This window comes from Thamnophis sirtalis, unplaced genomic scaffold (assembly GCF_051295495.1).
Source record: "Thamnophis sirtalis isolate CommonGarterSnake01/CBP01778 unplaced genomic scaffold, rThaSir2_p1.2 scaffold_3, whole genome shotgun sequence".
Classification (NCBI taxonomy): Eukaryota; Metazoa; Chordata; class Lepidosauria; order Squamata; family Natricidae; genus Thamnophis; species Thamnophis sirtalis.
This window is the reverse complement of record NW_028261383.1, coordinates 117,173,730-117,245,395: the sequence shown is the minus strand read 5'-3', so window position 1 is coordinate 117,245,395 and position 71,666 is coordinate 117,173,730. Positions and strand designations below refer to the sequence as shown.

The following is a 71,666-nucleotide window of genomic DNA, read 5'->3' as shown; positions in this document are numbered from 1 at the left end:
AACTTCGTTGAAGGCTTCCAGGGCTGATTATCCTTCCCAGCTAAGAAAAAGCAGGTGGTTGGAAATAAAACTTTTTGTTCTTCTCAGCCACATTTTTTCAAAATCTAGGTCACAGCAAGACATAAGATGAAAAAGTTCTACAATATTCCCCCCCGCTCTCCAATACTAGATAGAATAAATCAGGGATGTCAAACTTAGATCTACCCCATGGGGGCACCCTGGAAACAGCAAAGAACTGGTGGTGCCTATGCCCTCCCAAGCTGTTTTTGGCTATGACAGCCTCCTGCAGCCCTCTGCGAATGAAAACATGTGCGGTCTTCCTGGGCTCCATTTTCACTGGCAGAAGGTCGCAGGATGTTGAGCTGGTCATGCCCACCCTGGCCACATCCAACACAACCTTAATGTGGCCCTGAATGAAAAAGAATTTGATACCCCTGGAATAGAGGATGTGATGGCTCAGTGGTTAAAGACACTGAGCTTGTTAGCTGGCAAGCTGACAACCTGGGTTCAAGACCAGAGTGCTGCACAATGGGGCAAGCTCCTGTTACTTGCCTCAGCTCCTGCCCACCTAGCAGTTCAAAAGCATGCAAATGCAAGTAGATAAATAAGTACCACTTAGGTGGCAAGGTAACAGCATTCTGTGTGCCTCAGCGAATAGTCATGCTGGTCACATAACTACAGAAGTTACTTCAGACAACACTGGCTCCCTTGTTTAAGAAACAGAGATGAGCATCGTCCCCTAGAGTTGGACAGGGGAAACCTTTACCTTTACTAGATAGTATATCACAAATTGAAGAACTGGACTTTACCAGGAAACCATACCTTCTGTTAACAGAGAATTCTCAGCACAGCTACCAAACCAATTTCTTAAGAGAAATCAGGGAAAAGTCAATGGACAAATTTGATCACTGTGAATCCAACAAGTAGATATATTCTGAGAACGGACTATAATAGGAATATTCTGGCAAATGGATGCCCTCTAGAAACTTTGAACTGTAGCTTCTACATTGCCTTGCCATTTGCCATAATGACTGGGGTTATTTAGGGAAATTTCCCTTATATTCAAAGAAAAACAAGGTGGAGGTTTTCACACATCTAGTTCAGAAAGTGCAGTTGTACAGTCAATACAAAAATGTTTTTAAATATTCATTTGTAAATAGCTATCTCACCTTTATGCATACAAAAGAATTTTTTTTTCTGAAAGTGAACAAAACAGCTACAAACCTTACTTCCTAAATGATTTAAAATTTGAAACATTTGCACACATATCGAAAAGAACCAGAATTCTCAGAGACTGGGGCAAAATATCACGGTATCACTGCTGAAATTAATTTCCTAACTCCATCTTATAAAGAGAGATGTATGGCATGACTAGCATTTCGGACATACACGCTTGTTTCAGGGCTATCTATCTGAAAAGATTGTCCCAGAACAGAAAGAAGATAGTGTGTTGGGATGTTGACGGAAGAATAAGGCTGTCTGGATGCTTCAGGAAATAGCTGTACTGAGGGAAGCATACACTATATATTAAGATGTCCATCTAGAAACAGCCAGAATGAAAAATGCTACCCATACTTAGTGGAAAATGTGGTGAACCATCAGGGAAGGCAATAGTCTGTGTTCAGGAAACACAAACAAATACTAATCTTGAAAAATTTCCAAAAGTAAGAATTAAAGCAAAGCAACAATTATAGTTGAAAAGAAGCACAGCTTTGCCTTCTAATTAAGTAAGTAAGAAAGGCACTTTAAACAAAACTGCTCATTTTGCAATGCCTTTGTATACTTTCCAGGTGCAATTATCTTTGGAATACTATCTGCCAATCCTCAGTCTCTCTGCTAAAGGATTATTGGTGAAGGTGTAGAAAATGATTGTGAGGTTGGAACAGATTACTTAAGAGGAAAGGAAGATGACAATGTTCAAGCTTTTTTACATAGAAATGAAAGGTAAAGCAGGAGGTAGTGAGAAAAAATTCAACTCAAACTTGACTAAGTGACTTCATGGGTAAAAACCATCCACATAGTTTTCCTAGCAACAAATGGAAGCAAAAATTCAAAATATTGTTTGTTGTTATTGTTGATATCCTAATGTAGCCAACATCTCTATTATTTCCTGGGGGTGGGGTCTCCCTTGTAAGTTAAAGTCAGATCTCATTTGGCTGAGATTTTGGCGATCAACCAGATTAACTTTGAAGAAGATATAATTACAGTGTAAATTTAGACAAGCAGACTTTCAGGTTTTTTCATTTAATATAACAATTGATTCATTCCATAAATCTAAAATGTGGAAGAATCATAACAGAATAAAACATTCTACAAACATTTATGCAATTTACTAGCATATAATACAGCTGGAAAGTTAATTAACTTTAAAAGCAATTGGATAGATTTATACATTATAAGGTTATCAATGGCTGATAGCTATGCATTTATTATGTGAAACAGAGGCAGTCTGCTCTCTAAACCAGATTTGGCTGAAATCTGACAATTATTTGATGGATATTTGCTTGGCATCTGATGGGCAAGTTTGGTATATAGGATGATAGTTTATTTGTTTATTAGATTTATATACACCCATCTTGCTAGTTCAGCATGGTCCTTCACGTCTTACAACTATTGGGGAATTTGCCAGTAATTCAGTGTGCTATGTGAAAACTGTTGCTGGGAAAGGTTCAGCAATGAAAAGAAAGTTATTTGATTTATTAGATGACTTCGTATAGCAGAATAAGGGTTTTAAGAAGAAATTATGTTAAACTTTAGAAATGCAAAGTCCAGAAAGATTGATGAGTGAGAAGAGATGATAGGAAATATAGGAAGCAAAAAACCCGACAAAACTGGGAGATTCTCAAGAATCGCAGCTTATGTACATTGTTACTTTAAAGCTTGAATACTGTTGATACAGTATAAGCAGAAACAAAACATCCCAAAGGTGATGTGATTCACACCCATGTAGGCACAACACTAACTTACTTTCTCAGTTAAATGGGTGAAAAGTTTTCCTAGAAACATTACATTTGCAGTCGTATGAATATTGTCTTTATGATATTCAATCTGTTGTGACTCTTTTCAGGTAACATTATTAGAATATGGTAGTTAGTGGAAAAATGAATTTGCAATCTTAAGTCGTTTTACAGTAGTGTTCACTATTTGGGTAACCGAGGCCACTGAATACATCACTGAGGAATGCCAGCAACCAAAGTGCTCAGCTAGATGGTTGCAATGTCCAGCTAAGGAGATAAAGCTCAAGTTGATTCACAAAATTCTTAATAATGCACTTAGAAATAGACTTGTGCATCTCCGAAACTACTGCAGCTGCTTTCCCAGAGAATGCAGTTGTGAAACGGGCAGAGCTCAAAAAGGCAAGGGAAGCAAAGGCAAAGAGGGAGGACTATATGAGAGTAATTTCAAGACGTAAGCTTGTTAATTGACATGACTATAGTGTATCACCCGAGACACATGATATTGGCACACTAATCAAACCCATTCACAATTTCACAGCTTTAAAAAAATATATTTCTTTGAAAAACAGGTTAATTTGAAAGGTCCACAAACATGCACGATGCAAAACAAGAGATTTTAAATACATTATTTCTGTATTCCAAGAACCTTCACTTTTCATATCCAAATATGAACATTAACTATCACCATTCATATAGAAACTTGCCAACTGCTTTTCCTTTTAAAAATGAACAATAAACCACCATTAGGCTTACATTAAGTTTGCTTATAATCAATATTTCTTTCCTAAGCTTAACTTATAAACTATCTGAACAGTAACTGTAACACAACTTTAACTCCTGTTTAAGCATCTTGAGAAATATACAAATTGATCATGTTTGAAATGAAGAATTGGATGTCCATCCAGTAAACAGTAGTAACTCAATGAACTTTCTGATTTTTGAAAAGCAACACAGTGCTTGTGACAAGCTAGGCCCTGTGCATAGAACTCACTCTATTCAAAGCAGGACAGTTTGTAGAAATCTACAACATTCTTAGTAGCATCTAAATTCACTGAAGCTTTGCTTACACTTGTAAAGATATATTTGCAGATGGGCTAAATCAGTAGTTCCCAACTTTTGCAGCTTGGTGGGCTGGCTGGAGGGGGGAAGAGGGGAACTGTCCACCAAAGTGGTAGGCCAATGCACATGTTCATGCAGCTTGATTTGCGCAAGTCGAGCTGCGCACACATGTGCACATGCGCCGGCCCACCACTTGCACAACTCAAGCTGCACCCACATGCAGGCATGCCAGCCCACTGCTCACACAGCCTGGTTCCAAATAGTTCATGGCCCAGTAGTGGACCACGACCCGGGAATTGGGTACATCTGACTTAAATCATTCCAGTGGATTACCTGGCCTGATTTTTCTAGTAACATGAGCCCCCTAAATAGCTCAATCTCTTATTTCACCAGTTCTGAAGTTGCTTGTTTGGGTTCATTATGAATTGATACTAGCAATTTCAGAAGAGTTGTTCTATAATTATCAGTAACTTGTTAAGTGGCACAAAGGAGCATACTCAAATCCTTCTTCTCTCTATAGGATGCTATGAATTGAGATCTATATCCTTGTAGGCTACCATAGTTGTAGCCTGAGAATTCTCTTTTACTCAGATAGTAAGCTGAACAAAACTTGCCCTTGCTTCTCGGGAAATCTCAATAACCAAGAAGGCTCAGATCAAAACCAAACAAGAAAGTTAATTTTTGCCAATCAACAGGCATCAGTATTTTTCCATTCTGATTGTGAAACTGGAACCCTTAGTTCTTCCTCTCAATTCCTGATCTTTAGCTGAAATTATCCAATTGTCCAAATTATCTAATTCAGATCTAAAATACCTGCTTAAAAATACCTGATCTTGCAATAATGTAGACATTAAATCGTGTATTAAAGGTTACATTCCATAGTTCTCATGTGAGGAAAGGTTGCTCAAGTCCTCATCATGAGACTTCTTGAACAAGCTGGTTTTGAAACAGCAAAAATATTTGACTTCAAAGTTCTTGGGGACAGTTTAGGCTATTTCCGGAATGCAACGTTATAAATAGTCACAGATGTCATCACTATTTTTTTAACCTACTTCTAAGTGGAGAATTAATTATTTAATTAATTAAAGAGTCCAGCAGTCAGTTGAGTTAAGAAGAGCTCTGTAAAATCTATGTTGTAAGAAATGGTAACAATTAACACTTCTATGAGATATTTAATTACAAAAAGCCATACACAATTATAAATTTCCTGTACAGAGCCCAAGAAATAGTGTTCACCCCCCCCCCCCCGCCCCATTCTCCTTAAAGACTGGAAATGGCAGGTAGTGTTTCTTCATGAAGCTCAAGATACAGTTTGGTCGTCCTTGGGCGTGGTCTGTAAAAGAAATGTAAATAGCATTAGATCAGGACTTATACTGACTATAGTTAAACTCTTGAAAAAAAAGTCTTGTAAGCTGCACTTGCCCCAATTCTGCAAAAAATATGCTCTGTACCACTTTCTGTGGGCAGATACAATGCAGAGGTGGTATTCAGCAGGTTCTGACCAGTTCCGGAGAACCAGTAGCAGAAATTTTGAGTCCCACCTGATTGGGAGGGAATGGGGATTTTGCAGTAACCTTCCCCTGCCATGCCCATCAAGCCATGCCATCAAGCCACACCTACAGAACCGGTAGTAAAAAAATTTGAATTCCACCACTGATACAATTACTGGACATTGCCTAGAAAAGGCTATTAGCAAAGCAGAGTTTTTTCAAGGAAACAATACCATCTAAACATTGTCTCTTAAAAAGGTTAAATGGAGCAAGAATGGTTATTAAAGTCATGAGGAATGTATAAGCTAGGGGTCCCCAATCTCTGGGCTGCAGTCCACTACTAGGCCATGGTCCATTCAGAACTGGGCTACGGAAGTGGTGGTGAGCATGAATGCAACTCCACACCTGCTGCTTGCGCAAATGGAACTGTGCATTCACCTGCTGCTCACGCGCAACCATCCCCTCTTCTCCCTCTGACACTCCACCAAGCCAGAAAAATTGGAGACCGCTGGCCTAAACTTCAGACCCTCAAAGTCAGGTTTCTCAAAGTTAAGTCATATGTATTCAAATTAGCAGGAGAGAGCACTGTGAAAGCTTATGTGACATCTTTCCTCAACAGGCCAAGGCAGTGCTGCAATGCATACAACTGAAACAAGCACCCATCTCAGTTGTAACAGAACCTGAAGAAGCCATTCTTGGACCTTTAATTCTTTAAATCTCTAGGCTTACAAAAAGTAGCAAAATAAGGAAATGAAGAGCTAGGTAAGCACCAAGGCAAATGCTGGAGAGGGGAGAGAGAGTTGCATAAATAAAATTCCGATGTACCTGCCGCAGGAACTGCCTTCCCAAGTAGAAAGTTGCTGCGCTGGTCAGGTTCTTCCTGCTACCCACTTTGCACCGAATATAGCCATAAAGATTAGCTCCTTGCAATGCTACACCCATAATTACCACTGCCTATAAAAGGAGAGGAAGATATGTGAGAGAAGCAAGGCCTCCCTGTGCCCCAAGAATGAGCTTAGCAGGAGACAACTGGGCATTTTACTCACCAGCCACTTAACTTTGAAAGAAAACAGGGCAGTGAAGGCAAAAATCACCCAGAGTAAAGGACACGTGATTAATCCTAGCCAGAAGATTCTGGACTCTGCTTCTGAAATAGCTTTCCTCCTATGAGCAGATGCCTAAAAATGAATGGCAGTAGTATTTTATTTATGCTGTATTTTATTTTTTTAATTAAGTATAAAGCAACGTTACAAAAAGCTTAGTTAAATAATGAAAAATCTCAGTGATGATAGTACAGCTTCTGAAGCAGCAGAATCTAATTATTTTTTAAAGAAATCATGCAACTGAAGGTTTTATATCTTTGGAGTTGTATTTTTCTTCAAAGTGGAAAAAGAATGAAGTACCCTTTCATCAAAAAGGGGTACCAAGGGAAAGAGCCCTTCCTTGACCAACCCAGCACCATATTTTACAAAGCCTCAGCTATCCCTGTCACTCTGTGCTCTTCAGGCCCTGCCATGCCCAGCTGGCCTTCACTGTCTTAGTCCCACTGCCAACAAGACATGCCTGGCCTGGCTCTATGTGAGGCAGCCTCTGGCTTCAATAGATGTTTCTCCCAATGCCGAGGTGGCGCAGTGGTTAAATGCACACTGCAGGCTACTTCAGCTGATTGCAGTTCTGCAGTTCGGCTGTTCAAATCTCACCGGCTCAGGGTTGACTCAGCCTTCCATCCTTCCGAGGTGGGTAAAATGAGGATCCGGATTGTTGTTGGGGGCAATATGCTGACTCTGTAAACCGCTTAGAGAGGGCTGAAAGCCCTATGAAGCAGTATATAAGTCTAACTGCTATTGCTATAATGCTGCTCATGATTTGGAGAATGGCGTGAGCAGCCTTGGGAAAAGGCCTCACAACCAGAAGCTGCCTCACACAGGGCAGACCTCATCAGCAGTGAAAGATGGTGAAGGTGAATGTGGCAGAGGCATCTGGCCACTGTTTGGTGCTCAAGATAGCATTGTGCTGAAGTAGAGGCCCACACTCACCAGTGGTGCTGGCTGGCTGTCACTTCTGAAGGGCCCAAGCCACTACTTCAACCCCAGCATTGCTGCTTCTGCCAATAGGTTTTGTTGTGCAGGACAGCCAAAAGGGCAGAAATGTCCTCGCAATCATAAATGCAGGTAAGGTATTGCAAAGTAACTGAATTCTAATCATGTAACCACAACTTCAGGAACGGGACCTAAATACCAGTCATTCAGCATTGCTGTAACTTCAGTCACTGAAACAATGGTTGTAAACTGAGAACTACCTATAAAGAGCAATAAATACCATTGCTTATACAAGTCTTCACGTGATGAAGACCAAAGGGGATCAAATGTTTGAAAACTAACTCTAATCTCTGTCAGCATGTCAGGAAACAGACAACACAAGAACTAGAGTTACTCATCTTTATTGTTTAGGATGTAGTGACAGAATCCTGGAAAGCCTGAGAAAGTTTCTTTCTCCCTGTTATAGTCAAAGTGAACTAATCTGGAGTTTCTTCCTCACCCCCTTCTGTATTTCCTAGCTAAAATGATGTTTTTTGTAATGACTGTTGCATATTCTTCTTCAAGACTATCTCATATTCCTGTTCAAGCCTGTAGGAAGTATAAACTGAGAACCTACCCTCAAACTCACATTAAAGGAAAGGGAACATTTCATTTGCATTGACCTGATGTATCTACATATTTTCATGACTTAAGACTGAAAAAAAAAGATTCTCAGCATGCCTAAAAACTGTTGCTTGTGTTTGGTTCTTTAAAGTAACTAGCATCATTTTATTCCTATACAGGAGCTCTAAAATATATTGCTTGTATGATTTCAAAATTTGATCTTACTCATTCAATTATAATTCTTTAAAATAAGTTCAATAGTTTTATATCATTCATCTCCCTGCAAAAGAACACATTCTGTACATCTTTGTAGCCTAGTTTCCAGATCAGAGGTTAAAGCAGATTTCAAATGCACACTACTACGAACCCCAATAATTGTGCTGTGATTTGTATGTAGTGACCTTGTATCCAATTCTGGAATTAAAAGTGCTCTAAGCTGTAGAGTACACCATTCACAGTCATTCCCTCAACAACAGGGGAGATATTTACCTTCCTGGCTTCAAACACCCAGTGACTTTTGCCATCATCATCAACCTGATTCCACCATCGGAGGCCAACCATCAACCTTCCTGTGACATTCTGGAAAGAGTTAAATACAGAATGAAAGTGCTTCCTGCAACAGCAATCATACATTTTGCTAAATAAGCTCCCCCAAATGGCTCCACTGTTTTATACACGAAACTCTAGTGAAACAAGAATCTCATTCCTGTTGTGCTGTTCAACAGCATAACTACAGGCAGCTATTAGAGTCGTAGTTCTAAGTGAGCTATCAATTGCTCAACTTGTACTAGTAAGCCCCTGGGCCACATTATCGGCAATCCAATTACGTTTACTGCAAATAGTTGCTTGGCAAGCAAAGTTATAATTTCAGTGACATGGAGACATGTTGTTACGAAGTTTCTTAGACCACAATCTGAACATACGTTATATGCCTTCTGGTTATTTCAAATGGCACAAAAATAGTTTGCCATGTGTCTTCCTGCCCAAATAACTCTGGAATGTTTATAACAAGTGCCTGCTTTAAAGATATAAATAATTACATGATGGAAATGCTTTTTCAAACATTCAAACATATTTGTAATTTTATCAGGCATAAAAGTGCAATAACACATATTATTACTCACTTTGACATGCTTCTAAAATACGTTATAATAATGGCAGCATGACCAAGGAATAGAACTGGCCTCTACATTGTACAAGGGAAAGAGGCTGTTTTGTTCAGTATCTGTAATAATGAGGAGTCCTAAGCAAGCCAAGGGACAAATCTAACACTGTTTGTCAATTGGAATATATACTCTACCCTCTTAAGCCTTTGTTCACTTAACACGTAATCATGCTGTGTTAATTTGACTCTGGATTTAATATATAAATGTGCATAACTTCCTTCTACAATGAAAGCTTCTTGCTTTTTCTTCTTTTTGGCTCTATTCTGAATTCCATGAATGCAAAAGAACCATGCACGTTTTCCACAGGATTCCCACCCTCCCAGGTCAAAAACTCTGTAGTAACTTCTGCTTCTATAAAGGTTAGGAGAATAAATTTTTAAAAAGTGCTGTCTCTTTTGGTGGCAGAAACATCCCATAAGCAGAACTCTGACAAAGTAATGTTCCAATAAAAACAGTAATTAAAATCCACAAAAAGTAGTTACAAAGTATTATAGGGAGCAAGCCTTCTGCATGTACCGCATTTTTTGCACTATAAGATGCTCTGTACCATAAGACACACCTAGCTTTTGAAGAGGAAAACAAAAAAAAAAAACTGCCTCTTCCTCCCAGCTATTTGCCTCCTTGCAGAAAACAGCAAACAGCCTGGTCAGCTTCAGGACAGCCTGATTTAACATGAACAGTAGATTGGCGGTTGGATCGGCCTCTCCCAGAATACTGCTGATCAGCTGTTCCAGGCTGTGGGGATCGCTGCTGCCCATCGCCGCCGCCTATCGCTGCCTCCACAAATCCATTTTCAGCCTCCACGCTCTCCATTATTGACCTCTGTGTATCTCATTTTTGGCTTCCATGCATCCCATTTTCAGCCTCCATGCATCCTGTTTTCAGCCCGTTCCAGGTGCCTGGAACAGGCCAAAAACAGGATGTGCAGAAGCGAAAAACGAGATGCATGGAGGCCAAAAGTGGGATGCAGAGAGTCCGAAAATGGAACACAAGGAGGCCAAAAACAGGACGCACATAGGCCAAAACCAGCATGCACGGAGGCCAAAAATGGGGCATGCAAAGGCTGAAAATGGGATGCACGGAGGCGGCGGTAGGCAGCAGCGGCAATCCCTGTAGCCTGGAACATTCCGGGAGACCGATCCAACCTCCAATCAGCTGCTTGTGCTAAATCAGGCTGTCCTGAAGCTGACCAGGCTATTTGCTGTTTGCTGCAAGGAGGCAAATTGCTGGGAGGCAGAAACCAAAAAGGGGGGGGGGGGGCTTTGGCAACATTCACTCTTTAAGATGCACAGAAATTTCCACCCACTTTTTTTTTGGGGGGGGGGTGCATCTTCTAGACCGAAAAATACGGTATATACAAGGATGGTAAAATGTCTACAAATAGAATAAAGCGTAAAAATAGCCACTTTGTTGTATTTAAGTGCAAATGTAAACTTTTATGTTCCTTACATATGTTCTGATATAACTTTAGTAAAACAGCTCAAAGCACCACAGAGCACCCTGCCTCAGCTCATTACTTTGATCTCTGTATTTGAGGAGCAGAAAGAAAAACAAGCTAAATGAAATCAAAATTAGTATTTTAATTTTGATTAACAGTACTGTTCCCTACACTACCAATTTCTCTGATAGGAAACATTTTCAAGTATCAACATGTTACGAAATGACTTACCTTCACTGCCCAAAAGTCACACGATAGAAGTAAGATGATTGTCACCATACAGGCAATATAGCTGTTGCTTAACAATTCACAAAGTAAGTAGACAATTATTGCACTGACACGGAAGAACAAGTGGAAAAAGGAGGCTATAGGATGTCTGTAAAAGATATATGAAGAAAATAATTTGGTTATCAATTTCAGTATTTAATCTGGCCAAATCAAGGTTTAGAATTTATGCTATTATTCCAATTTCATAAAGGCAGCAATGTTCTTATTAGCATAACTATATTATTATGATTGGTCACATGGTCAGCCAAGTGTTTAGGCTGGATTTGGCATTTTTGTCTATCTATTGAGTCCTTCCCAAGGACCTGAGTTAGGCAGATGTTTAATTGTATTAAAAGTATTAAATATGAACAAACAAATTTTTAACTTTAAACACCATATTCCACATCATTTTCTTGCAAATGTCTGCTGAGGGTAAAGAAATGTAAATATTGCAGTTCATTCAATGTAAGTCTCCCCCTAGATATGATAACGAAAGCAGAATCTATGCCGATATTGATAAAAATATTTTCAACCTATACACCTACACAAGATTTCACCATCATCATAGTTACTAAACCAAACTATATTTGCAGATTCTTAGGAGAGTTAGGCCATGCCAGAACTTTTTCCCCCAACTATCATCCCAAAAGCCCGTTAAGACATAGCAACCTATTTCTTTCCGACTTACCTTATTTTTGATTTCTTGGGCTTTCTAGACATTTCATCTTCTCTTTCATCAAAAAGTGAAACATCTTCCGTCTCATCATTACTATCCTAGAGTGATACATGCAGATTTTAAAAATTGTTTTTTTTAAAAAAATATGCCATTGTGCAATAATTCAACAAAAACCTCCAACATATGCTATTATGATAAAACTATGGGTGCCTGGCGGTGAGGGTAAGGGGGAGCAGATGATAAAACAAGCATTGTGACGTAAGCTCCATAGTGAAACACGACTATGATTCTCACAGGGTTATTATTGTGGGAAAAATAAGAAGCAGGAGTATTAGGTACGTCCACAGGCTTGAGTATATATATAAAAATCAGGATGTTTTATTAGCATCAGCATCATTCTGCTGAAAATGCCAGATTCTGTGGTACTTCTGGATGAAACTTAGAAAATTACAGAGACATGAGGAATATTATATAATTTTACTTGGCTAAACTCTGATTAAAATAATAGCAACAAAATGTAAGGTTTTTTAATTTTAAAACTCTAGCAAAACATATTTATTTCCAGTTTAGTTAATTAATGTCATTATAAAAAGGAATGTAATTGATTAAATAAAAATGACTTTTTTCTTTTATTAAGAATACTTATTCTACATTAAACTAGAAAATATTTCATAGGCCCTTCAACAAGTTTGTTACACGTTTTCAGGAATGCATGCATTCTTGAAACTGATACCACGTAATGTTAAAAAGCAGATGGCTAACTAAGTACACTAAAAACCATGTCATCCTCAGTGACAATATTTTTAGGGCCCAAAAATAAAACTCTGAATATTGGATCTGTTATCCATTTCTTAGCCTTCAATCAATCAATATAATTATTTCTGTCAAAGAAAGCTTAAAAGTAGTGATTAAACAATAGCACTATAAAGAAAAAAACATTTTAAATGATTTTCTATGAATGTGTGCATCGCATTTTAGCATACCGTTATTAATAAGCTAAAAACACTTAAAACCTGAGCTAAGAATAACCTAAAATAAAGGATAAAATCATGGCATTATTGAAAGACTATGTCCCTAATGAAAACCAAACAGGAATCTGAAAACATTCTCTGATATCATTTTTCAGTATTGTTGAGAATTGTTCATAATTCTCTGGTTTAGTAAAAGTTTACATTTAGAGCTTCAGGTAACACTACTTGTATCCCTTCAAATATTTGAGAATCTCTAACCTGTTAGCACCCCCATTAATTTTCTTTCATTCCAACCTACCCTGCAGGGTGGTTGTTGCAGGGAAAATTAGAAGGGAGTTCAAAGTTTATTGCTTTGAGCTTTTGAATGAAGGGACCATTAAAGCTCAAAGATTAAGTTCATTTCCTCACTAATGAATTATAAGCCTTCGGGTCCATTCACCCAATTTTGAAGAAATATAAACCCTCATTACTGATCTTTCAAATTGATTATGGGATGACTCTAGAAGACATTATAAATTACCACTGGGAAATATACTTAGTTGCATAACTAAATAAAACAATTCTAAACTTAATGTCATGTATTCCAATTCACAGGCATATAATACTGCCACGAACCTGCTGTTCATGCGATATGTTAAGGTCACCTTACTATATTTGAGTTAAAAATGACCAGTAAGTACCAGCAATCTTTAAAAGAGTTTGCTGTATGCTGCGCCTTGCCGACCTGGAATTTTCGCACCCCGCAAGTCTCAGTCTTCATAATTTCACCAGAGGATTTTATTTCGACAATTCAGAGTTTCATTCCAATTATACCCACATTTTAATTGCCTGGGAGCTCCCCCATCCCAAATTAAAAGCAATATACAAACACATTTAACAGTTGGGGACAGGAGGGAAGAAATGCTTTGCGGGCATAAGCCCGGTCATCATCGCGGGATAAGGAAGGAAGATGAGGGCAAGAACCAAGCCCTTCTTCTTCTTCTAACAAAACAGCTACAACTTGTGCAAGCTTAGGTTAGGCTTCATCGCCATGTACTCATTTCCCGCAGCCACGACCTTGGTTTGGAAGTCCTCCACCAGGTCCCCTTCCAGCTCACCTCCCTCTCCAATATTAAAAAGTCCCTTCAGTCCCGATGCAAGCAACCCACTCGGCGTCCCGGGCCCGCGCTAGGAAATAATAGCCCCTGAGATCCCACCTGCCGCAACATCGCTTCCGCCTTCTGCCACGTCACAAACAACTCCCCCAAGCACAGTCGTCTATGTCATCAACGCACGACGGACGCCAGGCTATGTGGTGATGCCTCCAAGCCAATGGAAAGCCGTCAAGCGTTGACTGATATAGATATATGGCAAACAGCGTTCGTCTCCGTTTGAGATTAGATTATCTCTATTCCGAGTGCGAGGGGCTTCTCTACGCAATGTTTCTCAACCTTATCAGTTTTAGGATGTTTGGGACTTTTAACTGTCACAATACCATGCAGGTCGACGCTAAGGTTAATAAACACTGTTCCAGATAGACTCTCTAAGGAAGAGGTCTTCAAACTTGCCAACTTTAAGACTTGTGGACTTCAACTCCCAGAGTTCTCCAGCTAGCTAGGCTTGCTGGAGAATTCTGGGAGTTGAAGTCCACAAGTCTTAAAGTTGGCAAGTTTGGGGACCCCTGCTCTAGAGAAAGTCAGGATTTTAATAGGGATAAGATGGGGAAATGTAACGTGGCACTCAAAATGAAACCTATTGCAATTAATCATTATATTCTTTTAGCTCTTAAGCTTTAAGAATGGGGCTGCCGGCATAGTGATTAGCTTTAATATAGATTGTTAGTTTAGCGCTATGCAGCTTTTGGTTAAAGTCAAAAATCCTAAGAGGTCGCTTCCGGGTCGCGGCGGGAAAACTTCCGGCCGTGATTCTCCCGGCTTCCAACTTCCGCCGGCGGCAGGTCAGGCTCCGTCGGCGCCGGCAAAAACGGGGAGTAACGGGGGACCGAGAGCGGAAGTCCCGCCCCCGAATCCCGGAAATGGCCGGACTGTCTTAGGAAGTGGTACTTCTGGAGTTCAGCTACGTGGTTGTTGTGAGGATCGTCCTGGGCATCTGACAGATAAAATCACGTGGATTTACTCTGTGTTGGGCTCCAGCCTTGAATCAACCTCAGCAGAGGATGCCGGGGCTAAATCTTGCATAGTTACCTGTGAAGTGTTTAATGCCACCTCACCTTTGCTTGTCCACCTCTGTAGGGGCTCCGTGTTTCTCCTGGCTGGTTCAGGCTGCCTGGGAAGGGACTTGTGATTGGGTTTGGGCAGTAGCTTATTCCTCTTTCCTCTTCAGGAGGCAGTGGTAGTCCTCTTGCTGAAGGGATTATCACTCAGCTAAACTTGCCTGGGCAATTTTCATTCTTTCCCTTTTAGGGCAGGTGTAGAGAAATGGCCACACTGCACTTTCAGTAGACTCTGGATGCAATTGCTTTTTTGGCAGATGAGGTTAACTCCACGGACCGGCCTTTCTTAGAGCCCCAAAGATCGAATTCTGAGCCCAAATCTCAGGCTCTGCTTCGTGATGAATGATTATTGTGTTTCTCTCGTGGGCTATGTGTTTGAACTTTTGTTATTTTATTTTTTAATATTGTTCGCCAGTCAGAGTTACTTGTTGAGATCGGCAGCTGTATAAATTGATTATATAAACCCTAGAAAACCTTTTCCTAAAAAGAAACTGGGAAATGAAAGAAATGCACAGCGGTGGGGGTGGCGGTGGGGGGTAAATGAGTCATCTCAGCAAACCAGGGAGTGCAAAATATTTAAAAGCTGAAACTGTGATCCCATCTGAAATGCCCTCCATAAAGTTTTATGGCTGTGTTGCTCCATTTCAGGACAAGGAGTCATGCTGGAACGCTCCCCCTACAGTGAGACTCCACAGTCTCTTGGGTTGGCCTACCTTGCAGGGTTGTTGTTTCAGGGCAAATGAAGAAGGGGGGCCCTGAGAAAGGCAGGGGGCTTGAAGGGGGCGCAGGTGACCCGGAGAGCCCCTCAAGCGGGACGGGGGCACTTTAAATCCCTTGAGGACCCCCCCCCCCGGGGTTGAAATCTGGTGACGAAAATTCGGTGAAAATGTATTTATTTCATTCATTTTTTATGAAATTAAATTTTTATGAAATTTATTTGCATTTCAAATGACTCTGCAGCATAAAAACCTTAAAAAGCAATAAGATCACAGGATATAAAATGACCGAAGTAGATAAATTAAGATCATTGAGTGAAACAGAGCATATTTCATGTATTAATTACATTTCTTTATCCCAACTTTTATTACTATTAGGAGGAGGGCACGAGTGTTATGGGGAGGCCCAGCAAAGTGAGGACTGGAGGCGGGGGTGGAGGGCCTTGGGAGATGTTGAATTTGGGGCCAAGGACGGGTTTGGTGACGAGGGTGATGAAAGAAGGAGAAGAAGGGTGCCTTGAGAGGTAGTGGAGGCCGGCATGGGCGCTGCAGCCGAATGGTGAACTAGTGAAGGACGAAACAAAATTTGAAGTCTTAACCGGAGAAGCCCGATTAGCGAATGATAAAAGATTTAGAAAACTCATTATTGGCCTGATGCGAGATTGTTGTGATACATTTATCTATGCCCAAGAAAACTTCATGCATGTGTCTTATTTTATGAGAAACTAATAATTGTTCGACCTTGATTGAAATCCGTTCTGATTATAAAGCTGCTCTGCTTCTTAATGTGAGGTTCTGAGGTATTTTTCCACGCATATTAATAGAACCGTTTCACCTAGTAACTTTTTTCCCCTACTGGCTTTTCCCCCCTACAGTCTTGACTCAAGACTGTTCTAATAGCAATAGCACTTAGACTTTTATAACACTTTCCAGCCCTCTCTAAGTGGCTTACAGAGTGAGCATATTGCCCCCAACAATTTGGGTCCTCATTTTACCAACCTCAGAAGGATGGAAGGATGGTGAGATTCGAATTGCCAAATTGCAGTCAGCCAGAAATTAGAAGTAACCTGCAGCAGAAGTAACCTAAAGTAAACACTGCCACCACACCTCCTAATATCTCCTGAACTATGAAATTAGTTCAGAGAGATGAATAATCTGTAAAGCAAAGGGAGATTCTATGAAGATTCTCAGTCATCCAGGTCATGATTGTCCCACAGGTGCTTTTCAAGTTTCTTGTAACTACTGGTGGGGTCTCTCTTCAGAATATCATTGTCCTTTAGAAGTTTGTTCACCTCCGCCTTTTAGTCATCTGTGTTCAGGATGAGTGTGCATCTGGCAGAATGGTGATGATTGGGTGTCTTCCTAGAAATATCACTGCTCTCCTTTCTTGAATTGTGAGGTTGGAAAAGGGGTGTTTTTGTCTTGACAAAGGGACAGATGTTCTTGGGAGCAGTTTTTTAAAAAGATTTTCTAGGGGTGGGTTTCTGTCTGTCTGTCTCTTCTTCCCCTCCCCCCCAGTAGTGAAATTCAATTTTTTATACTACCAGTTCTGTGGGCGTGGCTTGGTGGGTGTGATGTGGCTTGGTAGGCGTGGCAGGGGAAGGATGCTGTGAAATTTCCATTCCCTCCCCACTCCAGGGAAAGGATACTGCAAAATGTTCATTCCCACCCCATTCTGGGGCCAGCCAGAGGTGGCAGCTGCTGGTTCTCCGAAGTACTCAAAATTTGCTGGATTTCACCCCTGCTCCCCCCCCCTAAAGGCTAGGCCAGGAGCTTGGCTTCTATGTATCTGAAGGAACCAGCAATTGTGCAGATAGAAGAGCAGCATAAAATTTTACTTACTTATCAAGGCTTTGCATCATTCCATAAATAGGCCTTGTTAGATATTAGTTATAACTACAGTGGTTTCCACCAAGGTGCTCTGTTCCAGCGGGAACAGAGGTTTAATCCTATTGGTTGAAGGGTCTGACAGCTCCATATAAAAGGGCTGCTGTGAGACTCAACCTTCGCTGGATTATTCTCACTTGTTGTACTTAATAAAGAGCTGGACACAAAATGGCCATGCATGCCCCACCGACTTTGTATGACCCAGTCACTGAGCACTGGGATTCATACATGCTACGATTTGATTGCCTCATCGAGGCAAACAACCTCATGGGCCTTCCTGAAGGCCAGAAAAAGAACATGTTTCTCCGATACTGTGGCTGGGAAGTGTTCGAGACGGCAAAAAATCTCTCTTACAAGTGCACAATAAATAAAGCACACAACAAAGCCCCTACCCTGTACCCATTGTACAGCACCTACTTCATTCACTAGGCCCAGGAAAATCTTCACAAAATTGGGCATGGCACAGCCATACCAACAATTCCCTGTAGATAGCACTACGGTGGAGGCCCAAACCATTGTGATGCACAGGAGTGCATTTAAATGTCACCGCCTGCAATTTGGTGTTAGCATCGCCCAAAGCGTCATGGAATGGCTTTTGCAGGGGATTCCAGGAGTCATCCCCTATTTCAACGACATCTTCCTATATCAGTTGACTCCAGCCCATCGAGTGATATGCTCAATACAGGTGGCAGCGACTGGGGGGAGGATTCCGGCCTGATGATAATGAAGCCTATCAAACCGTTTGTGATACAGGTAGTGGTGGAAGTGGCCAGGAAACAACAATGTACAGCCCTGATAGATTCAGGGTGCACTTGTTGCTTAATGAATGCCACAGTCGCTGATAGTCTGGGGGTTGGTCTCAGCAAGTTGGCTAGGCCAATGTGTTTTAATCAGATGGATGGGTCATTATTGGGAGGCCAACCAGCCACACATGTAACTGATCAGGTGGTATTGCGGATAGGGCCTCATCGGGAGTTCTTGTGTTTTGTAGTGGTTCCACACATTAGAGGAGATTGTACTAGGCGTGGCTGGATAAGTGGGAACCCACGATATGGTGGGGTGGTGGTAGTAGGCATCTCAGAATAGGCCTTGGTCCTGACCCCTCTCCTCATGAGGCACAAACCATGGCCCAGGGTCCAGTGGGATTCTAGGCTACAGTGCCATTGGTACATATAGCTGGGGAGGAGCGATTCCCTCAGGTATATGCAGACTTAAAAGATGTATGTAGCGAAAAGGAATGTGATACTTCCCCCCCCCCCTCACTGCCCCACAGATGGTGCAGTGGAACTACTCCCTGGGGCTAAACTGCCAAAGCCCTGAATGTATTCTATGACCCCACAAGAGCTAGCAGAAAAGAGGGCATACATAGAAAAGAATTTTAAAAGGGGCTTTATTCAGCCAGATAGATCAAGGGTGGCGGCCCCCGTTCTTTTCCGGGAGAAAAAGAATGGCGGCCTTTCTGTTGACTTTTGGGGCCTTAATGCTGTCTGTGTGGAACATTTGTACCCTCTCCCTTTAATGAAGGACATGCTGGCTAGATTAGCAGAGGGATGCATATTCACGAAATTAGATCTTAGGGAGGCTGGTGACAAATGGAAGACAGCCTTTAATTATCCTCTAGGCGGTTACTAGTTTAGGTTATGCCCTTTGGACTGCAAGGAGCCCCAGCGGTGTTCATGCAGCTAATTAATGAAGTGCTGCATGAGCATCTATATCAAGGGGTACACAAACAGCTAAGTAAATCTACAAAGCTAGTGATAACTGAGAACAATCCACGATTAATTGCAGGGTGGTATTTGTTTTGGGTTACGAGGGGATGGGTGTGCACACTGAGGTGCAGGTTATCCTAATTACTAAATAACTATAAAAGGTGGTGGGAAGGCCTGGTGGCAGCTCTGACAATTTATATGTTGCCTTAGTACTTTGTTGGTCAGTTTGTGCCGAAGGAAGAATACAAACTGCATTTCAAATCATTCCTATGTTTGGCTGTTTTCATTAACCCTTCAGAACCTGACACTTAAGTATCAGGCTACCAAAATGTATTGCTGGAGGTGTGATTTAGTTGCTCCCACTGAGCTTTTTATGTGAAAAAAAAGGTCACTTGGTGCAATTTTCTGTCCAGGAACATGCACAGTACTTCTACCCACCTGTATCATTTATGCCAGTTATAAATAAAAGCATTCAAAGTACAAAACAAACACTAATTTCAAATTTTGAAAAATATTTTGTAAACATATAATTTTGGTAATTTTTACAACTACACAGTGAAACAATTACACTAAGATATCAGCTAAGTAAGATACCTTAGGAATGCATACATATAATTTATGAAGCAAAATTTATAAAAGGTGTTACCAATCTTGTTAATAAATGTTCATGAACAGAACAGGAACTTTAATAAAATACAAATGTTGCAAACTGGAAATATTTTGAAAAGGGAGGGAAACTTTTCATTTTTTGAAAACAAGGAAGGTCTAATTGTTTGATTTAGTACAGTTTGTCACAGTCTCCCAAAAGAGGGAAATAGGACAAAATTTCAGAGCAGAGGGAATCAACAGTACCTGGGCTGGAATTTTGCGTTTGTTTTTTCAGGGTTTGTCAGCTGTATTAAAGAAGTTAGCCTCAAATGAAAACATTAGCTCCAAGTTCAGGAGCAGCAGTTTTTCCCTCCTTAGTGAAGTCATCTATAGGAAGACCTTTAATTTTCCTCACCCAAGCATTTTTACACACCTTTTCTCTATTTGCAATAACTTTTGTCTTGGTTGCCTGGTACTCTGCAATCTTAGCTTCTTCATATTCTTTCATTTGTTGTGTAGTCAAAAGTTGGAACCCAGAATTATAACGATAAGGATTTGGATTAATGACATTAAAAACTTTTCTGCGCCGTGAAATTACATTGATATCAGGTTGGGCAATCTTCATTCGTGGTATTTTGATGGATTCAGCTGAACTTGTAAAGCCACCAATGATCTTACTCGCGGGGACAGCTGGAGATGAGATGTTAAAATAAGCTTTCCTTCTTGACAAGCTGCTGCAAGACTTGGAACGTGTGATACAGGGGGGAGGAATGAAGGATTTCACAGTACTACCAAGCAAAGAATTCTTTGTATTGAGCTGTAGCATTTTGGTTTCATAAGGTGAGGAAATCTTTTCCATACCTAAAGTGATACCAGCAGCCTTTAGTTGTTTCACTTGGGCTGCTAGATCTGTTGCCTTGTTCTTTGAGCTTTGAGCAGATAGAGTTGATTTAGGCTGTAATTTCTTGGGCTGAACAGGTTCCCAAGCATCTTTAATGTTCATGTTGTATGCCATATTGGCACTGACGTTATCTTGTTGATAGGCATGATGTACTGTACTGACAGTGAGGAGTATCTGATCATTAGATATGGGATCAATAGGATGCCTCTTCTTTAGGTGATTTAACAAAGCCTTGGTATTCTGGCTAAATAAGGAAATGGGTGGAGTTTCTTGTACTAATTCCTCATCTGTTTTAAAAAGAAAAAGAGAGAAAGGAGTTTAAAGCCTAAAATACTACCTATTGATATCAGAACAGGACTTGAAGACAGAAAGCAGGGGCAACTCAGCAGAAGGCCGTGCAACCTGGTCTTCAAAAACGGACATTAAAAAAATACTTACAGAATTAGAAAAATCGGAAGCTTTATTGAAAAACCCAGGAAACTGTTTGATTTATTAATTTAATGAACATCTGGGTCATCTTAATCACAGAGGATTATAAGATTTAAAAGCATCTGATAATGATAATAAATAAACATAGAAACAATCAACAGTAATACCCAATGGCAGGAAGAACAAAAATAAAACCCAATTACAACCATAAGACAGGGATTCAACATCGGGAACAAGTCATAACTCACCCTCTATTGAGTGACTGTATTTGGGCTGATACTTGCCAAAGCAATCATGACTACAGAATTATAAACAGTAAGCAAACAATTCTGATATTTAAAAAACAGGAAATGCAAGGAATATGCATATGTTGCACTGAATTCACCCACTCCAATGTTCCAATGCTTCTCTAACTCTTAACAGTTCCCCAAATATCTATTTTTAAGGGTAATGCTTTGCAAATCATCATTTCAATCAATGAGCACTTACCTATAATAAGTTTATTGAATATGGTGAAACTTATTTCCAATTGAGAATACTTTAGACCAGTGATGGCAAACCTTTGGGGTTTGCCGTGTCAAAAATCTGGAAAATCCCCAACATGATTCGGCTGATGTGTTATATTTCATACCCAAAGAAAAGAGAATCAATTCTCTATCTCCCCTCCATCTAGCCTTACCAAGTGTCAACAATGACACTTGACAGCAGCACAAAGACTGAGCCTGAAGTTAAGGCCTGGGCTTTGACTTCAACCCTAGCATCACCACTGCTATTGATAAAGAAAACCTTGCACCATGCCCCAAAGCCTATGAATCTTGGGGAACAGTGCAATTGCATCATGAACCAGCACTCCCATGTATCTACCATGTGCTTCTTACATTCAGTATTTTCTTTCTGTTGACAGCCTACTTGAGGCTGCTCTGGAATACCAAGGACCTTCATTCTTTTTCTTTTTAAAATATGCTTTTTTATTTTCCATTTTCATGACATACAATCACATGTATACTATCACATAGCCAATATCCTATTGTATTAAGTAGTAATTACATCAGTTCCTCTTGTCATCAACGCCCAAACAGATAAAAACCCATTATTAGCTCTTCTGCTCTCCATACACCTCTTTCTTCTACCTCTCTCCTACCTCCTTTCTTCTCTTCATCATCATTTCCTACTCTACTTCCCCTTCCTTTCTCCTTCTCCTCTCTCTACATTCCACTCCTCCTTATCCTCCTCATCTTCCCCCCTTACCCTCTCTCCTATCCCTCTCTTCCATCTCTCTTCTCCCTTCTGTTTCCCACTCTTCCTCTCATTGGTGTATTTCGGCTTCTGAGCAAGCTCCAATCTATGTTAATGGTATTTATGCTTCCATATCAATATACTTAACATATCCTAGTTTTAAAGAAAAAATAAGAGAAGACAGTATACATGTGGAATCGTATTACATTAAAATCTAACACCCCTCGTCAAACCTAATATACATCCCTCCCCCCCCAACCCACCCTCCCAGCCTTCCCTCCCCCTTCATTCTTGAAGTGGCTTCAGAGAAAATTATTCCGCATCCTCTGCAGCCATTCTTGCATAACCTCTGCAGCCTCAAAAATCCCACAACAATGGGATTTTCAAGAATACTTGTTGAGTATTGGTGAATGTTGGCATGTCACCCAAAATACGATGTGGTTATCTCTGACATGTATGTCCTACGTTCTCCCTCACTGCATTAGATTATAGTGAAAGTCCATTTCATTTGTAAGGTATGAACTTGCCAGTGCCTGCTTTCTTTCTAAGATTCTTCTATATCCCTATTTGCTCAATTTAGACTAGCAGCAACTACTAGTTGTTCATCAAATTCTCAAGGCTATCAGTAAAAGCAGTACTAATTGTTATTAACATCATACTGCAATGTTCCTCAGATAAACTGCCATGCAACAAGTTTAAAGTAATTTGGCTTGGTTCTTTATGCAGTAGTCAATAATAGTAACCTGGTGGCAGTTTATGGTATGTCTGAAGCCTGAATTCTATTTTGTGCATAACATATAATAGATTATCTAAACATCAGTCAGAGTTTTGTCTTTGGTAATGGTAAAAAGCTTTAAGCCTTGTGAAAACCTGGCAGACATTCAACAGGGCTCTTGATTTCTTTTGTCGTTTTTTTAAAAGTGTGTCTATATTTATTTTAAATAAATACAGTATGCACTTCTGGTGCCAAATTCGGTGTTTAGAATTATAAATAAAAATATTAGATAGAATAACAGAGTTAGAAGGGACCTTGAAGGTCTTCTAGTCCAACCCCCTGCTTAGGCAGGAAACCCTACACCACTTCGGACAAATGAATATCCAACATCTTCTTAAAAATGTCCAGTGTTAGAGCATTCACAACTTCTAGAGGGAAGTTGTTCCACTGATTCACTGTTCTCACTGTCAGAAAATTTCTCCTTAGTTCTAAGTTGCTTATCTCCTTGATTAGTTTCCACACCCATTGCTTCTTGTTCTACCCTCAGGCGCTTTGGAGAATAGCTTGACTCCCTCTTCTTTGTGGCAACACTTGAGATATTGGAACACTGCTGTCATGTTACCCTTAGTCCATCTTTTCATCAAACATATTGAATTTCTTATTGAATTTCTTATATTCACAGTGGCGACAAAGGCAATTAAAGCCAACAAAAAGATCTGTTTGGCACATAGCTCAAACCCATATCATTTTATTTATAATTCTGAAATGTTTCTTTTCATTCCCATTATGAGATCCTAGGTGCAGGGAAGGCTTGAATATCCATTTGGACTGAATGGTTTGTTTAGCATTGAATGGGGACAGCGCACATCTACATGGAAGGGACTGGAGAGAAAGCATAGGCACAGAGATGGATGAAGGTAAGGCTACAGCAGAAGGGCCAATTCAATGGAATGAACAGAAGAATAAAATTATCTTCCAAATTTTTTAGCTATTGTTTGTTTTATATTTTAAGGGAGAGAATTCAAAAAGAAAACAATCTGGTTATAGGAAGATGTGGGGTGAAGAGTTATCCTAAAGGGTTGTGATGAATGCGTCCAATTTCCAGCTACAAGACCAGATACGATGCTTAATACCCCCTGCATCTTTAAGGGTATTTCCCATCATTAGCTGAATAATTAATAACTGGCTTTGCATACTCAGGAATCCTAGCTTATAGCATAAAAATATATGGAGCAGAATAGTCATCTTTTCCAGTTGCCTTTGATTTGGGGAAATCAGATAAGTCTGTGCAGACTTCAAACCAATTTTCCCATTTTTTTTATTCCCAATTTTTTTTTTTAGAATATTCCACTTTGGTTAGAAATTGGGAGATCATGACAGTTAATCCATTTTTTTGTAATTCTCTTTAGTTTTGCCCATAAATTAAAAACGCACTTTATTTTCTTAAGGTATTAATCAGTAGCCTAAAGGTAGATATAAGTAACCATTATAACTTTTAAAAATAATTCTCAAAAATTATTTACCAGAAATAACTTTCATTAATGTTGAAGATTGCTCCCGTAAGGCTTGATGGGCAAGTAGAGAGAGTCTTTGCTTTTGGTATGGATCCAGGTCTATGGATGCCTTACCTTCCCTCTTCCGGGGTAAAGGAGTCTTCACAATTTCATAAACAAGGGCTAGAAGAAAATCACATGGTTAGCAATCCAAAATGTCACGCAACAGAATGCCATGGAATAATTCTAATTAAATATGGCCTCATAAAGTTAGAGGATTAATTCCCACAGTGGGATTTTGTTTGCAGATGAAACTTTTATCATTCAATTATTTTGTTTCCCTGAAGAATTTTATAGAAGATGAAACATAGGTTTCATATCTTTGGCTTACAATCTATTTTATCTTACTAAGTCTATGTTTTTTTCCTATTAAAATATATTACAGTACAGCAAAATAAAACATCTGTACAATTGTTTGACTGATATCCCCCAAAAATTGTCTGGAAGCATAGCTATCTTATAATTCCACTTTAATTTATTAAAACTTACTGAAATATCTCCATGAGAATTAAACAGATATAATACTTGGTATAAATAATGGGACCTGACAGTGTTCATTAAGTACAGAGCCGTGATGGAACAGTGGTTAGAATCAGAGGTGGGTTGCCAATTTCTTTACTACCGGTTCGGGTGTACTCCTGAGTGCACGCGAGATGCTTCTGTGCAAGCATCCAGGCAGGTGGGCAGAGCCTCCCACCACTGCTACTGCTGGTTTGGCCAATCTGGGTGAACCAGGAGCAACCCACCTCTGGTTAGAATGCAGTATTCAGACTAATTCTGACAACTGCTGACTGCCAGCAGTTTGGCAGTTCGGGTCTCAAGGTTAACTCAGCCTTCCATCCTTCTGAGGTTGGTAAAATGAGGACCTAGATCCGTGGTTCTCAACTGGGGGGTTGAGCAATTGTCCCAAAATATGCACAACTGTATCACCCCAATTATACGCATTCAGAACTGATTCACCAGTGTGTAGAATTTATATTGCCACTGGTTGGCAAAAAGAGTGCATTAGTTACCATGTGATTATTTGGACGCTATAGTTAAGTGTTCATGTTATGAACATAATGTATTTTTCACTTTAACATAAAATGGAAGAAGAGTCAGAGCAATCACATCATTTCATTTCCTGCTAAGTGTAGTGTGCAAAATGCACACTACACATTTGTAGATGGTATTTATCTTATTGATCTGAAGAAAAGGCTTCCTGTTGAAGCCATCCATCACCATCTGCTCACTCTGACATAATTGTTGGCAGAAGGGGTACTTCTTGCTAATTTGATATACAGTAGATACATACATATACAATTATACCTGCACGAACATATATACCTGGGACACTTTTGGATAATCTTGTGGTCTGCTGGGAAATATAATAGGAAAGTACTGTGTCGTCAGCTTCTCTGTATAGCTTCCAATTTTTCTTTCTGGCTCTTTTCTCTCGCACGGATTTTGAATATGGAGGCGGCTTAATTTGGGCTGGTACGTCATGAAATCTGCCTATGACTGCTTGGTTAGATATTCTATTAGCAGCTATATTATGATCCCATTCTACTTCCTCAAACCGGAACAAAACCACACTTCCTTCTGCGTTGATCAATAATCTAGGGAAGAAATTGTATGAGTGAGAAAACATAAAATCTGTCCACTGATTCAAGAAAATGATTTGTAATGAAGTGGCTTCAGGTTGCTGACACAACTATTCTTCCTTGCAACTAGGGCCCCCAAATTCTATTATTTAAAATCAGAAGATCCACAATAATAACAATCATAGGAAGGGGAGGTTGGTCACTGCAAAATGAAGGAAAGGTCTCCGCCCCCCTCTTTTCCCCCCATCACAATCTGAATGAAAAATATTCCTGAAAAGCTGTTTTTGCATGGTCAAGGACATTTCCAGTATTTTCCTTCCAATACTAATACTTTGGATGATTTTTCAAGGAAAAGAGTCTTCTGCAATTCCTATACACATTAAGTAGAAATGAATTTACAGCTCGCTTTTCCATAAAAATGAGTACATAAAACCAGATTGCTATATGAGTCACTCTAACACAACAGCAGTAACTGAAAACATATCACTTTGATTGACTCAGGCTTCTCTAAGTAAAAATACTTTGATATCAAAAGCTATCAAGTAATCAGTTAATTCTCTAACCAGGGAACTCTTGTTTTAATTAATTTTAAGGACATTTTTACAGATTAAAGACAATACAAATTTTTAAAAAAGAGTAGGAAATAAAAGAGAAAGGAACAAAAAAGAAAAGAAAAAGTAGATATAAAGAAACAGCTTCTAATTTTCTTTACATCGATTGTAAATACATTGATATTTCCAGTTCAGCATTAATATTTAAATTACTTGTATCATTGTGTATATTTTAATCAATTTTTTCTAACTTTTTTACAAGTGAATCAGGCATTATAACATGACCATTCACATTTACCATATTTCCAATATACATACGTTTAGCACCTTTATACATTCCAGAAAGTTTTCCTGATGTCATGTGCCAACACAGCATTTTACAAACATTCTCTTTTAAACTGTAACATAACGTGAAGTTCAGCCCTTTCAACCACATATTTTCCCATTGATCCATCTGTATATTATAATCAAAGTGCTTAGTCCATTTCATCACACTCATTAACTTGTTCTTCTTGTTTCAAATTACAGTAAAACATACATATTTTTAGCAATTGTGCATAATGTTCATCATTTTCACATAATTCTCTTTGAAATTCTGTCTTACATTGTTCAGTTCCTAAAAATCATTTTATCTACTTAAAATCTTTCTCTTAACTTAGGGTGACCAGACGTCCCGCTTTTGGCGGGACAGCCACGCCTTTTCATAAATTTTCTCGCGTCCCGCACGGTTCTTAAAAACACACGCTTTTTTTGGCGCTCGCAGCTCCCTCGCTCCCCCGCCCATCAGCTGCTAGCTCGCTGGGCTGGCTCATCATTCCGTTCTATCCTACAAATTTAAGCCAGCCCAGGCTACCGCTCACTGATTGGATTGGCCTGGACTCCAGCCAATCAGTGAGCTGGCTGGGATGGAAAATTTTCAGCACGCCACGTGCTGAAAATTTTCCATCCCAACCAGCTCACTGATTGGCTGGACTCCGCTTAGCTGAGCACGCCTGCGTGAGTCTCCATTTCATTTCATCTTTTGGGGTTGCAGCTGCGCTTACTCACTGGTGAGTAATCATGTTATGAATTGGTACCGGTGGGAATCGGGAGGCACTGGGGGGAGGAGACAGCCCTCCTCTCCTCCTTCTCCCCCTTTGCGGAGTTCATTTCACCTCCTCGTGTCACAGCCAGCCCCTGTGCTGCGCCGCCACAGGCGGCAGAAGCTCCGGAACCGAGTGGAAGTTCTCTGCGCGAGTGAAACAGCCCCCGCCGCTCGCGCAGAGAACTTCCACTCGGTCACGGACTCACGGAGCTTCTGCCGGTGTGGCGGCGCCTGTGCTGCACGGTTCCCAGCGACCATGCCGCGAGTCCGCGAGGCGTGGTAGCGTCCCGCCGCCCTCCCCTGTGGCTCCCCTGCGGCGGCGTCCATTTCAGTCACGCAGAGAACTTCCACTCGGTCCCGTGGCTCGTGCTGCGTGAGGTGAAACGGCCGGCAGCCGCCTTGCTCTCCTGCCGCCGGTGTCCATTTCAGTCGCGCAGAGAACTTCCACTCGTTCCCAGGCGGCACAAGCCCCGGGAACGAGTGGAAGTTCTCTGCGTGAGGTGAAACGGCCGGCAGCCGCCTCGCTCTCCTGCCTCTCCGTTCCCAAGCAGCCCCGTCCTCTCCTCCTCCCTCGGTCCTTCCCGCGGCCACCTCGCCAAAATCTCGCTCTCCCTCCCCCTGCTTTGGCTGCTGCTGGCCATTGCCCAGCTGCCGCAGCCGCCTCCCATTCCTCCCTCCCTCCCCCTCGGACTCCTCTTCCCGCCTCCGCCGCCTCGGCTTGGAAGAGCCGGGAGAGAGAGAGAGGGAGAGAGGGAGAGAGGGAGAGAGAGAGAGAACGGGGGGATCTCTCGGGGCTCGCCAGAGCGCTGCTCCTTTCCCAGAGCAGAGAGAGAGAAGGAAAAAAGGGGGGAGAGAAAACTGGGTGCCCGAGCTCTTTCCCCACATCCCTATGCAGCGGGGAAAGAGAGGTCACTCCCAGTGAAGTGTCGTCCCCACGCTCGCTGCTTCTGCTGCAGCCACCCGAGGCTAAGACGGGATTCGGGGTTTTGACAGATGCCCGTTTCCCCCTCCCACGCCCGAGCCCTTCCCCCACATCCCTATGCAGCAGGGAAAGCTCGCTGCTTCTGCCGCAGCCACCCGAGGCCGAGACGGGATTCCCCTCTGCCAGCGCTGGGCAGCAAAGCTGAGATGTTAAGCTCAATCCCTCTTCTTGCAGCACGCTCTGATGCGAAAAACGCCGAGATCCCGCGCACTTGGGGCTGCTGCGATGTCCAGGGAGGCTCAGCTGGTCTGAGTAGGCAGGGCAGGGGTAACGCGGTGCCCAGCTCAGGTGCTCTGAGCAGGGGGGGAGCCACCCCCTCTGCCAGTGCTGGGCAGCAAAGCTGAGATGTTAAGCTCACTTCCTCTTCTTGCAACACGCCCCGATGCGAAAAACGCTGAGATCCCGCGCACTTGGGGCTGCTGCGATGTCCAGGGAGCTCCAGGATGACTGAGAATCCCCCATGTTATTCCAGATAGGATAGAATATTGCCTTTTCCACTTTTTCCATTCCCCCCAATGGCGGTTAAGAATCGGCAAAAAATTGGGGCGTGTGTCTGCGGGAGAAAGAAAAGAAAAGAAAGGAAAAGGAAAGAAAGGAAAAGAAAGGAAAAAAAGAGAAGAAAAGGAGGGGAGAAAAAGGGGTTTGTTGTAGAGTTGATAAAGCTTTAAGAGTTTGGCGGTGAGAGGATTCTGAATGGATCCCGAATGATCAGGACTCGAAACAGCTCTATTACGTCGTGCTTTTTGAGGGGGGGAAGAGAGAGAAAGAGGGAGAGGGAAAAATTTTTGGGAACGGTCGTAGCCTTCCTCATCTGGATCCTGGAGCGAAGCGCAAAAAAGCACAAAAAAAGTGTTGGGTTTTTTTTGGATACTCTGATTTTTGTCTCTCTCATTACTGTTTTCAATTCAATTCTTTTTTTCCCCAGTCTTTTTTAAAAAACTGAACGCTTCTACCTCCACCCCTCCTTCGCAGTCTGCCCCGAGGAGTTTTGGAGTGGAGGGGAGGAAGAGGGTTTGAGGCGTGGGGATGGAGGTGGTCGCCGCTTAGTCCCCCCGCCCGGGTTCCGGCAGAGAAAAGAGGACGGGATGGGGTGGGGTGGGGGATCGGCTGGCCAAGATTTCCAAGCTCGCAAACAGCACGGATCTCTCCAACTCTTTCTCTCCAGCTCTAAGTATTTTACACTGAGGTTTTTAGCTCCAGCATCCCTGTTTTTAAAATGCTGAAGACCCATCCTGATCCCTCCAATGACGTTCCAGATAATGAAATATGCAGGGCATGTTGTAGTAAAAAAAAATTGCCAATTATCATGATTGAAACAGGATCTGAATTGTAGAACTCCAATTTGCTTGGCATAATGTTTAAAGGACTTTGATTTGAAGAGAAGAGATTTCAGAGGAAGAAATGGCTATGGCTTCAGAGGAACAAGTGGCAGCCTCAAGTTACATGAGCTCGCCATATGTCATACCTACATGCTTGCAAATTCTTTTACTTATTGGACCAAAGACCCAGCTAGGAAAAATGATAACACATGGAATCCTTTAGTGAATGCTATGCAGCAGTATGTGTATCAAAAGCATAGATTTACAGGAGCTTAGTAGAAATGTGCTGTAGTACTAATGCAAATCAAAAGCAGAAGAATTTATCCTTGAGGATCTTTACTATTTTCAAGCCTCTTCCCTCGTCAGGCTTCAGAATTTAAGGAAAGAGAGAGGGAGAGGGAGGGAGAGGGAGGGAGGGAGGGAGAGACAGAGAGAGAGAGAAAGAGGGAGTGTGCGCACAGGAGTGGGGATTTTCTAAAAATCCCATTGAATCCAGAGGAGGGAAGAGAGAAAGAAAGAGGGACTGTGTGCACAGGAGTGGGGATTTTCTAAAAATCCCATTGAATCCAGAGGAGGGGAGAGAGAAAGAAAGAGGGAGTGTGTGCACAGGAGTGTGGATTTTCTAAAAATCCCATTGAATCCAGAGGAGGGAAGAGAGAAAGAAAGAGGGAGTCTGTGAGGTGGGGGGATTTCCTAAACCCCATTGAATCCAGAGGAGGGAAGAGAGAAAGAAAGAAAGAGGGAGTGTATGAGGGTGGGAGATTTCCTAAACCCCATTGAATCCAGAGGAGGGAAGAGAGAAAGAAAGAGGGACTGTGTGCACAGGAGTGGGGATTTTCTAAAAATCCCATTGAATCCAGAGGAGGGGAGAGAGAAAGAAAGAGGGAGTGTGTGAGGTGGGGGGATTTCCTAAACCCCATTGAATCCAGAGGAGGAGTGTGTGTGTATTTGTGTGTGTGTGTGTGTGTGAGAGAGAGAGAGAGAGAGAGAGAGAGAGAGAATATCACTGTGTTGTAGCTTATGATTCTTGATGAATGTATTGTATTTTATTTTATTTATGTACACAGAAGACAAATTCCTTGTGTGTCCAATCACACTTGGGTAATAAACTATTGTAGTCTACTCTACTCTACTCATTTCTATTTCAATTCTAATAGGGAGTTTAGCTTCTCTCTCTTGAAAATGTAAGCTAGCATAATGCAAGCTAGCTTTAGCTTTCAAACAGTTCATTTAGTGACCAAAGTTACAACGGCCGATGACCATTTTTCACACTTAGCAACCGTTGAAGCATCCTCATGGTCACGTGATCAAAATTTTGATGTTTGGCAACAGATTCATATTTATGATGCTTTCAGTGTCCTGGGGTCATATAATCGCCTTGTGTGACCTTTTGACAAAATATAAAAATTTTAATCAAGCCGCCGCCCCCCCCCCCCCCCCCCCCCGGTCAATGGTGTCCCTCTTTACCAATCTGAAAATCTGGTCACCTTATCTTAACTCTACAGTTGAAAACTGTTGGAAACTAAACCTTTCTGTGTGTGGTCAATTCCTCCTTTGACCACATTTTATATATTCTGTGCTTTTGTTTTAATAGCTCTCAATAGGTTAACCATTTCTGTCTGCTATTTCACAAAAGGCATTTTCAGGCACAACCTAAATTGTATCTATTCCATTTGTATCTATTCCACATCCTCCATAAACACTTCTAGTGTAATGATTTTTTAAAATACACATTAACATTAACTTTATCATATTATCAAAAATCATGCTATCCATATCTCAGGACATATTCATATCTTTTTTAGTTTTAATATTCTCTTATTTCTCAAGAACATCCATTCTTTTGTTCAAACAAAATAGTAGGCAATTTCAGATCAGGCCATCCCAGTTCTCCTCGCTCTTTTTCATCCTGAGTAAGTCTTCATTTATTTCTTCATACTATATCTTTTTTTCCATTGCTTAAATGGAACATCAGTTGTCAAAATTGGTATTGTTTGATACAAAAATATATTACTCTAGGCAATATATTCATTTTTATCCCAATGACAATTTTCCCCATCTTAACATATCCTCCTTGAATTCCTTCTTGAAACCTTAGTATAAATAGTTTGAAATAACATATACCAGTAATTCATTTTATTTTTTTCTCAATCTGAAAATCTCAATGTTGGTTTTTACCATTCTTTTTGCTGGCATCTTCATTTTATCATTACTAACTTTAAAATCCTACTATTACAACAAAATTGTTTAATTTTTCATTAATATTTCTATTCTTTCCAAAGGGTCTTCCAAAATTATCACCAAATACAATAATTAATATGTTTAATCTTCTCTCCAACAATTCTATCACCCCATCTTAATACTTAATACTTAATTCAATACTCCAAGAGTTAAACAAAGAACAATGGTGACAAAGGATATCCTTGTCTTGTTCTATTCATGGAATTCCAAGCCTATAACCTTCTCCCACCATATATACAGTACTTCAGCTTTTTGTGGGATAGAAAATCCCTTCCCAAATATCTGAAACCAGAAAAATTTGAAGACCTGTAGTAAAATTGATCCTAAATAGCTTTCCCCATAGCTACATTTTCCATAATATGCACATAAAATGTAAATATGTAAGCTTAGCATGGGTATTTGTGGCCTGTAAAGATAAGAGAGTGACTTCAAATGAGATTGGATGGCCTGTTCATATTAATAATTAGTGTAATACTGCTGCACTATCGTGGGTGGCTGTCTAAGGTATGCATATTGTCAATTCTATTACAGGAAGATATATTTTTATATATATTTTTAATTTAGTTTGAAATACATCATGATTTTTCTTCCTCTTTCTCTCAAAGAAAAAACAGTCAAGAGAAAACAATACAATGAAGGCAGGATTCAAGAATTTAGAAATCTACCACTGTTGAACGGAACAATGTTTAGCTATTTTTGAAATTCCGTAAAAAGTATTTTGGAAGCAGAAAAACTCAAAATCGTCTTTCAATTTTACATAAGAAGACTGAACTCTGGAACTTTTTATAGAAGGAAACAATAAATAAAAGATTCACCAAAGACCCCAGTTTAAGTTACATTGATTTGTTTTCTTTAGTTATTTTGTTTGAAAGTGTACATGGAAAGTCAATGCATCATTAATAGCCAGACTTTAAAAATACATACCTCAGAAGTAATACCCATCAATTTTAAGTAAACTTACTTTTTAAGTAACAATAATTCAAGACTATGTTGCTTGGGGCAGGTTGGATTCACAGCATTTCCATATATCTCTTTCTTTCATTACCATTATTATTATTGAATTAGGAAATAAGAACTTTAATCATACCTGTTTTCTAAAATACAGAAGGACACCACTGGGTCACCTCTGCTGTTTGCTCTCATAACCCTCAAACAGATTCCAGAGAAGAAGTTAAATATGCGTATCTTCCCATCAGCGCAGCCACTGATGACTCTGAGATAAACAAAGGCCAGCGATAGAACCTCCCTACAAACAAGATCAGCAATTAAAAACAAATAGTTATCTTTTTAATTAAGTTGATACATGATATTATTTTAAAGCAAATTTTAATGCAGTGATGTTTATTTAATATACTTAAAATTATCAACAATTATTTAAAAAGCCTACAGTATTAAAAGAAAAAAATAAAGATTCTTTCAGCATCACCATCTACCTAGCACCATCTAGAATGTAAGTATTAGGATAAGATTAACTTTTCATCCAAAGTTGAGTATAACTTTTTTTACTTAGATGTAGTACAGAGACAGAACAAACTCTATGATAAAATAGATGCAAAATTTCAGATTATGTTCTGAAATGGTTTCCTTATTTGATGAAGGAGAAAGCTGTACAGCACAGACTTACAAGACTGATGTCAGCCCTATTTGACAGACTAGATCCAGGATGGCAAACCTATGGCATGCGTGCCACAGGGAGCCATTTGTCAAGGCACGCGAGGCATTGCCCTGCCAGCTGGCCAGCGTGCATGCGCGCGCTGGCCAGCTGAGTTCAGCCTTTTTTAAAGCCATTTTTCGGCTCCAGAGGCTTTATAGGAGCCTGGGGAGGGTGAAAAGAGCCACCCTCGCCTCCCCCCGAAGCCCTCCGGAGGCTTCAGAAGCTTCAATGAAGCCCCCAGAGTGCAAAAAAACGGCCCTGTGGCCAAACAGGAAGTTCAGGAATGGACTTCTGGTTTGCTCGTAGGGTCGGTTTAAGCCCTCCGGAGGCTTCAGGGATCTTCAGGCGGCTTCCCTGAAGCCTCCAGAGGGTTAAACCGACCCTCTAAGCAAACTGGAAGTCACTTCCGGTTTGCTCGTAGAGTCTTTTTAGTCCTTCAGAGGCTTCAGGAAAGCCTGAATTTCCCTGAAGCCTCTGGAGGGCCTCCGGGGGGGGGGCATTGTTTTCACCCTCCCCAGGATCCTAGAAAGCCTCTAGAACCTTCGGAGGTTGAAAAAAGCATGGAAAAATGGGGGGGAGCGCCTCTCGTGTGCATGCACACCTGTTTTTTTTTTCCATGCATTGCATTATGAGTGTGGCATGCCTGCGCACGACCCCCCTGCATTCCCCCCATGGCACGTGAGCAAAAAAAGGTTCGCCATCACTGGACTAGATCATAAAATTAACTCCACAGAATGGCTAAAGCTACTTTTATTGAGTTTGGCCATAATAACAGAATCTTCCAAGTCTGACTGTTCTAATTCCCTAATTCACTGAGATAAGGGTCTTATCTCATGTGAGCCACTTCCAAATGTTATTAGATGTTCTGGAGTTTAAAAAGTGCTTTAATACCTTTTGCCTAGGCAACAAAACCTGAATATCTCTATCAGTGTCATCTACCTTACTTTATACAATGTGAACAGCTAAACATTCATAACTCCTTAGGTGCCATCTATCAGTCTGACCTGCCCAGAGTCTGTCCAGAATCCAATTTGGATGTTTCAGGCTCATCCTTGATTTTTTATGAATTAAAAAATATTCAAAATCACCTGTACTCACAAATCATTCTAAGAAGAAAAAAATGATTGTACTACTGTACTAAGAGAGCAATTGCTAGAGAAAAAAATTGGAATTTAACATTTGGAATGTGAAAAAATAACTACCAAAACAAACTGAATCTCTTAAATGAAAGCAGTCATTGTACATTATGTGGGCTAAATAGGGAGCTGCCTGAATTAGGAAATTATATTGGTTTCAATCCTGTGTGCCAGTGGCACCTTACTCTAAATGCTAACAACAAAAAGAGCAATAAATCAGACTAGAAAGGAAATGTGATGCAGAAAAAATAGATGATAGATTAAAAGAAATATTCTCTCCTTCCTGTTTAGAGACCAATTAGTTATCCATTTCACAACTGTTTCAGGTGTGAAATGGAAGGCAGGGAAATTCTTGTCAATGGTCTCTCAGCTTTCCTTGCAAATATAATTCTTGTATATCTATATCTATATATCTATATTTATCTATCTATCATCATCTTCTATATATTATTTTATGTATCATACATACATACATACATACATACATACATACATACATACATACATACATACATACATACATACGTTCCAGCATAACTCTGGAGCGCCTCGAACAATTTCAACCACACTTGGTACACCTAGGACTTACCCTCAGGAAAAAAAATACTGGGGTGGGGTGTAAGATACCCCTGGTGTGTGTGTGTGTGTGTGTAAGGAGAGCGAATGTGGCATCTTAGATCAGCAAGTGTTTTTGATGTCAGTTCCTTTGCAGCTTCCTCTGGAAAGCCAGCCATGGCATTCACCCTCCAGTGGACCAATGGGGAAACGCCTGATGGATTTGGGGCAATGTGCCAGGATTGTAGACAGGGCGGGAAAGAGGAGCGCATGGGAGGGGAAAAAGAGAGGACAGGGATAATGGGCATGGGAATAGGGGGAAGAAAGGCCCCTCTCAATGGCTCCCTGTCAGACAAACGTTTTGACGTGTATACCCAGGCAATGCCGGGGTTATCAGCTATATAGTTACTGGTCATGACCTCCATCTGATTTGAATACTCCTAGATTGCAGGCCTCTTCTTCCAGAACCATAGTCAGCGTCAGGACTGGCATAATCCTTGAATCAGATGGCTTCTGAATTAATAGCTGAGCCTGTCCCTGTTTTTCTCATCTGGTTCCAGTCTTCAGTCTCTGGGTCATCATGACCTTGACTGCATCTTTCATTTAGCCAGAATGAAAATAACTTCCTTCATGCCAGAAGACTACCTTTCTCAATGGTTTCAAGATTTATCTCCCTCTTTCATGGTTTCAAAATATCTTCCCCAGTGGCTTCAAAAAACACAATGGTTCTTTAATAGAGTGATTGGTACAGTTTAAAATGCAAACTGTATTTTATATTAAAAAGACTTACTTGGGATGTCGGAAAGCCATTAGACATCGCTTGTGTTTTCCCACCATGCTCCATGCCAAAATATATCCATCACTGCTTCCTGTCACAAGATGCCACTCATCAAATGACAAACATTTTACAGCACCTCGATGACCTTCTAAAACCTGTAAAAGGAGGAGGAAGAAGAGGGGTGGGGGAGGCTTCTCTTTGTGTACTTTTGATATAGTACTTTGATTTGATTGTGGCTGATTGCTTATTTTGCCAGTGAATATTGTAGCTAAAACTGTGAAAGACTTTCCATAGATTTCTTTTGCTAGCCTCTCTCCCAAATGTCACTAAGGCTAGCCTCTTTATTGGATTACAAAATAACCAGAGTGATATTGTTTTTCCTGCTCAGAAGTATACTGTATAAGAAACATTTCTAAAGCTTTGAATGATTTCTATTTATTGTGTGTAAAATGTTTATCAGATATTCCCTGTAGAAAATAAAAAGATGTTAGATGTAAGATCCAATAACAACTCTTAAACTGGAATAAACTCTTAAACTGGGTCTTAAACTGGAATAACAGAGTATGAATCAGTGTTTTTCAACCTTGGCGATTTTAAAATATTTGGACTTCAACTCCCAGAATTCCCAAGCCAGCAAGTTGCCAAGGTTGGTGTACACTAGCATAAATAGCAATGCTGTATAACTATGGCCATAAGTGTCTCTATCCCATCATGATGTATTTCAGTTACAGAGTTAATAAAAAAATATCCCCAGCAGATATCTCACAAAGTGAGTTACACATGCTTATTCCCACAGGAGTATATATGTTCCACATAAAATGAATTATGTTTGAGAAGAACAAGCCTTGCTAAAGAACAATGAGCCCTGAGGGTAGGCATATTAATCATTGACTTTGTTAGAGAGAAAAAATAGAAAAGGTAAAGTAATTCTTTTGATTTCTTTTTGAGCCAGCCTTTCAGTTGCTCTGATACAAGAATGAAATACTGCTTTTTTTTACTCCTTAAATATCTTTACATTATATCATTATATCATATAATATTATATGTTAAGATTTCAAGATGAAACTTTAAAAAACTTTTAACTTGTTTTTGATGATTATCTTACCAAGTTTTTATTTATTTATTTATTTTGGGGGAGGGGATTTGTTTGCTTGCTTGAAAACTTTTCTCGTGTAAGAAGAAATCCTAGAGTATCACGGGAATCTCAAAACTCTACAAACAAGATCTCAAGATTATTTCCCAATTAGTGATTTATATATCATGTTATAGAAGTATCCATCCAGCTTTTGATAAATAACAGTAATGAAGACAGACTTTGTACCACTTTAAAGGGGACTGAATAGGATTTAAATTACTAGTGGAGAATTGACTCAGGGCTAAGACCAATCTCTCCTGGGCATGTCTAATTTATAGCATGATGCCTAAGGGGACTTTGCATTGAAATATATTTTAAGCACTTTCTGATTTTTCCTGTACTCTTGTCAGTTTGTAGGTACAATTGCACTGTTGGTTACTTACTTGAGTTTAAATGTGAAAGAAATTGGGCCAATCTTTTGGAAAATTCATACCTTGATTAGTATATATGACTCAGCATGCCAAACTTTCACGAGGCCCTTGTCACAGGAACTCACAATATAAACCTCATTCATTTTAGCAGCCCAAACATGAGCTTTGTGATTGAAAGTTTTAATACATCGCGCAGTTCTCATGTCCCACACTGTAAAAAACACAAGAAGATTTCTTAGCACGTTGCTCATCCTGTTTACTCAGAAGTTAAGTTTCAATGCATTTAATGCGGCTCAGTCCAAGATAGAAAAACATCAGTGAGACTTATCTGGGAGGTTATACATCACATGTATCAGAGGGGTGTGATTTATCTATATTCACTGAATTGTGTTTTATCTATTTGAGAAATGCACTGCTAGGTTGCTTATACTACGTTAAACCTTTGTGAGTGAGTGGTTCAGAATATGATGTCCAAGTCAGCAGGGAGCAGAAGTAGTCTGCACTAATGCATTCTAACCATTGCACCACCATAGCTGAAAAATGAACCAAGTAGGATTTTTAAGCTAGGGAAATAAGGCCCCACTGACTTTTGGAGTGTTGTTCTCAGCATGGTACGTTAAGCCTAGTGTAGCCCTTGGGCTGAGAACATCAGTGATGGGTTCCTACCGGTTCGGACTGGTTGGACAGAACCGGTAGTGGTATAGCAGCCTGGGTCGCTGGAACCTGCAGTGGCCCAGGCCTGCCATGTCCCGAACTGATTCCCCAGTCTCTTCTGCTGTCACCGCCATGTTTCTGCACATGAGCAGAACAGTTTTCAGTCAACTGTGCATGCGCAGCAATGAGTGAGGGGGGGGACGTGCGAGCGCAAAATGCCGTCTCAGTGAACTGGTAGTAAACCAGTTAGGAACCCACCACCGGAGAACATGCTTCTGATTTATGTTGGAAAAAGTCATGATTGGCTCATTGTCAAGCAAGTCTTCTTTTATCATACAACTTACTAGTTTCTTACTTTACCAACTTTAGCATTTTAGCTGAAGTCATTGATCCCCCCCCACTTCTCTAAGAGGGATTAATGCTGATATTCACATTTTGCTGTGCAGTCTTTGGATGCAGACACAAATCTGAACTTGCACACATCCAAGCAAGTGATATTCCCTTTATGCCCCAGAAAAATCTTCATACAGGTTCCTTTTCTGATGTTCCACATTCTAAAAAAAAGTTCAAGAAAATGGTAAACAAACACTATGCAAACAGAAACTGAAAAAACTATTATATAGCCAGAATAAAACAAGCTGATCTTCCTCGTTGTTGTATCAACATTCAACTCCCCACCCCAAAAATGGAAACTAACTCCTGGAAAAGGCAGATTAAACTGTCCTGGGATAAAGAAAAGACATTAAAAGCATTCACCTGATACTGAGATCATAGCTGCCACTCAGGAGGAATCCTCTCTCTTCATGGAGATACAAGGCTCTGATACTACCAGCATGCCCAGTGAAGACAGGAGGGACATTCTTAATCTTCTCTATATCTAGAAAGTGGACTTTTCGATCTAAAGAACCAAAGGCCAATAGCCTTCCAGCAGTGCTGTGAATCACTCGATTGGAATCCAGACTGAAATAAAAAGCAAATGTTAAATTAGGACCCTGATTTATTTTAACAGGCATACTGTAATTTCTACATCCCTTTCCTTGTTTCCACTGGTGGGGCGCAAAATAACCAAAACTTACTGTTTCCAGACAAAGATGCTTCCACATGCTTGGAAGGATAGTTCTTCCATATGTTTGAACAATTTTTATGGGTGAGTTGGTGAGATGTATCCTTTTTCAGGTTTCAGCCACATACACACATATGGGCATTTATCAGTTTTACTTTCAGGCAGCAGAGTTAACAATGTAGCATGGAATATCAAGCAAAGCAATTTTTCTTTCAAATAGGAGTGTGCAAGTTAGTTCAAGTTTCAAAGTTTCAAGTTTCAAAGGACATGATGGCTCAACAGTTCAACACTGAGCTTGCCAGTTGGAAAGCTGACAGCCCAGGTTCAATACACGAGCACCAGGCAATTGGGTGAGCTCTCATTACTTGCCCAACACCTGCAAGCTAGCAGTGCAAAAGCATGCAAATGTGAGTAGATAAATAGATACCACTTCGGTGAGAAGGTAACAGCATTCCATGCACTGTTCCCTCTAAGATGCGCGGCTGCGCGGCCGCGCACATGGCATGAAAATACCACACAGCAGTTTCTAACTGCCGCGCAGTGATTTCTGTCACAGGCTCGGGAAGCTGAGGGGCCTCAGATTTTCTGTCTTGGTTAGGGTTACCACAGCGCGGGGGTGGGGGAACAGCGGCAGGAGCTTACACAGCACAGCCGGTCTCCTAGGACCTCCTAGGCGCTGGCTGCGCCGCTCATTACCGTCAGTCGCCCCACAAAAGCAAACGCGGGGAAGTCCTTTGCAGGCGGCTAGAGCTGGCCGCCCGCAAAGGACCTCCCCAGACTTGTTTTGATGAGCACAGAGCGACTGACGGTAGTTTGCGCGGGGTGCGGCCACTCAAACTAGCATCAGTCGCCCTGTGGTGAGCAAAGCAAGCCCGGGGAGGTCCTTTGTGGGCGGCCAATCCTAGCCGCTTGCGCCCGGCTCTGCAGCTGAAGTGAACCCCCAAAGCCCCCACCGCCACCAGAATATCTGCTGCTGCCTCCTCCTCCTCCAACAGCACTGCCGTATTTTCCGTTCGACACTGCAGCTGAGATGAAGCTGCCAAAGCTCCCGCCAGCACCCCCACCCGTGGCAGTGGTGCCTCCCCCTCCACGCGAAGCACCCGAGCTGGGCCCCGCGTTATCCATCCCCCGCCCCTCTTCCGCCGTGCTTTTGAGGAGCCATGAGGCCACGGGAGTTAGTAGGAAGGCGGCGGAAGAGGCGGGAGCAGGAAAAAAAGGCCTCATGGCTTCTCAAAAGCACGGTGGAGGCGGCAGCAGGGGTAACGCGGTGCCCAGCTGAGGTGTTCCGAGCGGAGGGGGAGGCACTGCCACCGTTGCCATGGGCGGGGGCGCCAGCGGGAGGTTTGGCAGCTTCACCTCAGCCGCAGCACCGGGCAGCAAATGTGGTGGTGCTGTTGGAGGAGGAGGAGGCAGCGGCAGCAGTTATTCTAGTGGCGGCGGGGTCTCATTGGCATCTTCAGCGGCAGCCCTGCCCCCTGTGAAAAAAACCGAAGATGGAGCAGATCCACGCAGATGACGTCGCCGCAACATGACTGGAGGCGGAATTCTGGGAGTTGAAGTCCACAAGTCTTAAAGCTGTCAGGTTTGAAGACCTCTGGGGGTTTTTTTTGTAAAGGGTTAGGGGTGCAAGGATCTTGTAACAACAGCTTTAAGACTTGTGTGGTTCAAATGCCAGACTTTCTGAGCCAACATTTTGGTTGCTAAGCAGCAGCGTTGTTAAGTGATACTGATATTATATAACACTTAATTATTGTGGGTACCTTGAATAAACATAACTTTGAGTTTCAAATAATACTGATTTTGTTGTTGTCTTAGGTGACATTGTGAAAAAAATTCAAGTGCTCAGGCATGAAAATGTGCCGCTCAAATACTATACTTTTCTGCTCACGCTGAAAAAAAATTAGAGGGAACATTGATTCCGTGCACCTCAGTATATAGTCATGCTGGTCATAACAAGAGAAATGTCTGGCTCTCTTGGTTAAAAAACAGAGATAAGCACCACTCCTTAGAGTGAGACACCCCTGGACAAGGAACACCTTTACCGTCACCTTTTCAAGAACCAGGTCAAAGTTGTCAGCTAGTCTAAGGATTTAAGATTCAAGAGTAGAATTCCTACATGGAAGTCATACAGGAGACAGATGTTGTTTCCAGCAAGGAGAACAGAGGCGAAGCTAGTCTCTTATATAGGCAGCAGCCAGATATCACTAATTAGAATGTTTAGTCCCTCACCTAATAGACTTTCTCTGTTCTGTTTTCTCTTCTATTCATCTAGAACCTGGGCCCATGACAAGATGAATGAGAATTGGATGAGGGTAAATATATTCTATCTTAGACACATACCGTATTTTTCAGAGTATAAGACGCACCATTTTTCCTCAAAAAGAGGCTGAAAATCTGGGTGTGTCTTATACACCGAATACAGCATTTTTTTTGCCTCCCAAAGCGCCACCCCTTCACCAAAATGGCTGTGCATACCCTTATGGGGGCTGGGGAGGGCAAAAATGAGCAAAATAACAGGCTGTTTTTTGCCCTCCCCCCCCCCAGCCCCCAACAGCACTCTATAAGCCTCCATAAGGCTATGCATGCAATTTTTTGACAAAAATGGGCCCATTTTCATGAAAAACGGGCCATTTTTTGCTCATTTTTGCCCCCCCCCAGCACTTTGCAAGCCCCCCCCCAGGCTATTCATGCCTTTTTGGGGGTTGGGGGGAAACGGGCCCATTTTTAGAAGGTTTGCAGAGTGCAAAAACTTTTTTTTCCTTTTGGAAAGCTCTTTAACTGATTGATGAGAATTACATTGATCAAGTGCTGTGCCAGCAGAAACACCTACCTATCTACTGTATTTCTCTCTCTCTCTATTTCTCTCTCTCTATCCCTCTCCCTACCTACCTACACACACACTCTCTCTCCCTACCTACCTACTCTCTCTCTCTCTCTCCCTCTCTCCCTTTATCTACCTACCTGCCTACTTACCTACCTACCTAACTACTCTCTCTCTCTCCCTACCTATCTACTGTATTTCTCTCTTTCTATTTCTCTCTCCCTTTATCTACCTACCTACCTACTCTCTCTCTCCCTACCTAGCTACGGTATTTCTCTCTCTATTTCTCTCTCTCTCCTTTTATCTACCTACCTACCTAATTACTCTCTCTCCCTATCTATTGTATTTGTCTCTCTTTCTATTTCTCTCTCTCTCTCTATCCCTCTTCCTACCTATCTACACACTCTCTCCCTTCTTACCTACTGTATTTCTCTCTCTCTCCATCTCTCTCTCTCTCCTTTATCTACCTACCTACCTAACTACTCTCTCTATCTCCCTCCCTACCTACTGTTTTTCTCTCTCTTTCTCTCCATCTCTATCCCTCTATCTACCTCCCTACTTTTCTTTTTAATTTGCCTCCTCAAAACCTTGGTGCGTCTTATACTCTCCAAAATACGGTACCTGTTTATTAGAATACGAACATTGTAGCCACTGCAGAAGACATTTCTTTCTTCTAATTTGATAGTGTCTGTCTCCTGGCCGTGATATGCTTTCTGCATGTATTCAATTTCTTCACTTTGACTTGTAATTTGTTGCTGATCATAATCCTGCAAGCAAAGCAAACAGCGACAGTGATAGATGATGAGAAAGGGAAAGCAAATAGCATACATGGAAATATGTGACTTCCTACTTAAGCTGGCAGAAGTGCTGGATTTCTTTCTCTCCCCAAATCTTCTTGTTCTTAGCAGCATAACCAGAACAAAAAGATATACATATTCCAATAATTATACACTGACATTTCTCCCTTTGGAAAGAGAAACAGTACAATTAAGGGCAGGAAAGCTCCATCTTTCTATGTTTGATAGTTTCCATCTGCTACACGGCAGTGAGAAATTATCATCAAAATGCCTTGAGACTAATGTGCTGGACTCATTCATGAAGGTTTGTGTACAATAGCACAGAAGTAATTTACCATTAAAATCTGCTAGCATTTGGTTTTCTGATTTAATCTGCAGCCTTAGAATTCCTTGGTGGTCTCTCATGCAAGTAAAAATGAAATTTATTGATGCTTAGCTCTGAAGCCCAGGCACAATGAACTAGGCTCTGCCACCCTACATAATAACTATATAAAATCCTGGAATTCCCCATCAATCAGTTCATGGAATTCCAAGGAAAAGGGTTCTGCCCCAGCGATGCAGAGGGCTTGGGGCACGCAGTTAAACTCTACGCTTAGGATGTTCTTTCAGACCAAGTTTATTATCAGGCATCCTTAATAGCAAAACTTATAGTTCAGTGTTGTGACTCAGCAACAGTCTTCTGTGAGTCTTTTTGGGATGCAAGATTAACGATGCAGCTGGGGCTCGTTAGTGGGGTTTTGGAGATAAGAGGACGGATGCTGCCACACCCTGGTTGCAGGAGTCAACATTCATTCATGCATTCAGTCATTCATCGGTCATGGTTTGTTTGTGATTTGCTTTCTGTAACCCTGATTCAAGGAGACACTTGGAGAGGTGCATTGCGTTGTAAGAGTTTTGTTTTGTATTCTGTTATCTGGTCAGAGACTTTATTTATGTTATTTTTGGGCTCGCAGCCAGTCTGAGCCGAGAACTGATAAAGAGAGTTCCTTTTAAGTTTGTTTGCCTGTCGTCTGTTAACGAGCGAGGAAGGGGAGACAGAACAGTTCAGTGTTAAGATACTTCTGACTTTCCATGATCTGACCCATCACGTAGTGTACAAAGTCTGTGATCTTCTATATCCCTTGATGAACAGAGATGAGGAGATGAAGGGGATGAGCGGTGGTTGCCATCCCAGTTAACAAAGGGCGATTCAGAGAGTGACCGGTAATAAATCACTTTTCCCGGCGGAATACCCGCTGCCCAATCAGGGAACACAGATGTGGTCACATCTTATGGAACTACATTTCCCACAAGGCAGTTCTGCCTACATTTCCCATAAGGTAGTTTCTTAAAGGAGACAGTTCTTAATTCCTACATTAGCTATATACTGTTGGGACAGCACAAAAAGTATCCACAATTTACCTTGAATTGCTTCTTAGTTTTGGTTAGAACTATATCACCATTTGCTGTTATGCGAGGAATAGCAACCTTTACTATTTTGGCATAGGTGGAAATTGCTCCTTTAGGACATAAGCCCTGAAACAGATAGCAAAATTGCAAATTCATAATACTGCACAGGTTACAGTTCCTTAAATAAATGTGTTCCTGAAAAGGTAAATCCAAAATGCTACAAACATACAGTACACATTTCTTTGTGAAAAGTCAAGATCAAATTTAGAGATGGCTTTGCTCAATCTACTGTCTTTAATGGTGCAGGGAGATTTTAGCACTGATATCGTTTTGAAACAAACCATCTAATTCAGAGCAAGAAAACAAGCATTTGGGGACTAGGGTATAATTGTGGCCTCATCAATTTTCCTCATCACATTTATTGTGAGAGAGATAGGCAGATTTAGTTGGAATAATGGCAGATGACTGGCAATAAAACAGAACCCTCTACCACACTTGAAGGAAGCATAGTAAGACAGTCTTTTCTTCCTTGCCCTTTGGAACATTATAATCTCCAATGTAAGGTCCACTCCCTCCCTTTTGACCTTCCATAATGGCCTGAACATCTGGCTCTGCCAGCTGGCCCAGAGCTCCAAGGGGGTTGCACCATTCTAGAGGTAGTTATTGGATTAGGAAACACCCCACCTCTCCCCATGTCTTTTGTGTTCCCCTCCTCTCCATCTTTTAACAATGTTTATTACTCTTTTTTATAAGAGATGTGGTGGTGCAATGGTTAGAATCCAGTATTGCAGTCTAATACTGGTGGGTGCCAGCAGTTCTGTTCTGACTGGCTCAAGGTTGACTCAGTCTTCCATCAGAGGCAGGTTGCTCCCAGTTTGCATCGGTTCGGGCGAACTGGTAGTGGTAATTGGGCCTGGGTTGCCAAACTGGTAGTGACGGCTGGCTGGCCACACCCCCAAACCAGCTTGCTTCGTTCTCAAAGAGAATGAAGGGGGTGTGGTGCACCCAGAGCCGCCACTTCTTTGCAACAGCCGAGGATGGAAGAGGAGCCAAGGAACTGTAGGGAGCCTCCTGCACCCCCCTCCCAGCCTCCAAGCTGTTTTCAGGCACCCAGCTTGCCGGCCTGCCCCCATCCCCATTGTAGGTACAACAGCGGTGGCTTCATGAGATGGGGCCCCTCCCCCATCTAGCTGCTTTGTGCAGTGATGGAGTGGTGTGAGGTGAGTGTGGCTGGGGAGAAATGAGGGAGAGGGGGGGAAGGCTTCTGCTAGGGAAACGGGAAAGCAAGCTAAGTCACCTCAGCGAGCACCACTCTTCCTCTCAGTCACCTCTTGAGGTTGACTGGGTTGGACCCACGACTGCTCTCACCTGCCCCACTTCTCCTCATGGTTAACACCATGTTTTGCAGGAATAAAAGTGAGGATGCAGAGAGAATCTGGAGAGGAACAAGCAGGTTCTGAGCAGGCGGGCAGGCACCCAACATACCTGCGTTTTCCCCTCTCGACTTGCCCATTCACAGCCACACGGCTCTGGCCTGCCCACTCCCCCTGCTGGACCGAAAAAGCAATGTGAAAGTTTAGGCTTGATGGCCTGTTGTCTGGGAAGGGGGAGAAAGGAGGTAGAAGCACCAAGTGGGAAAACGTCTCCTTTAGCTGCCTTCAGCCCCCTCTCCCCTTTAGGCTTGCTGGGTCTAGGCGCTCGTTTTCCTACTGGAGAAATTCCAGAAATCTGGAACCCCGAGAAGACGGCTGTGGTGCTTTGAAGACTATGCGCATTGTGGTGCTGCAGATGCTGCATCAAATGTAGGTATCCTTGAGTCTGGCGATCTCAATTCCTAGTAGAAAGTGAGTGGCAACCTGCAAGGTTGTGAAATTCTGCCCTGAGAGAAATTTTCTGACATTTTGCAAGGCAGCTATCAAAGAGAATGAAGCGGGCGCCGCCCATCCAGAGTCGCCTCTTTTTCTTCGCAACAGCCGAGGATGGAAGAGGATTCAGGAACTGTGGGAGCCTTCAGTGTGTTGCACCTCCCTCCCAGCCTATGCCTGTGCCTCTGCACCATTTTTGGGTGCCCAGCTTGCTGGCCTACCGCCCATCCGTCACGGTTACAATGGCACTGGCTTTGGGAGATGCTGGCCAATGCTGAGGCACAGGGAAAGGCTGGGGGGGGGGTCAACGCTGAGGAAGCAGCAGCTGTGGCAGTGGAGAAAACGAGGCTTTTTTGCCAGCCTCCCAGCAGAAATTTTTGCCGGTTTGGTGGGCATGGCTGGGGGGGCAGGCATATGACTGAGTGGGCATGTGCAGCCCACTCAGTCACATGCCCCTCCCACCTAGCCATGCCCACTGAATTGGTAATAAAGGTTTTTGAAACCCACCCCGCCTTCCATCCTTCCAGAGTCAGTAAAATGAGGACCCAGATTGTTGGGAACAATATGCTAATGCTGTAAACAACTTAGAGAAGGCTGTAAAGCATTATGAAGTGGTACATGTACAATTGCTATGTTTTCTTTATTATTTTAATGTGTGATAGTTTTAATGTTTGTTAGCCACTCAGAGTCATCTTTGGACAAGATGGACACCACATAAATTTAATTAATAAATAAAATTAGAGTGGGGGAGATCTGATGGTTTCCTAAGCTAGTTGCTTTACTCTGCCTAATAATGTGCAGGTAAAACCAGCCCTGCAATAACTATTTACATTGTTAATTGGAGGAAAGAAACACCCACACTAGAGAATAAAATCATTGTAAATCCCTTTTTATGATCCTGTAAATTCTTAATCCAGGCAGGCGACTGGATGGAGCTGAGCATTTATAAGATCCTACAATGAAAGGCAAATATTTCATTGGAAATGAGTATAATGTTCACATGAATAAAAAGTCACTGTACATTTGCTATATATAATAAACATATTAAGTCAGGCAGATATGTTCCAGGGGAACACTCTTCCAGATGTTAAGCTGGTCAGCTGTCAAGCTTAAAAGTTGCCTTCTCAGATGCAGCTCGGAGGAAGAAGAAGAGGACAATAGTGCTAAGTGGAAAGGAAGCTAAAAAGTCCTGCTCCTTTATGAGGCAATTACAAGGAAGGAATTTTCTCCATGCATGCCAATGCTTGGATAAGAGGAAATGAATCTACTACACATACCTGAAAAAATGAAATCTGACTTCGGAGAACATAATTTGCTACTACATCACATTTAACTTGTTTGACCAAAAAGTTCCAGTGCGGACTTACAGAGGCACATCGTGATAAGGTTTTCATGTCTAACATTCCTGGAAAATCCAAAATAAAAAAATATTGATTTTCACCAAAATTACTGTTTCTCTCCTCCCCACCCCCAATCAGTTTGGGCCCCATCAGCTCAGTAGAAGAGCAGGATAGTAACTGAGATGGCCAGTTTATTCCCTGGTTACAATAAGTTTAAAATGGTTTGACTATAGTATAAGCAGAATCCTCCCAGATTTATTAGAGCAAAATGTGTTCTTGGGATCTCTGAGACTTTAGAGCAGGAGCGTCAAACTCAAGGCCCATGGGCTGGATTCGGATTGCAGGGTGCTTAGATGTGGCCAGCGGGGCCACCATGGAAACAGCAAAGGACCACCCCACAGTGCCTCTGCCGATAAAAATGGAGCTCAGGAGAGCTGCAGGCGGACCTTGCGAGCTCCATTTTCACGGGCAGAGGGTTGCAGAAGGCCATTGCAGCCAGAAACGGAGCTTGGGGGCCTGTTTTCACTGGCAGAATACTCGGGCCACCACAGGCACCCTTGACGCAAGTGATGTCAAGCTGGCCATGCCCACCTCGCCATTGGAGGTCAAACACAACTCTATGCAGCCCTCAGTGAAATTGAGTTGGACACTCCTTCTTTAGAGCCATAATAACGAAAACAAAATTGAGATAAACATAATAGACTTCAGATTCTAAACTGAAGAATGATTCCATTTGCCATCAACAGGTTTAAAACAACAAATGCAACCAGTAAAACTAACCATCACTCTTACAAGCCTGAACAGTTTTCACACTTTCTCAGACTCAACAGGGACGGTTCTTGACGGATAGTATATTTTAGGGGTTCCATCAAGGAAGGACTTTAAAGCCATTGTTAAATAGCTGGGCGCATCCTGTAAATAATTCCTAAACTTCCATGTAGCTTGGATTATTTTCATCTTGGCAAACCTTGTTCCTATATCTCTTATGGTTGGCCTCTCTTACCACTCTCCTGTGTTGTCAATATAGCCCTTTTAAATCTCTGGATCTGGGAGAAATACTGGCCAGTTCACTCCTTGCTTTTCCCTCTCTAACTCACTTTTGATTGCTTTGTTTATCTATTTGCATACTTGTTAACTTCTGAGGAACATGGAACATTTATAGCTTATTCAGCACTGTTGCAGTCAGCTAGGGAGCTGGGTTGATTGAATGGGCTCCTGCAAGGAAAGCATCCCAAACCGGGGGGGGGAGGGGTGTGGGGGTGTGGGGGTGGCTATTGTAGAGAAGAAAAGGTTGAGGAGATATAAGATCCTTACTCAAAATGGATTTTGATAAGTGGACAGGCAGATACCGGATGAAATCTTTGGATTTGTTGGGGGACAGCTGAGGAGAAGCAGGTGGAGTGGTTGCGTGCAAAGTCAGTACTGCAAAATAGTTAGTATCACTTTCCAGCTCATTCAGTGCTTTTTTGAAGATATTATCTGATTGTTTGGACCAAATCTTTTGTACATGGATATTACCTGTGGTAAGAAAAGAAAAGAAAAACAAGGTACAAGTTATAATGTGCAAGGACAACAAGGCATTAATGAACCCAAATGCAAAACCTGAGTGATTCATAGATGAACTACTGGATTCCACATTGTTTACTAGGTGCAATAGAGAAAAGTGACATAGATCTGCCACTCTGTCCTATGGGATTGGGCGGCATATAAATCTATTAAAAGTTAAAGTTAAAGTTAAAGTCTTAGAAGAGAGGTTGAGGAGGCAGGCAAGCTAGAATCCTGTTAGCCTTTTCCCAATAAACCCTTATTTTTTCAATCTTGACAACTTTAAGATGCATAGATTTCTACTCCCAGAATTCCTCAGCCAACCTTCCAGCCCTCAATCAGTCCACACACGTGAAATTACCAAGTTTGAAAAACACTACAATAAGTATCACATTGCACTTGTTTCAGAGGCACTGAGGCACTTCTGGGTTGAAAGGATTAGCTGGTGACATAAGCATTGCTGATGCATACCAATTGTGGACCCCATTCATGTCCCCAAAGAAGCTAGAGCAAAGCTCACCCTGCTCCATGGCAGCACTCGGGTCTCAAACACAAGCTTGCTACTTGTCAACACAGTGTCCTAACCACGCTAGCCACTCTGCTCCTCATAAGCTATCCAAATCCATAGTATTTGTCACCTTACTTGCTAATGCTTATTATCATTATATGTCAATCTATGTTAAGGGAATGTAAGAGGTATGTTTGTGGGGAGAAATATGCTGTATAATTCATTTCCTCTGCACAGACTTCACCTGTACATGTGCAGTGATCAGCCATTGTAAGAACAAGTTATATGCAGGTCTTCAGTCTAATCCAAAATAACATTGCTATCTCCTTATGGGAAACTCATGCTGACAAATAGAACATATACAGAAGTGGGCATAGATTGACCATACTGCACTGGGAATTTTCATTTTCATAATGAAAAAAAATAGTATTGTTATTCATATAAATGTGTTCACATAAAGAAAACTGCATGTTAAACATGACTTACATTGTATATTGTATATACTCGTGACCCGTCAAAAGCGCGGACGGCAAAAGCGCAATCGACAAAATCGCGCCTTTGACGTCATCACAGCGCGACGAAAAAGATCGAAAAATTCAAATAAAAATTAATAAAAATTAAATTAAAGCAAGCCGATTCACATAAAGGTAAGGGTTAGGTTTAGGGTTAGGGTTAGGGTTAGGTTAAGGGTTAGGGTTAGCTTTAGCGTTAGGGTTAGGTTAAGGGCTAGCGTTAGGTTTTTCGTTACTTTAACGGTTAGGTTTAGGGTTAGGTTTAGGGTTACGTTAAGAGTTAGGTTTAGGGTTAGGTTTAGGGTTAGGTTTGGGGGGCTTAGGGTAAGGTTTTCGCTTTATTTTTACATTTTTCGAACTTTTTCGTCGCGCTGTGATGACGTCACAGCGCGCTTTTGTCGAGCGCGATTTTGTCCTACGCGCTTTTGTGGTGGAACCGTATATACTATACAGTACATAAAAATCAAACCATACCAAACACGCTGCTTGCTTTTGAAAGAAACTGGGTTTCACCCACTTGGGAAAGTGTAGATCTCATGGGGAGAAGAGGACGCATGTCAGATTTGCTCCGCTTTTCATATTCTTCTGTCATAGATTGAAAGATGAAAATAATTGAGCAAGAACAAACGGAAAGGGAAAGCAGAACAATTTCATAAAAATATGGCTCCAGATGGGAAGACAAGAGAAACCAACTTCTTGTTCTTCAGCTCTTCTACTGAGATTTGGGCATTTAGCAAAAGCAATAGCACTTAGTCTTATATACCACTCAATAATGCTACAGTACTTTAATAGGAAAAAATAATCTGATACAGTTCCAGACCCAACTTTCAGTTCCAGACAGCATGCCAGGAATGAGAATGAACACTGTAAATAGTTGCTTCTTTATTGTTGCTTATGTATTTACAAGAATCTCCAAAGACTAAGTTTCATTCTCTTGGGAACAGCCAGATAGAGGCTTCTAGTTGTGATTGGACATGTGGCAGAAAACAGAAATAAGGCTGAGCTCACCTCTGAACAGTCTGGCAGAAGTTCCCCTCATGGGAATTTGAACAAACAAGTAATTAATTTTGTTTACTCCCCTTGGGAGTAAAAATTATATACACAAGAATACATGTTTGGAACGGTGACATGACAGGATGAATATTTTGGGGGGGGAAAGTTATATTTGGTGGATACCTTAAGGAATGCTGAACATAAGACATAGACAAAATATGGAAATAAAATTGTAAAAATAATATGTTTTATTTATTCTCCCTCCTAAATGTATATAGTCGTCCATCTCACAAAACAAGTCACTCTGGGTAGCATATAGCAAATATATTTTATTGTGGGGTCCTGGACACTCTCTGAATTTGGCTGATTTCTTGTAGAAATTTCATTACCCAACAACAACCTCGAGAGCACCAAGGCCTTCATTGTTCAACCTGAGCTGCAAATATTCTCTTCAAAATGTATTGCACATTATGAAATTCAGGAGCAGGAAATCTAGGTGGCACCTTCTCTCCGAGTATTTAGGAAGGTGATAAAAATGAAGTTCCGGAGAGCTTGTAAAGATTAGAAGTTATCAATAGGATATTCCTGTTAGTGTAATTTTGATAATTCAACACAGAATAAAAGGCTGTAATGTTAGGAAAGATGGAAGGAAAAAGATGAAGAGAACTAGCAACAAGGTGGATGTACTCAGTTCCAGTGGCAATAGATGCATTGTTGGGAGACTTGTAAGAACAGGTTGGGGATATATCCTGATGAATAAAATATATTTATGTGGTCACTAGGAGTAAAAAAATAACTTGATGGCACACAATTTTATTTTTTGTATTGTGTTTTATACTTCACAGTCTATCATCAGGAGTTTGGTGTTACAAAAATTAAGAACATAAATTATTACAGGTAACTACAATCCACGCTACAATTTATTTTCTGGATATCAATTTATGCTGCAGTCACATTATATATACAGTATTTACCTACTTACCATCGAATCATTCCTTTTGCACTTAGTGTATTTTTCTTGAACAACAGATATACAGCAATGCTGCAAGCTAATTGATGATCATTAGATATTTTGAGTGATGAAAATGGGATAATGCCTTGGGTAAACTTCATTGTTTATTTCTTTATTAGATTTTAATCCCATCTTTATTAATTTTATAAATAATTCAAGGCAGCAAACATACCTAGTAGTCTTTCCTTCTCCTATTTTCTCTGCAACAATAACCTGGTGAAGTGAGCCCAGAGAGAGTGACTGATCTTTTAGGCTTGCAGCTGCAGTCTAAAGCAGGACTAGAACTCAAGACTCCCAGTTTTTAGCCTGATGCTTTAACTACTAGACCTGATGGTGGAACATCAACAACTAAAACCCTGCGATCCCTCCCCCACGTCGCTGATGCTAAAAAAAAAAAAAAAGCTCCCGCAATTGTGGCAAATAGTGAAATTTACCTTTTTCCACGTTTTCAGGCATGGCATTCTCGTGTTCACCTATGAGGATACGGATCAGAGTAGCAGCCATCAGCAACAACTTTGAGTCGCACATTTGCAGCAAGAGAAGTATGTAGTTTGCTTTGGTCCAAAAGCAGGTGCCTGCGAACCATCTCCAAAGATCCGCCATGGATTGCGCCAGTTTCTGTGGATCCATTGCCCGATCCAGAGCAGAAGAGGCTCTGAAGGTGGAGCTGACGCTGGAACGGGAATAGTTAAAATCCTTGGCATCGATAGCCTGTAGGAGGTTCCATGAGTATTTCAGGAGATCGTAGCTTTCGAACCGGTTGATGATCCCCATCACGAACGTCCTCTGAGTTGCTTGGCTGGCCCGAACAAACCACTCTCGGGTGGAAAAAATCTTCCAGGACAAGATGCAGGATTTGCAGCGGTAGCAAACCGGAACCAAGTCTGTTTGCTTCTCACATCTTAAGTCTGGGGCATACTTTAATTTATATTCATGGGTTGCCTCATCCTCCGCAACTGAAGGTGTCTTCATGACAGCAATCTCTGATTCACGAAGGAAGTGAATAGGTGGAGCAACTGGTAAAATGCAACCAGCCCCTTAATCTCCCCTTGCCTAACTATTCTAATTCGACTCCAAGCAACAGCAAGCCAAAACTGTCAATAAGAACCCCGGCTAGTTTCTGTTGGTGGAACGCTTTTAAAAAAAACTCCTAGGAGACCCAGTTGCTACCGTAATTCTCCTAAAATGTGCCTGAGTGGATACTTTTACAGTAAGCATGCATGTAAATTCCATTAGACAAAGGGCATCAACCAATTAATACAAAGCAGGAAGTGCAATTAAACAGCGATCAGCTTCAGAATTATCTGTTAACTATTTACTATCTGTTAAATGTCGGATAGATGTTGAAGATTGAAAAGATGGCTGTGAGATAACTGGGATTAATCTTATTTTAGAAATCCTAAAATCCCTAGGTGGAGAAATCTTGGAAAGCCAGTACTATCCATTGATTCATTTTCTATAAATGAACCAAAGGGAGTTATTTTTTCTTCCTCTGTCACGTTCATTTCATGTCTTCTCTAAGGCAAATCAGAAACAAAACAGAATTGTCTCAGACTTACTGGTTTGATGGTGCCAAAGTTTCAAGTTTCAGCCATTAATATTATATGAGTTTCAAAAAAAAAGTCTTTGTCCCCCCCCCCCCTTTAAATGGGAGAGAGACCATTTAAAATAATAAATAAGGAAGTTTCCCTTTGGAGAATCTGGCTGGCAGCAAGTAACCAGCATGAATGCCATCCCTCATCTAATGTTTCTTTTTTCCCCCCTGTATTCATTTCATGTATCAAAAATCATGTTTTTACTTATAGATGTTGTCTAATACATGCTTGACAAAATAAATAAAAAATAAAAATAAAAATAAATAAGGGGAAGGCTTCCTCCTTGGAACTGACATAGTTTTGATCAGGTACTGAGAAACAGGTCATACTACACCCCAACAGTTTGTAGTACTGAGCTTGCTATAGTGTCTTTCTTTCCATATTCTTAATCCCACATTTTTCTTCCTCCCTGCTCTCTTTCCCACAATGAGCCTCCAGTGCGAGGGAGAACTATCTTCACATTTCTGTTTAAAATGTTCTTCTTAGTATTGTAGGAAGTTATCACCCAGCCCTCTCCCAGAAAAAATGAAATATCCTAGGAAATATTGAAAAGGCAGAATATTTATCTGGACGCGAAAAGGAAGAAACATGTTTTAAAAGACAGAATCGCTGCCTGCAGCTTCCTGCCCATCCCCCTTTGTTAATGAGCCATTAACGCCTGAACTAGTCCACTTTACATAATAAAGAGTTCTCCCCTTCAGCTCCAGAGTGATGGGATTAAGGCATGATAATATTGGCCCTTTACCCAACTTGCCACATGGCATCTGAGAACTCAACCAAACCTGGATTCAAAACGCAGCCAGAGAGTTGCCCCTGCATAGCCCCATGGGAGTCTTACAACCAATCTGAATACAAGCTCAAGATCAAAGGCCAGAGGCCGGCATAAAACTAGGGACTCAGCTTCTCTTCTTCCCTTTTTCTCTTCTCTTCTCCACCAACATTGAAGCATGTGATCACCTTTTCTGTTCAGGACTCAAGCCATGTGGTCCTGTCCACTATTAAAAACATCTTTCCAAGCAGCCTCCATGCCTCCAGTGTCTTTTTCCCCACTTGGAGCCAAACCCAGAAGGACATTTCTTCCAACAGTATGAATTCAGCTTCATCCCTTTTAGTTTTAGAAATTTCTGCCATGTCTAAGGTTGAGGAAATACCGTTAAGTTTCATTTTGTTCATATTGTTCATACATTTTGGCTAAATAAACAAGCACAATGAGCATTCAGGTCAAAAACTTTTATTTGTTTTAGATAATAGTAAGAAACTACTCTCAGATTACATTGAAATCATTTTACTGAAATCAATTGCGTATTATTTTATTACGTGTTGTCTTAGTATTGTATTGTATTGTATTCCCCTCTCCCTGGTTTCTGTGAGCCGCCCTGAGTCCCCTCAGGGAAAAGGGCGGCCTACAAATAAAATCAATTCCAATTCCAATTCCAATTAAAAGTTATATTACATATGATTCATATTATGAAACTCTGATTCTGTACTATGGTGTCTGTATTTCAACAAAGACAAGAAAACATTGATTAGATTTTGGTTACCAGCATCACTAAAATTCTTTCCTAAAAGGATGCCAAACGGCATTTTTAATGACATATTTTTTAAAATAATTCTTCAATGTTAACTATTTTTCATTTATTTTAGTTACATTCAAATTGAATAAATCTTAATTTTTGGCATGGTTTCAGTCTAAAATTGAGGTTATGGTCCTGTCATACTACTAAAAAGTTAAATCAACCTTTAGCTTGAAAAAGTTTGTGCTTTTGTGAATCAGATTCTCTGGATGAAATCAAAATTCAAACATCAGTAGAAATAACTGTAATGGTGGTGATGGTGCTATTTGTAGTAGAACAGTCATTTACTGAAATATATTTTGAATGCTTTTATTTTTCAGCACTCCATTTCTGAAACTTTGAACACAGTATTAGAAATTTAGGGCTGGGATGGAGGAAATTTGTTTTTGAGACAATTGCTAATTTATATTTTATGTTTGATTGCCCGAATGTACCGATGCTTCCCATCCTTTCTACAGCCCATAAACAAGTTCTCTAAATCTATGTCTTTAGGGTCCATAGTCAATTCAAAAGTGAAGTTCTGGAGCATATTGGTAAATGATAAGAAGATTTCCATTTTAGCCAATGATTCTCCTGGACATACTCTCTTCCCTGTGAAGAGGGGAAAAAAAAGAAGATAAATACACAGGGAGTGTTGGCTATGTTTGCCATTTTGAGTTATTTCTAAAGATTACAAAGGGGGGGGGTGCAAACAAACAAACGAATTAATTATCCACTGTCTTTATGCTATCCAGAAAGTAAGGCTTCATCTCAGATTAACAGATCTATAAGAAAGATCAAAGAATATAAAAGTGACATGGCAAGGCAAATATTACATGGCCAGTACATTAAAAAAAAAAAAGAATAGCTGGCAAAGCAAGTAACAAGAAGACCTGACAATGACTAACAGCAGAAAAATGGAAGAAAGAGACTAATTCTGATTGTGTACTTTATATGCATGTATAATGCATACTAAGCAAGAATTGAGAAGACAGTAAATACCAGCTCTATAAATAAGCTGAAGAAACAGTGGACCCCCTAATTATCTGCTGCAAGAAGATCACATTCTGTTCATGGAGTAATAGAATAGACTGACAACAAACAGCAGCATGGCAAAGTAGCAACAATGGTGCATTGAAAGATTAGCAAAAAATGCCATTTATCTCCAAGCAACAACTGGTGGGACTATAAAACAGACAAAGTAATGGAAAATGAAGACACTAAATTGCTTTGAGACTTTAGAATTCAAATAGATAAGCACCTGCCACATAACACTCAAGAGGTGACAGTTATTGATAAGAAAGACAAAAATATTGATAATAGATGTAGAGACAACAGAATAGAAGAGAAATACCTGGAGAAAATCACAAAGTATAAAAACTGCAAACAGAACTAGAAAGTCTTGAAGCAAAAGAAAGCAAAGACTGTAACAATAGTAATAGGCACCTTAGGTGAAATCACAAAATAACTAGAGCACCATTTGAACACCATTGGCATTGACAAAATCATCATCAGTCAATTGCAAAAGGCAGCTTTACTTAGAACAGCTTACATCCTGCATTGATGTCTTTAACATCATCAGACAAGAACATCTGCCTACCTAAGGTCCATGGAAAGGAATCAATAAGTGGAACAAGAGTATCAAATTCAGTCTAAATATTTGGTTGACTATGCAACCTATATGACTTACATTCACATTGGCAAAGAAAATAGTGCCATGGAGATGACATAATCAGGTTTCCTGAATCTTCCTAGAATCATAAAATTAGGGAAGATTGGAAGGGGTTGCTACATTATCAAGACTACAACACTGGGAAGAGACATTAACTCTCTGCCTCAATTTCTCCACCCTACACTAGGTGGAGCCTCTCCTCCCTGCTATTCTTTTCAGGGAGTAACAAAAACTAAAAGTAAGAAATAAGGAGCTAGAAACAAATCACAGAAGTTTGTTTTTATATATGACAACTGCAGCAAGACTATTGTAAGCCCAAAATTGGAAACATTACCCACAATGGAGGAATGGTTGGTGAAGATGATGGAACTTGCAGAGATGGCTAAATTAATTTCTTAGATTAGAAAAAAGACAATAACTACATTTATTAGCCACAGTGGTTAAGTGCAATACTGTAAACTACTATTGCTGACTGGCAGCTGCCTGCAATTTGGCAGTTCAGATTTCACCAGGCTCAAGGTTGACTCAGCCTTCCATCCTTCCAAGGTGGGTAAAATGAGGACTCAAATTGTTGGGGGCAATAAGCTGACTTTGTAAACTGCTCAGAGAGGACTGTAAAGCACTGTAAAGTGATATATATGTCTAAGTGCTGTTGCTATTTATGGCTATATGAAAACCTCTTATAGTCTTTTTGCATGAAAAAGAAAAAAATGACTTATAGTTTCAATTATTAGGAAAAAATAGATAACAGAAAAAAGTGAGGTTTTTTAATTTTTAAGGAAATAACTTTTTAATCATTCTTGTATATGCTGCAAAAGAAATCGGGAGCTTTTAAAAAAATATTTTCATTCTTTTTTCTTCACTTTTGTTTTTTCTTTTTTTCTTTTCTTTTTAGACTGAATTAGTTTTTTACGCTATTTTTAAAACTGTTAATAAATGCTTTTATTTACAAAAAAGAAACAGGCAAAGGGACAGCATCAAGAAAACTGAAAAGAAGAAAATATTAATCTCCTCCAGTGTATTGGTCCTATCATGAACTATATCTCCTTGCTCTATGCTACTTGTTTGTGGCTTTTCAAGAAAAAAAAGTCAACCTTTAGTGGAGGAGTTGATTAGCAGTCACTATGAATCTTCTGGTTCTAAAAAGTTCAAAAATTTTCCTTCATGATTGAATCAGATTCTCTCTGTGATTTCGCCATTTACTATGCATGTTCTGGACAGGCTCATCTTGAAACTAATACAGATTGTGGCAAGGGCAGCCAGGAAGAACATAGGTGAAGTAACAGTTCAGCAGCCTTATGGGAAGTTATCATCCAGCCCTCTCCCAGAAAAAATGAAATATCCTAGGAAATATTGAAAAGGCAGAATGTTTCTCTGGATGTGAAAAGAAGCATGTTTTAAAAGACAGAATAGTTGCCTGTAGCTTCCTGCCTACCCCCACTTTGTCAATAGGCCCATTGAGATGGCCAGGCTAGCCCACTTTACATAATAAAGACTTCACCAGCAGCTACAGAAAGGCATGATAATATACTCAACTGACCACAAGGCATCTGAGAATTCATCACAGCCTAGAGAGTAGCCCCCTGCATGGCACCATGGGAGTCTGACAACCAATCAGAATACATTTCTTACACAGGAACAGGAAAGAGAGAGATGGGACTAAACAGGGTATAAAAAGCCTAGCAAGCCCCTTCCTCAGCCCTTCTCTTCTTCTCTACCTACATTGAAACATGTGATCACCTTTTCTGGTCAGGGCTTAAGTCATGTGGCCCTGTCCAACAATAAACCATCTTTCCAAGCAGCCTCCATGTCTCCAGTGTCTTCTTCCCCACTTGGAGCTGAACCCAGAAGGACATTTCTTTCAACAGCTTTATAGGTAACTGACCAACCTTGAACACTCCAGATCACTAAATTAGCCATAACCCCTCTGTTACCTGCAGAGAAAGGCAAGTAGGCATCCTTCTTTTGGAATTCACCATTCTTATCCAAAAAATTAGCTGGATCAAATGTCCCAGGATTATCCCAGCAGAGAGGATCAAAATGCACTGAAGCCCACAATGGAAGAACAGTTGTGCCCTTTAAGGAGACAAGAAGATACAAAGAGCAAAGGTGGATTTTTTTCCCCAAAAAGAAACAGGCTGCTTTTAATTCTTTCAATAATGTGAATTCTTGGAAGATTAAAAAAGTAAAACATTGATGCAATTTACAAGGTACCGGTGTTGACCACTTCATATTCACATGTTTAAGACCTTACATAAAATTATATTAGTTGTATTAAGAATATAACAAGACTGAATTGTCTTCTATGTTTCACAAACATAATCTATATTTATCCATATTTGTATTATTAAACTTTGCAACTTTCAGATTATTGGTGGAATTCAGGGTAATTCCTAAATTCTGAAGCTTCTCTATTGTGATCTAAATTACCAAAAGAAAATCTAGTCAAAAGTGGGAGTGATGTTATTAAAAATTCTTGAGAAATTTAAAGTTAGCTATTTAAGGTGTCATTTGTTTTCTTCATCAGAAAAAAAACTTATTTTGAATTATTTTTGAAATGCCCTTTGTGTTCATACTGTGCTGCCTTGGTACAGCAGCACCATTATAATTTAGTGGCTTGGATACATTTCTCTATGGTGCTCTTTATCCAGAATGAGGTTGGGGGATTAAAACATCCCAAAACAATACAGAAGACCAGAACAGAGACAATGCTCACTGATAATGTTATACTTGGCCTTCACCATTCTCTGGCAGACATTTTTTTCAGCTTGGTTTTTCCTGCAGGCATTTTATTATCTGATTAATAATATCATCATCCCTCCAAAGTGGAGAAATAAATTGGTTTGTTGTTTACAGCATTCTGTGGAGTTGGGGGGATTTTTTTCCCTTGACTGTTCCTGTTTATTTGAGTTGTTAAAGGGTGTGTAATGGGGAGGATGTACTCAGTGCTGCAGCCTCTTGCTTTCATCTTTATTGTTCCTTTTGAAAGATTTATCAATTAGATTTGTTACTATATTATCTGATGATAGCTCATTTTTCAAGTTCCAAATGTCTAAGAATTATGTTGCATTTTGAATCCTGTTCTGATCAAAGACATCTAAAGTTTCTCAGTTGAAATTGTGGTTGAACCTGCCTGTGTGTTGTGAAATTAAAGAACTTTTGTCATATCTTCTGACGAACAACTGAGATTGAGATGTCCAATTTGCATGCGTTGAAGTGAGCTATTGCTATATCCTATTAGTATGCAACTATATTTAACTATATGGCATTTTATACAATGGCAGTAAAAATAATAATACCATTGAGAAGTTTGAAACTTTTTAAAAAAAATATGGATACAAAAGAGAGTTTTCATTAGAAATCAAAAACGTAGGAACTAGTGGTTCAGGAAGGTGCTTCTTTTAACAGAGGAGATTCTGAAGTATTGTTTTAATATTTTTATCTTCCGTTCAATCGTGTCTAATTCTGTGAGATTTTGAGGACAAGTCCCTGCAGCTTTCTTGGCAAGGGTTTTCAGAAGTGACTTGCCAATGTCTCCTTCCTAGAGCTGAGAGAAAGTGACTGGTCCAAAGTCACACAGCTGGCCTCCCAGTTTCAACTCTGCTGCTTTAAACACAAGACCACACTAGTTCTCTAATATTACTTATATTCATATTATGTTTATCTTAGAATATTTATAGCTTCCAAAATCTGACATAAATGTTTCATTATTTTATTATTTTACAACATTAAAGCATATAGAAAACATTTTTATTGTCTATAAAATTTTAACTATATTTTAAAGATGATGTTTTAAATATGGTTTTGGCAAAACTGTTGAGGGAGGGAAAGCTATTACGGTAGGAATATATTTTTCCATACTCATTTCCATTCTTTGTCTATTTTTCTCTCTCAAAATTAATTACCTGTTTTAAAAAACTGCAAACGTGCCAATTATCATTTATTTGGGAAACAAATTATTAAAAATGCCTGTACATATGAAGATGAAAAACAGATTCAGTACTCCAACAAAATATTACTTTTCTTCTATCAGGAAAGCAGAATTTTAGAATCCAATAAAGGCAAGTTAGATTCATTAATCCATCATTTTTACTGATAGTTGAAGTATCTTTTTTCCAATCTGGGAGATGATTTCCATAATTATATTATGAATAAAAGTTTAACAAGAAAAAGCATTGATCACCTTTCTGAACATCCTTAGCTACTTGGTGCAAGAAGAAAAGAATTATTTTTTTATAACTAAAAACCTTGAGGGAAATTAATGAAATTCTGCAGGATGGAAATTGCCAAGAATCATGAATAATATTTGCCTTTGCAAATAAGTAGAGAGTTCTGTAAAAACCTAGTGTCCTAAAAATTCAAATGATATTAAGAAAATATATGCAGCAATTATAGCAGAAGTTTAATCATTCTGCAATTATAGTTACATACTGTATCTCTGCGCAAACAGAATCTCAAACTTCGGGATTTTTCATACCTGAGGGATAAACTGTCCCTTGAAAATCACATTCTGGGTTGTTGTACATGGGAAGGTCTCACACTCCCAGGCTGAAAACGTAGCATCTCATGAGCAAATGCATTGGTGTATGGCAGGTTCACCTTATCCTCCATGGAGGGTTGGCGGTTTGGTCCCACAACCTCATCGTTTTCCTGTTGGATTTTTGCTGCAATGAACCACACATTGTTATAGTCCAGACCTAAATCACACTCATCTTTATAGAGCAGATAATCAAAGATGCACAATATGCCCTTTAAGAATAGTTAAACAAGATATCCTATACTACTCTCCATTTACTTCTCCACTTGATACTTAAGAAGAATGATAGCAATTTTCTCTGGCTGGATATAGAACTTGGGGAAATCTACCACCAATTCCCATGCAGAATGTGGGCTAAGCTAGTTGGTAATTTGAAAGTTCATTTTCCCACCCAATCCTCTTCTCCATCTCCAGTACAATACATTTAACTAGGTAAATGTAAAGGTTACCCTGTCCAGTTCATGGGTGGATTCCAGCCAGCTTTACTGCTGGTTTGCTCATGTGCGTGCATACGCAGTTCAATTAAAATTGTTCTGTGCATGCGCAGAACTAAAAAACAAGATGGCGATGGCAGTCGGGGAACCGGTTTGGGGGTGTAGCAGCCGTGGGTCTCTGCTAGTTCCAGCGACCCAGGCCACCATACCATTATCAGTTTGGCTGAACTGGGCCAAACCAGTAGGAACCCACTGCTGGTCCAGTTGCGCCTGACTCTAGGGTGCGATGCTAATCTCTGTTTCTTCACTGAGAGAGCCAATATTGTCCAAAGACATTTTCCATGGGCATATGGCCAGCATGGCTATATGCCAAAGGAGCACAGAAAGCAAATTCTCCAACTCTTTAACTGTAAGATAGTGGTCATCCAAATTTATATAATCTGGATGCAGCTGCTGCATAAATGTTCTTGGAGTCAGAGTTGAAGAATGATACTTTGGTGCATGAAAGGACTTGTTTTCTGCTAGTTTCATACAGGTCCTCCAAATGACAGTATATATCCTGTTTCTGATCATAGAAGAGGGTAGGAGAATACAAATATGGCTACATTTTGTAGTTTTATCTGTACCAGGTCACTTTCAATGATGCACCACACTTTTTGAACCAAGTTACATAAGGAGAAAAACTGAGAAATCCCATCTTCCCCAAGAGCAATGATGGCCATTGAAAAGGGAATTCTTTTCTGCCCAGACTAAACAAATGCAAGACCATCACCTTTCAGTTACATTTTCTATTAAGTGGATAGGCTAGTAGTCAATTTCAGAGCTTGTCAATTTCTATATTTCTCCAAAATAATTATTGACCTCTCAACCCCTAATAGATAACAGAGAATTAGAGTTATCTCTCTTTTGGCTGCCATGTAGTGGACTGCCATATTTATACAGTCAGATGAAACCATTGACTGAGTTGTTGGAATTTGCAACAAGGCTATATTTACATCAGTTTACATTCCAGGATATAATGCACTTTTTAAATAGTAGCATTCTATGAAAAGAAATAAAGAATTAGAGCTTCCAACACCCCACAATCACTAAGGAATTTCCTTATCTTATATGTTAAAGGACAAGAGATTTTCCAATTATGTTGATTAAGATAAGGATGGGCTATTCAAAGCTTTGCAATCAACTGATGGGTCAATAAAAATGTCTAAAAAGGGAGCAGGGGGGGGGAACCACCATATGACACCCCAGGCAAAATAACACTGTAAAACAGATGATGGCCCCCAGAACAAAGCATATGAAGGGGGTTCCACAAGTGAAATTCCAACATAATGCTACTTGAGTAGAGTAGACCTTTGTCTTCAGTTGTGTCACCTTAAGCTTCCTCAAAGCACCATGAATTGTCTCAAAGGGAAGACATTTGATTTTCAACATATTCCTGTTGGAATCTCTTAAACCAGCTTAAGCCTTCCTTAGCAACAGGATAGAGGTTCTATTGTGAAGACACATTGTTAGTAAATGATAAGTGGGTATCTTATACCACAATAAGGATGCTGAATACGTAGGAGCCTAGAGATCAGGGGGTGCAGTGCAATATAAGTGTGGCAGGAATTGATGGTAGCTGAGGGATGGAGGAAGGTGTGTGACTGGCTTGCAAGACATGCATGGCTGGGTAAGGGAACTGTGTTAGTGGCTGGCATGGCACAAACATGGCATGACCCAGAATGGCTGCAACAAGCTAGGGCAGAGCACAGGTAACTTATCAAAATGATTTTCAACCTTCCCTGCTAGTTTGCCCTCTGATATTCCTTGTGGGAAGCCAGCAGGAAAGGTTGTAAATCAAGTGACTATAGGACCTTACAGCCATAATAAGAGTGAGCCAGTTGCCAAATATTCAAATTATGGTCATGTGACCAAGAAGTTGTTTGGATGGATGGTCCTTGCTTTGAGGACTGGTTGTACGTACCATTTATTTATATCTATCATAACTTTAATGGATTCTGAATGAGTCATTGTTAAATGAGAATATCAGTATTTGAAATATGGCATACATTTTCAAACATTGTTAAAATTATTTCAATTATATTCAATTTCAGCACAAATTAATAAGGAACATTGATAAATACTTCTGGTTCTCAAATTACCATATACTTTTTTTTATGTGGAGGCTTTGAGGGTTCTTCCCTTCATTACAAGATTGATTCTTACAATATGTTTGTTAACAGAGGTACTGTATATGCAAATCACCAAGGAAATATATTTAGAGTTACAGTATATAACATTTATATTAGGTTCCTACTATTCGAAGTTTTGTTAGTAGACTAACTGGGAAAGCATGATCTAGCAGTTAAGGCACCAGGCCAGAAGACAGGAGACTGTTTCTACTCCCACTTTGGGCATGAAAGCCACCTGAGTAATATAGGCCAATCACTGTTTCTCAACTCAATCACTCTACTCTGTTATTAGGGGAAAATAGGAGAAGGAAGGAAAACTTGGCATGTTCTCCATCTTGAGTTGCTTCTAAAATAATAAAGAGCACATAAAAATCTAATAAATAAATATTTGGAAACATGGGAAACATGCCAAGTCATAGTTTTTCTTTGCAGGATATCTGGGAATCTATATTTTAAAAAGAATATATAAATATAAATATTTAAAAATCATTTCATATACCTTGGACTTCTGGGAACCTGGCCAGAAGGATAATACCATATGCAATAGCATTGGCTGTGGTATCTGTCCCAGCAAGTAAGAGCGCAAACACAGTCATGATTAAGTCTTCCATACAGATAACTTTAGAATGTTGTTCCTGTAAAGTAAGGTAGAAAAAAAATAAAAGGTAGAAGTTTATAGTGTGTAACTTCATCATCATGTCATAAAATTGTCCACCTACTTCTCATTTTACTTTTTTTCTAGACCAATTTCGAGGGGAGGCAGGGAATAATCCAAAATGTAATTCAATGTAACTTAATAGATGTTTGGATCAGATAGATCAATGTTTAAATGAAATAGAAACAGCTGAGATGCAAATGAAACAAATAACATCTTTTTCTCTCCTGTATCATCAAGTTTTCCTCAGATTCCTTCCAGTTATGAAGCCATTATAATGCAGAAGTTTCCTCTTATCTCCTCTTCATCGAATCTCCTCTCTATCTCCATCTCACAAACTGAGCTTTTGAAATTTGGCTCTGAAGCATTACATTTCATTCATAAACTTTCTATTCACTGGTATCCCCTTCCATAGACCTTTTCATTCTGGCCAAAAATCCTTAATGTTCAAAGGATATTTCTTATCTCATGACTCAAAGCATCCAGATTAATCTTGCAATGAATGTTTTGCTAGCCCCAGTCCAGCAATCTGGCACATTGTTTTGCTCTTTCAGATAGTACCCAAAAGCCTAAAAACAAATAACAGATGAGTAACTGTGTTCGAACTACACCCTCCTTTGCCAGCAGAAGGGACATGGGAGGTTTCCCAGGTACTGTCCAATAAGGACAGGGACATTTTTTAACCCTCTCCTCCTTTATAAAATAAAAAAATGAGAAGGAAACATCTGACAGAAGCATTTTCCTATTTCCACATTTTTAAAAAGAATTCAGTGCAAAGTTCTAGAATCATACTATTGATTTTGTGGCTGTTATTTTGTTTTGATGTGGCTTGGAGGATTACAGGATTGAAATAGGAAAATGCAATGCTCCCAAAGGTTCCCAGTCCTACCCTAAATTTGATGGAAATTAACAAAAAAACAAAAAACAAAAAACAAAAAAAAACCAGCATCCCAAACTAGCCATTCTGTCACTATTCAGCTTCTGAAATGTTTTTCCAAGTTTGCTACTGAATTATAGTTTAAGTGCAATGACTGAATTAGGTAATTATTTAATTTGTTTTAAAGCAATTAATTCATATTAAGTTCTTGTCCTGGCCCCAATCATTTTAAGGAACACATCAAAAGCCCATTCTCTACAGGACTCTCAGACCCCCAACAAATAACATTGCTCTTCTCTACAGGTTTACCTGCTACCAAATTGGCTTTGCTAACTCATGACATGATATAGACATGGGCTATGGCACTTCCCTCAGTGCTGAAAAGGTCACTATAGGCAGAGCCACACAACAGTTTCTTAAGGAGTGAGTTTGTTTGTTACAAAGATTACTATTTCTAGGAAACCACCATTCCTAGCGGCTGCATATTTTATTGCAGTATTTGTGGCACAGGAGGGAGGCACCATTTTTTGCTTTCTGAAGTCTCAACAGTACAAATTTCTCCCATCATCAGAGAATGGAGCAGAAGTGCATAACTGAAACTCTGTCCCTTTTGTACTTGTGTGCGAAATATCCTTACAATATACCTTTTCTAATTTAATAAGGAGGCAATCAACAAAGTCTCTGGGATTGTCTGGATCCAGGGTCTTCTTGTGAGATTCCACTCTAGCCCTAATGTAGTCACAAATCTTGATACAGTCAGTGACAGCTTTATTGTGAGGTCCAGGAAGGAATTTCATGATATTTGGCATAGCGCTATAAGCCTGTAACATGATGATAGTAAAAGTTAGCCTTTCTCAGTTCATCTCTTTGCATTGCCTTCTGTACAGCTGCACTGAAAAAATTGTCTTCCATATAAAGTGTCCCCTTAGTTCTATTTTTTTAAAAATAAATAAAATACAAGACCAGTATAAACAGTTTCACTGTAATGTGCAATGCCTGCTAATCAAATGAATATAAAATATAAGCTAATGGAATCAAGCTTATTTAGTTATGATTTTTTTCTCTTTTTAGTTATAGCTTCTCAATTACTATTTGAGAAATAATGGAATGAAAGCTGAAGAGTTATGGAAGACTTAAAGAACAATTATTTATGAAGGCCTCTAGTTAGAGCTTTGAGTAGTTAGCTGAGAAGAAACAGGGCTGAATCTGTATGCATCTTGAATAAATCTGGAAAGAATCACTGCTACAACATGTGAACTAACCAGAAGCAAGATGAACAGTCACTTGCATAAGAGATGCAGGCTGATTCTCACAAACATACTTTTTAGGTCACTTTAAAAAGCCTCCAGTTTTTGTAAGTTGGAGGGAAATAACTGAACCAACCCTCTTAGTCTTAAACAAAGAGAAAACTCTGCTTGTAGAATAATATAAAGTTGGCATACCATTCCAGGAGCACTCAAAAAGTAACCTACGAATTCCTTAAAAATTTCCAATCTTTGAATGAACATTTTATCATCATAAGAGTATTGTTTCCCAAAGAAAACAGCACATATCACATTAGAAACAGCAGCTGAGGTGATTGGGACTACATCAAAAGGCTGATCTGCAACAGCAAAAAGAAAGGGGAGATGATGTGACCTTGTTTAGCAACCCCCAAATCCTTTTCTCTAGTGACTTTGTGAATTTTCTTTTACACTACATTCTGTTTAGACTTTACACACATGTGGAATCTTTATGGTTCCAATGACACCTGCCTGGAAATTTCTAGTGTACAGCCTGATTCTAGTATATGATGCCATGGTTGTAATTTGTGCCTCTTTGAAAGACAATGAAAGTGCAGATGGGCCATTTTTAGGAACTTCTCAATCCAGTGAACAGACTCTGGAAGTCAGGATTCAAGACACCATGTGCCATTCAGGTAGATTTCAACCCACTTTTTAATTGTAATCAGCTACCTTCAGAAGTATAACCAGAAAGGCGGAGTATTAATTCAAGAAAAAAAACAAGCATTTGCTTCTGAATTTAAAGATGAAAAAATAAATACACCATCTCACAGTTTTTGTGAAGCAAATGGAGACAAGAGCATTATGTACACTATCTTGTGTTGTACACATAAAGGTGGGATATAATTCAATAAATCAATAAAAATATTTTGCAATGTAGGATCACCTTCAAAGCTTGATATCTTTTCTATCAAACAGAGAGCCTCTTCTGATATCCATTCAGCCATCGACTTCTTTCCCATTCCAAAGTTCCTCAAAGTGGTGAGAGTAAAGCGACGCAGAGCCTTCCATTTTTCGTCTTCACCAATAATCCCTGAAAGAATAGAAATTGCAGTAACAAACAAACAGGCACAGCAGCATTTTTTTTAAAGAACAAAAAAAGCAATCTGCCCAGAGATTAGGCCAGGCCTGGGCAGAAAATAGGTAGATAGGTAGAAATTCTTTTTTCCCCCTATCAGGCTCTGTGGGCGTGGCTTGGTGGAGGAGTGTCATGTGACTGAGTGGGCATGATCATGAGTGACATCGAGTTGCCCATGCCCACTCAGTCATATGACACTCCCCTACCAAGCCACACCCACAGAACCAGGAGTAAAAAAAAATGAATTTCAAAATTGAAGTTAGTCTCTTTTAATTTGTGGTGATGGGAATCAGCTGGGCAAAAGAATACCCTCTATGGTGGTTGTTTCCAACACTACATAAAGAGCTTCCTCCTGCACCCTCTCACACATTGCTTTCTTCCCCATACCCAGATTTCACAAGGTAGGCAGTGTGAAATGGTGCACTTCCCTCCATTTGTCTCATTCTTGCTTTTCCAAAGGTTTCCAAGCAAGTTGCTACTTATCTTTCTTTAGGACTCAATGTTTGGCATGGCCTGTTGTTTGCTGCACATTTGTGCTTTAGCCACTTTTTCTTTTGAGCTGAACTTTTTCTTCAGTTTCCTCAAGGCAAACAAGTTGCAGAAAGATTTTTCTTTCCTTGCTTACTTCCTTTCCTCTATCTTAAGCATGGCAGCACTCATCAAGGTAACTAACTTATAGATTTTGTCACTCTTTCCAGACATGCAGTAAATTTAGTAAATTGGTTTTCTAAAAGGGATCGGGATTGGAGGGCAGAGGAGTTGCGTTTAGTTTCAGTGCCTAAATGGAGAGGGGAGGGTGAGGGAGAGAAGAGGAAGACCAAGAAGTCTCTCCTGCCCATCTTTTTTCATTATTGGGGAAATGTGGATTTCTGGGAGAGGGAGGGGTTGAGCAAGGGAAAGATTTTGGGAAGCTCACCCTAGAAGCTTCCGCCTTTACATTTCATTTTTTTTTCATTTCCCTTTATTTGTATGCCGCCCTTTTCCCTGGAGGGACTCAGGGCGGCTCACAGTTCAAAAAGGGGGGGGGGGAAGGACAAACAATTTTCCGACATGAAGACAGTACAACATATTAAAAGAAAACACAACAGTCACACAATTCGGGTGGGGTTAGAATCTTAACCCCAGGCCAGCCGGGATAGCCAGATCTTTAAAGCAGCGCGGAAGGACTGGAGGGTGGTGAGGGTCCGAATCTCCACGGGGAGTTCGTTCCAGAGGGTCGGAGCAGCCACCGAGAAGGCTCTCCTCCAGGTAGTTGCCAGTCTGCACTGGCTGGAAGATGGTATTCGGAGGAGGCCTAATCGATGCGATCGTATCGGTCTAGTGGAGGTAATTGGCAGTAGGCGGTCTCTCAAGTACCCAGGATGCATGTGGGATGCCTCAGAGAGTGGGAGACATGCACGGTAATGCCTCCCCATCTCACATATGGCCTATAATGGGCCACCTGGGCCTACCTCACCTCTGAGGCATCCCTTGTACAGCTTTCCACCCCACTTGATCTCACATGCTTCTCCCCATCATGCCTGGCCGCATTTACCTCTTCCAAAGATCTCATTTCCCAGCTGTTGCAGAGGACACTTTGCACCATTCTGGAGGTGGGCACCCTTTGCCCATATCTCAGAAATTGTAACCATCTAAGAAAAGATCGTGAGAATGGCAGCCATTTCCAGAATAATGTGAGACAGTCTTTATATAAAAGACCATACAGTGCATTGGCTGATTCTCTTTCTGAAATTTGATTTTTTCGGAGTTAGCCAGTACACTATGTGGCCTTCTTATAGGAAAACCATGACATGTCATTCTAGAGTGGGTGCCCTTGGGAATTAGACCCAAGGGATCCAGAAAGGCAGGTTGGTCGTAAGAGTGGGTGGATTACCAATTGTCATCAAGTGATTGGGAGTGGCTGCAGTGGCTGTAATTTTGGGTCCAATCCCAAGTCCCTTCTTCAGCATTGTCAGAATTTCAAACAGTTACTAAATGGATGGTTATAAGTCGATGTTTGTCACCTTTTAAAATAAAAATGAATGAAGTAATATTTTAAAGTAAGGGAAATATGGCTCCACTGACTTCTGGAGTGCGGTTCTCAACATGATACATCAAACCTACTGTAGCTCTTAGGCTATGTATATGGCTCTGATTTATGTAGGAAAATGTCATGGTTGGTCTGATATCAGGGGAACAGTCTTCTTTCAGATGACATTTTCTCCTTCTTCTGACTCCTTCTCTGTGTGTGTGTTGTTATGTATTAGGAGACTTGCAAACGGGCCAGCAACTGCTCTGTTGCTGGCCTTCCTTAACTGCTAATCTTCCCTGATTGGCTAAGGTACTGCATCAGCAGTTGCTGTGCAGTACCTGGCCCTGATTGGTTAATGTGATTGTTACAATTACTATAAATACTGGGCGTGTTTTGTGAAACCAGGAATCGTTGTTATCTTACTTCTGTAATAATAAAGACCATCTTACTGGCTATCCATGGCTCCTGCGTATCCATCCATCCAATACACAAAACTGGCGACAAGGGTGGGATACGCGATTCCCGCAGGGCCTGGAACAGGGAAAAACAGCCAATCGCAGCCACCTCTACCTCGCACAACTCCAGAGGCTACCCGAGCTACCTTCGCACAACTCCAGAGGCTACCTTCCAGCAGCAGCAGCAGCCGTAGCCACCGCCGTTGGAGCCTGCCAGCGTCTCCGCCAACTTGGCATTGATCAGACGCGGCCTCCGTCCGCCCGAGGGGGTGTCCCGCGCTCACCTCGGACGGAGCGCCGCCAATGCGCAAGGACGAGCAATGGACCGCGAGGCTCAACCGCGGAGAAGAGCCCGTGAAAGGCCTGCCGGACCCCAAGGCCAGCATGCGCCCAGCTACAGCAGTATCCAGCCAACGAGAAGCTTCAATTTGCGGAAGCCAACCTCAACCGGAACTGTCTGGGCCCGAAGTCGTTGGGTTTTCCGTGCACCTCACGGATCCAGCCAGCTGTCCCGATAGCACAAACTGCTTCGTGATCTGGCCACTCAGCCTGCCTGCGAAGCTTGCCTACCAAGGAGCAACCCTAACTTTCCGCTCAGAAGCCGCCTGCTGCTTCCCGTTCGAGCCAACCCTTCCTGCCGCGAAGAGCTCAACACCTTGCCTCCGCAGCCTGCCTGCAAATCCTTGCTGCCTTCCGAAGAGCTGCCTCCCAAGAGCCACCGAAGTCTCGCTGTTCCCGACGCCGCGAGCAGCCCGAGAAACCAGGCCACCGCCTGCCTGCCTCCTCCCTCTACTGCCGGCCTCCCCTCTCAGCTGCTGGAGCCACCTGCTACTCCGCCTCCACCT

The 71,666-nt window shown here is 40.8% G+C and overlaps 3 protein-coding genes and 1 long non-coding RNA gene across 5 annotated transcripts; 1 reads left to right on the top strand and 3 right to left on the bottom strand.

Annotated features, from left to right (window-relative positions):
- Nucleotides 1–2,228: 2,228 nt before the first annotated feature.
- On the bottom strand, nt 2,229–13,943 carry TVP23C (trans-golgi network vesicle protein 23 homolog C). Of its 2 annotated transcripts, none has more exons than XM_014063243.2 (7): nt 13,863–13,943; nt 11,708–11,793; nt 10,984–11,128; nt 8,638–8,727; nt 6,553–6,684; nt 6,332–6,460; nt 2,229–5,349 (listed from the first exon to the last, which is right to left on the bottom strand). In XM_014063243.2, exons 1-7 carry the CDS (start codon nt 13,872–13,874, stop codon nt 5,317–5,319), a joined length of 627 nt encoding a protein of 208 aa, XP_013918718.1. In that variant the 5' UTR covers nt 13,875–13,943; the 3' UTR covers nt 2,229–5,316. The 2 variants fall into 2 exon arrangements, with proteins under 2 accessions (XP_013918718.1, XP_013918720.1); XM_014063245.2 differs by having other exon boundaries at nt 13,764–13,876.
- Nucleotides 13,944–19,692: 5,749 nt separating this feature from the next.
- Nucleotides 19,693–53,503, bottom strand: FBXW10B (F-box and WD repeat domain containing 10B). The gene is made up of 14 exons (XM_087709810.1): nt 52,935–53,503; nt 50,970–51,080; nt 49,245–49,448; nt 47,868–47,995; nt 44,738–44,851; nt 43,161–43,306; nt 39,412–39,615; nt 39,088–39,209; nt 38,064–38,212; nt 36,508–36,650; nt 33,460–33,618; nt 25,939–26,210; nt 24,583–24,735; nt 19,693–20,966 (listed from the first exon to the last, which is right to left on the bottom strand). Exons 1-14 carry the CDS (start codon nt 53,470–53,472, stop codon nt 20,104–20,106), a joined length of 3,306 nt encoding a protein of 1,101 aa, XP_087565936.1. The 5' UTR covers nt 53,473–53,503; the 3' UTR covers nt 19,693–20,103.
- On the top strand, nt 46,233–53,058 carry LOC148048134 (uncharacterized). Its single transcript, XR_015695991.1, has 3 exons — nt 46,233–46,527; nt 52,334–52,385; nt 52,953–53,058. It is a non-coding gene; the product is annotated as an uncharacterized LOC148048134 (long non-coding RNA).
- A 2,274-nt stretch (nt 53,504–55,777) lies between the features above and the next one.
- LOC106538300 (cytochrome P450 2C31-like) lies at nt 55,778–66,803 on the bottom strand. The gene is given in 6 exon segments (XM_087708247.1): nt 55,778–56,260; nt 59,255–59,396; nt 61,798–61,859; nt 61,862–61,984; nt 64,962–65,097; nt 66,639–66,803. Coding segments are annotated over 6 exon segments (816 nt in total). The 3' UTR covers nt 55,778–56,072.
- Between the last annotated feature and the right edge of the window lie 4,863 nt (nt 66,804–71,666).

Coding starts and splice junctions, on each gene's coding strand:
- TVP23C (XM_014063243.2), bottom strand. Junction 8,728..10,983: donor GTGACTTTTGGGCAGTGAAG/GTAAGTCATTTC, acceptor AACTCTTTCCAG/AATGTCACAGGAAGGTTGAT. Junction 5,350..6,331: donor GAAGGCAGTTCCTGCGGCAG/GTACATCGGAAT, acceptor TTTCTTTTACAG/ACCACGCCCAAGGACGACCA.
- FBXW10B (XM_087709810.1), bottom strand. CDS start 53,472: ATGAAGACACCTTCAGTTGCGGAGGATGAGGCAACCCATGAATATAAA. Junction 38,213..39,087: donor CAAAGACTGCACAGCAAAAT/GTGAATATCAGC, acceptor TGTTTTTTACAG/TGTGGGACATGAGAACTGCG. Junction 20,967..24,582: donor ATTAATGAAAGTTATTTCTG/GTAAATAATTTT, acceptor TTTTTAAAACAG/ATGAGGAATTAGTACAAGAA.